The sequence below is a fragment of the Lampris incognitus genome, chromosome 7, assembly GCF_029633865.1.
Source record: "Lampris incognitus isolate fLamInc1 chromosome 7, fLamInc1.hap2, whole genome shotgun sequence".
Lineage (NCBI taxonomy): Eukaryota > Metazoa > Chordata > Actinopteri > Lampriformes > Lampridae > Lampris > Lampris incognitus.
In genome coordinates this window covers 14,497,650-14,569,280 of record NC_079217.1, presented here as the reverse complement: position 1 = coordinate 14,569,280, position 71,631 = coordinate 14,497,650, and the positions used below count along the sequence as shown (strand labels likewise).

At 43.6% G+C, this 71,631-nt stretch overlaps 5 protein-coding genes across 5 annotated transcripts; 4 read left to right on the top strand and 1 right to left on the bottom strand.

The window, feature by feature from the left end:
- Nucleotides 1-9,533: 9,533 nt before the first annotated feature.
- On the top strand, nt 9,534-10,511 carry LOC130115165 (olfactory receptor 10A6-like). Its single transcript, XM_056282783.1, has one exon. The coding sequence runs from the start codon at nt 9,534-9,536 to the stop codon at nt 10,509-10,511; it is 978 nt and encodes a 325-aa protein (XP_056138758.1).
- A 2,949-nt stretch (nt 10,512-13,460) lies between these two features.
- LOC130115942 (olfactory receptor 51E2-like) lies at nt 13,461-14,429 on the top strand. The gene has a single exon (XM_056283828.1). It carries the CDS (start codon nt 13,461-13,463, stop codon nt 14,427-14,429), a length of 969 nt encoding a protein of 322 aa, XP_056139803.1.
- Nucleotides 14,430-36,997: 22,568 nt separating this feature from the next.
- LOC130115931 (high mobility group protein B1-like) lies at nt 36,998-40,953 on the bottom strand. Its single transcript, XM_056283818.1, has 5 exons — nt 40,829-40,953; nt 39,478-39,633; nt 39,070-39,215; nt 38,806-38,980; nt 36,998-37,543 (listed from the first exon to the last, which is right to left on the bottom strand). The coding sequence occupies exons 2-5, from the start codon at nt 39,622-39,624 to the stop codon at nt 37,415-37,417; spliced, it is 597 nt and encodes a 198-aa protein (XP_056139793.1). The 5' UTR covers nt 39,625-39,633; nt 40,829-40,953; the 3' UTR covers nt 36,998-37,414.
- Nucleotides 40,954-43,715: 2,762 nt separating this feature from the next.
- LOC130115914 (testis-expressed protein 26-like) lies at nt 43,716-49,697 on the top strand. The gene is given in 7 exon segments (XM_056283773.1): nt 43,716-43,757; nt 46,415-46,530; nt 47,911-48,061; nt 48,154-48,310; nt 48,504-48,665; nt 48,792-48,944; nt 49,657-49,697. Coding segments are annotated over 7 exon segments (822 nt in total).
- A 128-nt stretch (nt 49,698-49,825) lies between these two features.
- On the top strand, nt 49,826-71,409 carry wdr95 (WD40 repeat domain 95). The gene is made up of 28 exons (XM_056283772.1): nt 49,826-49,893; nt 50,422-50,656; nt 53,168-53,221; nt 53,310-53,393; nt 53,565-53,630; nt 54,838-55,068; nt 58,480-58,565; nt 58,672-58,764; nt 58,867-58,912; nt 59,010-59,056; nt 59,636-59,753; nt 59,989-60,058; nt 60,559-60,799; nt 60,890-60,995; nt 61,101-61,252; nt 61,560-61,662; nt 62,214-62,320; nt 62,437-62,516; nt 62,618-62,672; nt 63,110-63,155; nt 64,063-64,122; nt 67,008-67,170; nt 67,307-67,405; nt 67,490-67,548; nt 68,356-68,497; nt 68,680-68,716; nt 69,179-69,267; nt 71,207-71,409. The coding sequence occupies exons 1-28, from the start codon at nt 49,826-49,828 to the stop codon at nt 71,407-71,409; spliced, it is 2,940 nt and encodes a 979-aa protein (XP_056139747.1).
- The last annotated feature ends 222 nt before the right edge of the window (nt 71,410-71,631 follow it).

Here is a 71,631-nt window from a genome sequence, read left to right as displayed (position 1 = left end):
ACATGGCAAACGTGAGGGGCTTGTGGTCCACGTACGCAGTAAACTCGCGGCCCTCTAGCAGGAAACGGAAATGCCGGACGGCGAGCCAGAGACCGAGGAGTTCCCTGTCAAAAGTACTATACTATACTACTTCTCGGGGTGTAAGCTGGCGACTGAAAAAGGCCAAAGGCTGCCAAGCCCCCCCCACCCACTGTTCATGAACCGCACCAACAGCATAGTCCGATGCATCCGTGGTTATGGAAATAGGCGCTGTAGGTGAAGGATGCGCTAGCAGGGTAGCCTGGGAGAGCGCAGCTTTAGTCTCGGTGAACGCACGGTCCCGCTCTGCTGTCCAGTCGACCGCCTGGTTGGGGGACATGCCTTTCAGCGCCTCGTACAGTGGCCGGATGATAAAGGCGGCTCGAGGAATGAAGCGGTGGTAGAATGTCACCATCCCGATGAACTCCCTGAGCGCACGAGCTGTTTGGGGGCGCGGAAAGGCCGCCACCGCTTCCACCTTTGAGGGCAGGGGGACTGCCCCGTCCCCAGTGATGCGGTGCCCGAGGAAATCAATGGCTGTCAGCCCGAACCGGCACTTCGTCGGGTTGACGATCAGCCCATGCTGGCTGAGGCGTGTGAAGAGGGCATGAAGATGGGACAGGTGTTCTTCCTCGGAGGCGCTGGCGATGAGTATGTCGTCAAAATAGACGAAGATGAAAGGAAGGCCACGGAGCACTGAATCCATCAGCCGCTGAAAGGACTGGGCCGCGTTTTTGAGTCCAAATGGCATTCGTAGGAATTCAAATAGGCCGAATGGGGTTGTCACCGCTGTCTTGGGGATGTCTGAGGGGTGCACGGGAACTTGATGATAACCACGGACCAGGTCGACTTTTGAGAAGACGCATTTGCCAGACAGGTTTGCAGAAAAGTCCTGGATATGCGGGACAGGATAGCGGTCAGGCGTGGTGGCGTCATTTAGTCGGCGGTAGTCCCCGCATGGGCGCCAACCTCCATCAGGCTTAGCGACGATGTGGAGTGGGGACGCCCACGGGCTGTCAGAGCGGCGGATGATCCCCATGCGTTCCAGGTGCTCGAACTCAGACTTGGCAATGGCGAGTTTGGCGGGGTTGAGACGCCTGGCTCTGGCGTAGACCGGGGGCCCCTTCGTAGCAATGTGATGCTCCACCCCATGCTTAGCGGTGGGTGCAGAGAAGGTAGGCTGGGTGAGGTCAGGGAACTCAGCGAGGAGGCGGTTGAACTTGTCTGCCTCTGAGAGAGAGTTGGCTAGACCTGCATAGGCCGCTTCCCTCCGTGTACATGCGAAGGAGGAGAAGGTTAAGGCATCGACCAGACGGCTGTTCTGAATGTCCACTAGCAAACCGTAAGCGCACAAAAAATCAGCTCCGAGGAGGGGAAGCGTTACATTGGCCATGACGAACTCCCACGTGAAACGTTGTCCACCAAAACACAGTTCTACAGACCGCACGCCATAGGTGTGGATAGGGCTGCCGTCAGCCGTCGCCAACTGGGGGCCCCGCTCCCCGCCCATGATGTCGACGTCAGTAGCAGGGAGCACGCTTCTCTGTGCGCCCGTGTCACAAAGAAATCGCCGACCGGAGATGGTGTCGAGGATGAAGAGTAGCCTGCTCGTATCGCCAACACTCATGGCCACTACTGAGTGTTGGCCCTCTCGTTTCCCGTCGGCCTGTAGTTGCAGGGGGAACGGCACCGTTTAGCTTTCGCACCAAATCGAGCGTGGTACATACAGAGTCCAGAGGGCTTGTAGCGGTCTGATGCTGTGGCGCCACCGTCGGGCCACGCCCGCGATGTTGGCGGGGGGGGGGGGGGGGGCAGTGAAGGTAGGAGCCAGCACCCCGGCATGGGAGGAACGTTGTGTAGCGACGAAGAATCGGTCAACCTCCTTTGCCAGCTCACGGGGATCAGTGATGGTGGAGTTAGCGAGCGCAGTCTGGACGTGGGGCGGCATGTTGCGCAGAAACAGCTCCATAAACAGGAAACATGGTTTTTCTTGACCCAGTAGGTTTAACATCCTGCTCATTAGCTCCGATGGTTTGCCATCTCCCAAGCCCTGAATTGCGAAGAGGCGACGTGCTCTCTCCGTTGTTGACAGTTCAAAAGTTTCAAGGAGGAGATGTTTAAGTGCGGCGTATTTACCATCGGCCGGTGGGTTGGTTATGAAACCGCTTATCCTGGAAGCCGTAGCGCCCCCCAGCGCTGCCACTACGTAGTAGCACCTGGTCTCGTCTGCTGTTATGTCTCTGAGCGCGAACTGTGCGTCAGCCTGTGTGAACCATGTAGCCGCGGAAGACTCCCAAAACTCCGGCAGTTTAATTGCAACGGCGTTCGTAGCCATAATGTGTGTGGTTTCAGAAAACTTATCCGAAAACCGACGTCGGGGTCACCAGTGTAGAGCCGAAGGAACGGAGAAGACCGTAGGTTCACACTTTAGCCGTGTAGGCAACTTTCTTTAATCCACGGTAAATCAGAGAGACAACAAAACCCACAGCTCGACTGAGCGGAGGCAGCAAGAATAACCAGAAAACTGGCTGGACAACCATAACTTAACCCTGCGTTAACCTGCCAGGGCAACCATGACTTAACCCTTAGTTCCTGGGTTGAATTCTGTCCCCAATACGTGTCCACCACATAAGGGCACTTTGTTTGTGAGGGAATTTACAAACCTGTGAGTGATGATGAATACAGGAGGATTCTTCGTCGCTGCATTGAAAAGTTGTGAGCGCCACTGCGACGTCACCGCAGTCACGTGTCAGGGGCCAGTACCAAAGGCATGGGGAGGAGGGGGGAGATTTTTTGTGTTACGTTAGTAACTAATACTTTTACATATTGTGGGATGGGGATGACATGAATGCTGGCACATACAGAAAGTACATATCCAATATTATATATATGTACGCATATATCTAGTAGCGGATGTTCTTGTTTATAAAAAATGCAACTTGATTGATTTTGGGGGGGGGCATTTTCGCCCCCGACGCTACTGATGGAGGGGGCTGCCATGCAAGGCACCAACCTGTTCATGAGGAACAGTCAGGTGCTCAAGGACACATCGACACGCTTTCTGCAGGAGCCGAAGATCGAACCAGCGACCTTCCGATTACTAGACGAACCGCTCTATCTCCTGAGCCATGCCGCCCCAAACATGAATGCGTAATGGTACAGCCTCAAATATCGCAGACCACAGACCTGTCTTTTAATATCTTTCCAGACTGATAATTACTAATTTCCTTACCTAGTAATATTTTTTAATTTTTTTTACAGGGATCACTGTTGTTGTTATCCCAAGTGGAGGCCCTCATCAATAATGGAAATGCCCCCCCCACACACACACACTACTTACAAAATATCAATATTATTTACTCAGGTCCCATATATACCTTGTAGTGCCACTATACCGTGTCTGATCTGCTGTCATGAAGACCAAGGAATTTTCTGTTTAACTTTGTAGTCACATGTTAGGGCTCGAAAATTTTATAAAAAGATTGGCAAAGCTTTCAACTTCTCAAGGAGCGCCATGAAGTCCATTGAAACAAAACTGGGCAAAAAAAATGGCACAATTCAAGACTGTAATGCTTTTGTACCTTATGAATGTAAATCTTTCATTCATTCTTTATCTGAACCACTTGTCCTATTCTCAGAGTCACGGGGATGCTGGAGGCTTAAGAATAAAATCACGTAGTGGTCTATTCCGTTGCCTACCAACGCGGGGGCTTCGGTTCGAATCCCCGTGTAGCCTCCGCTTGATCGGGCGTCCCTGCAGACACAACTGGCCGTGTCTGCGGATGGGAAGCCGGAAGTGGGTATGTGTCCTGGTCGCGTTATTATGGATCCCACTGCTTTTCTGGGCAAGACTAGGAAGACCCTCCCCTACTCTATCTCTGATTGGCTAACCTTAACCAGCCTAACCAACGGAGGCGACGTGTGTTACTACGATACTGATATAATATTAGGCAGCAACAGTTCCTGAAAGGGAGTAATTTTTTCTGTATTAAGTAGTTGGCTGATGGCGATAACCACTACTTGTTAATATAGCCAATCCTAGTGCATGAATGCTACACAGGGCGTGTCTTGTCCAGAAAAGCAGTGGGTTTCTGCGCCTGTCTGTAGGAACACCTGACCAAGACGGAGGTAACACCGGGATTCAAACTGGCGATCCCCGTGTTGGTAGGCAACGGAATAGACCGCCACCCTGACGCCCATATATTGGCATTATTACATATTAGCACAACGTCATATTATCACAATGACATTTTGTCATAACGGCACTCTGACATTGTGACACGTTTGTATAAATCATATTGGCATGGTTTCTTATTGCATGCAAACAGAGAGGGAAAAAACTGAAAAATGGTATATCCATTTATCAGCCCCAACCTCAAGGGCCCGGCCAAAAATGGGGCAAAAAGGACTGCTGAGGGGGGGAGGGGGGGAAGGAGGCAAAACATACAATATATCCATTTCTTCTCTAATCATTTATCTTTTTAACATTGTTTTCACACACTTCCGCACTTATTGCAAGGGATATCATCATTTTTATTTTCACATCTCTTGCGAGATTCGAAGCTATTCTGTGGCAAGATCCTTATGTACCGCCTTGCACACTCCTATAGCCTACTGTAGGTGGAAGCATGCACCGAAGCAATGCATTAACTGTGTAATTAAATCATGAACGATGAAATGAAACGCGTTTGATTAGTTTATTAAATATGAAGGTAAAGAAGTTCTAAAGAGCAACTTAACTTGTGAAAATTTTAAAAGTTTCAATATTAGACTTCTGTAAACATTTTTAGAGATTTGGTCGCAAAAAATGATACCTCTACATACATGAAAATAATAATATGTACATTATCTAGCTGCTAGCAAGCTAATGTCTGACTATAGCTAACGCGACGGGTGGAGACTAGGTAACTGTTATGTTTACAGACACCAAAGTATTAAAAAACAACGTTGATTTAAATCGCTTGTCAATAATATAAATAACAGTAGAACTGATGAGGATTATGTCCACAAAAGCAATGCAGTGTCTTTGAAGACAGCAAATATAGTCAGAGGTGGGAGATATGCGTCTGTCCATCTCGCGCTCTTGTGGTCTGAGGTGAAATGACACCTCGTGACAAGCGAAAAACCTGACGTTAATGCACGAGCGCTCACCAGCCACCTTTCATAGTGTAACCGGTTATTTTCTTGCCCGGTGCGGGATTCGATACGACGTGTACTGCACCACAAGGCGACATCACTTACCGCTCGGCTAAAGGGTCAGACTCGTTAACTAGGGACTAACGTGTCTTATTAGTAGTTTACAATAGTAAACGCTGCCACTGAAAATCCTAACCCATACCGAACGCTACCGAACAGCTGATTAGAACGCCATTGTGGCGTCATCCGGAACTTTTTCCCCGGTCAGAACAAATTTACTGTGACAGCAACAAATTTGTTCCGGCAGGGAAAAGTTCCGGTTGCGTCATCCGGAACTTTTTCGCGGGCATGACGTTGTTTATATCACGTGACTTGTTCGCAGCGCTGTTCGGACCTTGTTAGGATCTGGATGTTAGGACGTTAGGACCTCGGAGGCAGTCAAGACACCGCTGGGTACTGATAGCTGCTGTCATAAGATATGTCCGCCTCGTCTTTGATCCGGCACTTTTCGTTTCACAACAAAGTCAATACAAGTTCAATTATTTGCCAACCAAAAGTTTTCTCCACAACTTCATCTCGGTACGTTGGTCGTAGACACCTCAGAGCAACAACACGCTAAATGAGCCCCAACATGAAGCTAATTAGAGTCCAACATCAACAATGTTCCCCACGGCGTGATTAAAGTGTTTGTCTGAGTGTTTGTTTGTCTGAGTGTTTGTCTGAGTCCACGCATGTCACTGTGGTGAATAGTCATTTCCAACAGTCTTATGCAATCTGCTTCCCTGAGTTACATAATGTCAACAACTGTGTTCCGTTCATTCACTCAGTCACTCATTCATTCATTTATCTTCAGCCACTTCTCCGAGGTAGGGTCACAGTGGCAGCAAGCTATGTAGGACACTCCAGACGTCCCTCTCCCCAGCAACGCCCTCCAGCTCCTCCTGAGGGATCCCAAGGTGTTCCCAGGCCAGACTGGACATGTAGTCCCTCCAGTGACTTCTGGGTCCACCCCGGGGTCTCCTCCCAGTTGGCCGTGCCCAGAAAACCTCCAAAGGAAGGCACCAAGGAGGCAACCTAATCAGATGCCTGAACCACCTCAACTGGCTCCTTTCGACGCAAAGGAGCAGTGGGTCTACTCCGAGCTCCTGCCGGATGTCCGAGCTCCTCACCCTATCTCTAAGGCTAAGCTCAGACACCCTATGGAGGAAACTCATTTCAGCCACTTGTATCCGCGATCTCACCCTTTCGATCACTACCCAAAGCTTGTGGCCATAGGTGAGGGTTGGAAAGAAGATTGACTGGTAAATTGGGAGCTTTGCCTTCCGGATCAGCTCCCTCTTCACCACAAAGGTCCGGTACAATGTCCGCATTACTGCTGATGCTGCACCAATCTGCCTATCAATCTCCTGCTCCATCCTACCCTCACTCGTGAACAAGTCCCCAAGATACTTGAACTCTTTCATTTGAGGCAATAACTCCTCCCCAACTCGGAGGGAGCAATCCACCATTTTACAGTAGAGAACCATGGCTTCAAACTTGGAGGTGCTGATTCTCATCCCGGCCTGTGTTCTGTGTTCCATGCACAGCTTATTTATGACTACTTTCTCAAACTTGTGTAAGGGTTTGAGGGATAATAAACTGTGCAACTCAGAGAAATCTATTATATAAAAATTAATTGACAGTTTGGTTCAAATTTGAAGACGTGGGCTACTGGTTTGAAGGCCAAGGCCTTGCATTTCCCTGTGTGACTATGCCTGTATCCTTGAGCAAGGTATTTAAGCATTGTCATTTATCATGCACCCCACCCAGGAGCTAAAAAAGTGAATTATTAAATATTTCAATGTTTCCAATTGATGGTATTAGTGTGGGGCTTCACTTTAGCTGGTGATGGTGTGCCTGAACAGATTCATACAGCGAGTTGCTTTCTGTTAAAGAAAGTACTAAAACATGTTTTAATAATCAATTAATGCCTAGTTATTTGAGTATTAAAACACATTTAGTAATTTCTTTAATGGCAAGCAGCTTGCTGTATGTATGTATGGTGGCACGATGGCGCAGTGGTTAGCATGGTCGGTATGAGTGTGTATGTGTGAGTGCCCTGTGTGATGGCCTGGCGGCCTGTTCAGGGTGTCTCCCCAGGTGTCTCCCCACCTGCCACCCAATGACTGCTGGGATAGGCTCCAGCATCCTGCGACCCTGAGAGCAGGATAAGCAGTTCGGATTTCAGTCTAAACAACATAACGCTTCTCATTAATACATGAAGCACAGTGACAAGGAGACCTACAATATAGGTTTTGGTTGAAATTTTGAAATAAAATATGGACATGCAATATCGTAGTTCCATAAATGCGTGATCACACATTGGTTTTAATATAATTCGGTGTTTTAAAATTACTTCATACAGTCTCAATAAAGCCTTTACTGTTTCTGCAATAGTTTCCAAGAGAGCTATTTTTATCTACAACTGCATAAAAAAGTCTCATTATTCCCTAAATTATTTTATTCTCCTTCTTGTCTTTTACTATATTCTACTTTCATAATCTTGTAATAGGTTTAATGTTTAATGTCATTCGGAGATTATACTTTAATATCACCACCACAATAAAAGTGCAAGCTTTAGATCCTCACGATTAATTGAACTCAAATAATGATTACTTCTAACTGATTAATTAATTCTATCTTCACAGTATCAATGGACAAAAATCAAACCAGAGCCCAAAACTTTTTTTGAGTTATATTTGTGTATTTGTAGTAAACGCGTTGTTAGTAATAATACAAAATTAGAATATCTGCCTTAAAGTTTTAACTAACATTTTTTTGTCTGAACTTGACTGACTAGTTCTTTCTAACACCCAAGTATTAACATTTCCTCTCGTTTCAAAATTGGGGAAACTCGCTACTAAATCCAACAACTGGATTAGCATTACATCATAAACTCTGTCTGACATACATTTTAGTTCTTTGATGTCTCAGTGTACCTTTGCAAGTACTACTCAAAATACTACAACTGCTACAACTACTACTATTGGTACTACTACTACTGCTGCTGCTACTACTACTACTATTAGTCTGCTACTACTGCTGCTATTACTACAGCTACTACTACTACTACTACTATTACTATTAGTACGACTACTACAGCTACTACTTCTACTACTGCGACTACTATTGGTACTACTATTGTTGCTACTACTACTACAACTACTACTATTAGTACTACTACTACTACAACTACTACTATTAGTACTACTACTGCTGCTGCTACTTCTACGACTACTACTACTATTAGTACTACTACTACTGCTTCTACACTACTGCTACTACTACTACTACTACTGCTAAAACTACTAATAATTGTCAGTATGAATTGTATACCTCTTTGACTACATGTGGACATATGGAAAAAACATGCAAGGCTGGACATTTTTTCTTTTTCTGTCACTTTTGATCGAAAACTTAAGTTTTAGTATGCAACAATCACAAATACTTGTCCCAAGTGCCTTTGCTTAGAGAGTAGTGAGTAACACTTGGGATATTAAGCCCCCTTTTTACTATATCTATTCACACTCCCTTTGGGATTTTTAAAACTGCAGTTTCTCCCTCCTAAGGGATTTATGGGCCATTAGCGATTATTAAATTAACTGCTCGCTTGAACTCGCAGTCATCTTGGGGTTACACACAGGTCCTTATTTATTTACCATTATTATTCCCCCATTGACTGATTAAACCCCTGCTCACTATTCTGAAAAATCACATCCACCTACTTAAGTATCTAAGGTATGTTAAGAATCAGGTATTCTTACACAGGGTCTCTATGAAAGTCTACAACTTGGCATACATACTGAGAAAAAGTCTTAATCTTTATTTCACTGTTTTATTTTAACATGTAAAAGTAATGGGGGCTTTCCTGCCACCCCGAATCTCCCCATGTGCAAAGATCGATAGAGTGTCATCATCAGAGACCAATGGAGGAAGTGTTCTTGTTCCATGGGGACTCATACCTTCCTAACAAGGTGCAGACCAGGAGCTCAAATAAAAAGGTGAAATGAAAAACAGGCACATCATTGTGACACCTGCATGGCAACAGCAAGCTCAGACTGCCATTTCTGTAAGAGAGAGATTTTTCATTTGCTCACATTTACACGCCTTTAAGCTAAGTGAAAATACTTTGGCTATATTTTACTGTTAACTGTGCAAGGAAAGTCAACGTTAGATATGAAGATACATTTAAGCAGTGCAGAAATGCAGCATAAGAATAACATTGTTCTCATAATTAGCTAAGGCAGGGATCTTTGAAATGTTATGTGATCATCCTCATCTGTAATGTCTGTCTGCTCTTATTTCTTTTTCATTGTGTTTTAGGAACTTCTTCCTCCATCATGCTAGAAGGAAATCAGAGCTTTGTGACTGAATTTGTCCTTTCTGGATTCTCTGGACTTCACCCAGAGTACCAAGGCCTCGCCTCTGCTGTGCTATTCTTGGTCTATCTCTTCACAATGATTGGGAATGCTCTGATAATTTTTTTATTTGCAAATGACTGCGGCCTGCACAAACCCATGTATTATATAATCCTTAATCTAGTTGCAAGTGATATTCTCTTCAGCACGGCCACGCTACCAAAGATCATTACTAAGTATTGGTTTCATTCAGGAACCATTTCATTCAGTGCTTGTTTTATTCAAATGTACTTTGTGCACTATCTTGGCACAGTGAACTCCTTTGTTTTCTTCTTAATGGCTTTAGATAGGTATTTGGCTATCTGCTATCCACTCAAATACCCAGTTTTAATGAGAAACTTCACAATCTCCACTCTCAGTATTACTGCCTGGATCGCTGCAAACGGAGGTCCTGTGATGATGGTTAGCAGGGCTTACCCACTTCCTTACTGTGCCTCAAACATTATTGCTCACTGCTACTGTGATCATATTAGTATAACAAGGCTTGCATGCACTGACAGGGCCCCTTATGGTTTACCTGCATTTATCTTTGCAATGATTGTACTTCTTGTGCCTCTGGCTTTTATCATTTTCTCCTATACCTCAATAGTCATCACTGTGGTGAGGATACCAAATTCACAAAACCGCCTCAAAACCATGTCTACCTGCTGCACTCAGCTGATAATAATCACGCTCTATTATCTACCCAGGTGTTTTGTGTATATGGCCAGCAACGTTGGCATCAAATTCAGCAGTGATATGCGCATAGTCATTATCATGATGTACAGCCTTCTCCCCCCCATGGTTAATCCACTTATATATTGCTTAAGAGCTAAAGACATGAGAGAAAGTTTGATTAAGCGAATCAGGAGAAAAACTGTTTCACAAAATGTAAAGGTCACTGTCATTTTCAAGAACTGATAAAGCATGCAGTTATTCAGAGCTTTGCTGTTTTTTCTTATTATTTTCATCTCTTCTGATTGAATCAAATGAGAAATGGAAGGACAAAGTGTCTTTTAGGGAAAAGACACTCACCTAAACTGTTCACAAATGTGAGTCAAGTTTCAATGAAGTTGTATTGTATTTTTAAAGGCCTGTCTTTTTTTGTGTGTGTTAAGGAGCTTTCAGGACTATTTCAAATATGCTGCTCAAGCTAGATCTTCAGTTGTTCAACCAAGCGGCCAAAACTTAGGGTTCACTACATGATTTTTAACAGTGTAAAAATCATATAGTGGACGGCATGGTGGCCCATTGGTTAGCGCTGCTGCCTCACATCCTCGGTTCGAACCCCAGGGTTGTCCAACCTTGGGGTTTATCCTAGGTCATCCATTGTGTGGAGTTTACATGTTCAAATTGAGTTGCTTGTGCTTGAAAAGTGTTACATAAATAAAGTTTGTCTCGACCTGACTTGAAGATCATGATATTTTCTCCAAAGGAATCTGAAAAGCTAAGGAAAGCCTTGATATTTCTGTGCAAAAAAATATATGCTGTATGACATATGAAAGTTCACAAATTTTACCAGAGAATAAGGGGAGTAGTTAACGTCTTGTTGCTTGAGAGGCCTGTATCACAGAGTAAAGAACATTCTGTGAAGTTCAAACGAGTGAGGACTGTAAGATTTTGTATGTGCTTATAAGGAAAATAAAAGGCGATATGGAAACAGGTGATAGTGCAAGGTGATACTGGTCTCTTAGACTCGCTTATTTTTTTTCTGCTGTTGTTTTCCATCAGCTTCTATGTAATCACAAGTACCATACGATGCCTGAAAACTCTTTCTAGGTAATGCCCATCAATCATCTATTTTGTTGGAGCATGGTATTTCATGCACAGCACCACGGGCAGTAAGCTGTCCTCTAAGTTCCCAAAATGTTGTACGAGCTTCTGTCTCTATGCAATAATTTGACAAGAAAAACTCACCCATCTACATGAGGGATTACAGGGAAATCATGTTGAAATTTAGCAAATCAGAATGAAGTCGCTAAATTGTACAATAAAGGCATCAGATTTTCCCTGCGTAGAATTATTAGCTATTTCAACACCAAAACAGAGAAAGCTTTTTTAAAAACTCATCTACAGTAATTGAATTCCAAAGGCGTTGTAACCTTTGTGATGGAGTGTGAAAAATATGACATTACAGATAGGAAAGCATCAAGCAGTGCAGAGAGGTCACATCTCGGGGCTCGGATGAGGATCCTTGTCTCTTGCAAAGCAGGACTAAGGCTTTATGAAGGCAAATAAAGTTTATCACTGACATCTTAAGGTAATGATTGTCAAAAATGAAAGAGTAAAAGCACTAAATTACATTATGCAGGTGAACTAAAGTTGATATATAAATAGAGATAAAAGGAAATACTGACTACAATATTACAAGTTTCTTTCTACGATTACATTTGGTTCTTATACTGCCCCATTTGGACCATTATACTTAAAAGATAATGAAGACTTCAACTAACCTGACAACAGTCAAATACTTATCATACTTGGTCTCCCTTGACTCGAGCAAAAATATTCTGGACCAGTTTCAAGCCTTAATTTCTTCACCTACTTAGTAATTCTTGCTGGAAATCTTTTCATTTTAGTTTTTGTTGCTAGTGAGAGGAGTCTTCATGAGTCAACACATCCGATCTTTTGTCACCTGGCATTGATTGATTTGTTGTTTGGGCACCGTGAGTGACAAGTCAGTCTGGTCATCAGCAGCTCTTCGCCGGCCTCTCTTTTCACTGTACTGGCCTCACAGAAGGCCTTATTCCATTATAAACACCTCCACATAACGTATCTCGTACACCGGGGGGGAAATTGAGAGCTTTATTATGCAAATGGTGTGAAACTGAAATACAAATACATGTACCAATAAGTACAAGGGAATATGAATTTCACAAATACGTTACAGAACAAATGTAGCATGTAGCTAGGCAACGGGAGTTATTAGCTAGGCATGTAGCTAGGCTAGCGTTAGCATACATGGTAAGTATGAACTACGAGGTAAACCGTTATGTACGGAATCAACAGAAACGCACTGTCTAAATAAATAACTTCATTCATTTCACAGGTAAATGTACTTTAACTTAGGTCGATATTCATTCATGTTTTTATTTTACTTTTACTTACTGAGGATGCCTTCAAACGCTACTGAGAAGGAGGATCATATCAAAATAAAAGTCTCTGGATAGACAATAAACTCAGACCTGGCAGGGCCAGAACAGTGAAACATATGACATTTACAGACTAATATTTATGCACACTGCTTGCTAGAGTGTTTGTGTTGATAATTGACTCTTAATGTTGCAGAGCGTTGTTTTGTTTAACTCCCCTTGTAGTTGTCATGCTTGCATTGCGAGCCACAGTTTGGCAAAAATAATGTCCATAACAAAAAAAAACTCATGGGAAATCTCTTTGGAACTTGCTCCTTTGAGTTTGAATACAAAAATACAAACGAGGGAGGCTTATAAAGCGGCAGGCTGCTCACTCTGAGGTGGAGCTCATTCTCACCTCAGCAAGGTAAGAAGACCTACCTGTTGCTTCATACCACAGTTGTTGAATACAAAAGCAGGTCAAAAGCTCTTGAGATTTATTCCTGTCAACACAATTTTATGAACCTGATTGATTGATTTTTTATTTATTTTATTTTTTGTGACTACATTTTTGACATTGAAGATTAGCTATGTCCACTTATAAACTGGGTAAGCTTGTAAATAGACACAATTATTGTCTCTTCTCAAAAACATCAAATTTGTTTTTGTGGTAAGTACTGTGATAGTTGCGATTGAGCAAAATGCTCTTTTGGATGTAGTTGTAAGTACATCTCTCCTGTTCTGCATCATATATTTTGTGGTGTTAGGTTTGGGAAAAGTTGGTGAATAACGTAAGATTATGACCTATACCAATTTTACAACTGTAAAGGATTTCCGCATCATTGGATTCCCTGGACTTCAGCCGGAGCACTATGGACCAGTATCAGCCCTTCTTCTCCTCACGTTCTTATCCATTGTTTTTGGCAATGTCTTCATTTTAGCTTTTGTTGCCTATGAAAGATGTCTTCATAAACCAACATACCTCATTTTTTGTCATCTAGCTTTGACAGACATAGCCTTTGGGTTTGTAACTCTGCCGAAGATAATTGCCCGATATTGGTGGGATGACAAGGTTGTTTCATTTGGCGCCTGCTTCACTCAGATGTATTTTGTACATTGCCTAGGAGCTATTCATGCTCTCATTCTGCTGATCATGGCTGTGGACCGTTTTATTGCGATATGTATTCCTTTGCGTTATCCAGTTTTGATTAGAAATAACAATATTTCGTTTATTTGTGGGGTGTGCTGGATTTTCACATTCATCAGAATGCTTGTGGTTCTATTTCAAGCTCTCAGCCTGCCGTACTGTAATTCAAACATCATTGCACAGTGCTATTGTGATCGCATCTCCATAGTCCGACTGGCGTGCAAAAAGGACCAATATATTGAAGATTTGGCATTTGGTTTTGCAATGTTCAGTCTGTCGGTTCCTCTTGGATTCATAATTTTTTCATATTTTGCAATTATCATATCCGTTCTGAAGACTTCTAGAACAAATGGGCGCAGTAAAACTATGTCCACGTGTACCCCGCAGATCTTCATAACGAGCCTCTATTTCCTCCCAAGATGTTTTGTTTACCTGGCATACTTTCTGGGTTTTAAATTTCCAAATGCAGATATTCGTATTGCCGTCATAATGTTATACAGTCTTCTTCCCGCTGTGGTTAATCCTCTCATATATTGTTTTAAGACCAAGGATATCAAAGAAATATTGCTGAAAAAACTGAAAAGTGTTAAAATTGGAATTGAGATTAAACTCAACTACTGAATGTTATATTATACCCGAGTGCGATCTGAAGGATAATGAACTAATTTGAGGTTTTTGATTGGAATTTAAAGTAAAAGAACCGAGAAGAATGACAATTATGTGACACACAGAAGGTTGCACAAGTGAAAGAGAGCCATGTATTGCCATACGTGTGGGGAAGGGGATTCAAACCCATGTTGGGCTACGAGCAGAGGGTGCATGTGTGAATCCATACTAAACATGTTGGCTTGCTCTCAGTCAAGGATCTAATACAAGTTCTTATACTTTCCCAGTGCAAACTCATCACAGCTCGCTCGCTCTCTCTCTCTCTCTCTCTCTCTCTCTCTCTTTCTCTCTCTCTCTCTCTCTCTCTCTCTCTCTCTTTCTTCCTCACCCTTTGCAGCAATAGCTGTGGCCTTCACAGTTTAATGTAAAAAATGCAAAAAAGAATAACACAGGTAGTTTCTTTGTTGCTATCTGGGTTGTGTGAAAGCTCCAAAAACTGGAGCATGTGCCTCTCTACGTGTCCTTCAGGGCCCAAGGATCGACTGATGGTATGATCCTGGATAAAGTGAAGTTTCCACAGTTTTGGAGGGAGAGTTTTAAATAATCAAGTGTCTACACTGGATACAGAAACAACATTTAATTTATAATCTGTTTGAATCACTTTAAACCATGTGTTAAAATCAGTAATATAATATTATAATGCAAAATAGCGTGCTATAGATCTCAATAGATTTCTGTTAAAATATTTTGGTCACTGAAATCCAACAGTTTCCTGTTAGAGCAATTATCATTATTATTTTAAAGCAAGTAATTTGAACAATTTATAGAGAATAACCGTATATTCTGCTTTAGCTACTTAAGCTCCACAAAAGCCAGTCATCTTTTGAAACATGGATCAAAGTTTTTGTCTGATGATGAATATTTTCTTTGTAACAATTTTAATCATCACTAAATGTAAATCAATTGATCTGCATGATTACCAATGGAAAAATCAGTATTATATCCAATAAAGTCTCCCTAATACATAATCTGCATGGATGATACACTTGAATTGTTGCACTTTTTTGAATAACAGGAAAATATTTTTTAAGCCTTTTCCAATAATTTTCATCAGGTAAGACACACGCATAACACAATGTCCATTGTAAGGTGAATAGAAAGGCCACTATAATAAGATTATTTTCATGCTGTTCTATTACAGGATTTAATGTTGTTGTTTTGTTTTTCTTCCTTGATGGAAAATCCATGTTGAGCTCAGTGACTGTATTAGAATTGTGGAAAATTTTGTTTAGCTCATCTGAATCTGTGCTAACTTCCTTATGAAGTGTGCAGCATCTCTTGTTGTAATATTTAATTAGTCCACTAGATAGAGCCAACACCGCTGTATTAAGGTACAGAAAGGGCGTAACCTGAAACAACTGGGCTACACTACATGGCTAAAAGTATGTGGAGACCCTTTCTAATTAGTCAGGTCGGCTATTTCGGCCACCCATTGCTAAAGGTGCATAAAATCAAGCACAGTCATGCAACTTCCATGTATTAACATTGGCTGTAGAATGGGTCTTACTGAAGACCTCAGTGACTTTCAACGTGGCACTGTCATAGGATGCCGCCTTTCCAACAAGTCAGTTTGTCAAATTTCTGCCCCAGCTAGATCTGCCCTGTTCAACTGTAAGTCTGTTATTGTGTGAAGTGGAACCATCTAAGTCCTCAGTTGCAACACTCACTACCAAGTTCCAAACTGCCTCTGGAAGCAAAGTCAGCACAACAACTGTTCGTCAGGAGCTTCTTGAAATGGGTTTCTATGGCCGAGCAGCTGCACATAAGCCATGCACAATGCACAAGTGTCAGCTGGAGTGGTGTAAAGCACACCGCCATTGGATTCTGGGGCAGTGGAAGCATGTCCTCTGGAGAAATGAATCACACGTCACTATCTGGAAGTCTGAGGGACAAGTCTGGGTTTGGCAGATGCCAGGAGAACTCTTGTGCTAGTACAGTTGCACTCACTAGTTGCATAGTGCAACTGTAGTTTGGTGGTGGAGGAATAGTGTTCCGGGGCTGCTAATATTTTTATGTTGGGCTAGGCTCCTTAGTTCAAGTGAAGGGAAATCTTAATGATTCAGTATACAAAGACATTCTATAGAACTGTTTGCTTCCAACTTTGTGGCAACAGTTTGGGGAAGGCCCTTTCCTGTTTTAGCATGACAACACCCCCATGCACAATGCGAGGTCCTTAAGACATGGTTTACTGAGTTTGGTGTGGAAAAACTTGACTGGCCTGCACAGCACCCTGACCTCCACCTCATCCAACACCTTTGAGATGAACTGAATGCCATCTGTGAGCCAGGCCTTCTCCCCAACATCAGTGATTGTCTGCACTAATGCTCTTTTGTCTGAATGGGAGCGAATACCTGCAGCCATGTTCCAAAATCAAGCAGAAAGCCTACCCAGAAGAGTGGAGGCTGTTATAGCAGTAAAGGGGGGACCTACTCCATATTAATGCCCATGGTTTTTGAATGAGATCTTCAACAAGCACACATGGGTGTGATGTTCGGGTGTCCTCATACCTTTGGCCATGTAGTGTATTTGTAATCAACTCCATGTTTCTTGCCATTTGACATTTTGTTGGCCATGGGCTGCTGGTGTTTCAATATTCGTACAATTTTACAAGGTATCTGATGATGTACAAGAAGTAACTCAAAGAATTTCTTGCAAAGCTCACCAAATCTAGTTCAACAGAGGAAACTTTCAGCTTGACAAATGAGGTCTTTTTTTATTAATCACAAACATTAAAATGTTAAGCATTGTCACCAAATATGTTAACCTTCATTAGATTTTTGCATTTTAGGGACATCAGATGACACTGAAGTGTAGGAAGCCCTCTGTTTGAACCACATATTAGTAATGTGAGTAAACTGGAAAGATGATAAATCCCATCTAGAGATATTTAATCTAATGTGAGGAGGGATGAGAATGACTTAGTACATTCAGTGCCCATACAAAATAAATAAATGGAAATCAATTGATGTATTTGAACCTATCAGTGCCAGTATGGGACGAAGGAAGGGGGGGTGATTAAACCATGTAATCAATCCAATCAAAAAAAGACAGACAGTCTGGCTAGTTTTGGAAAACGTACATTGACAATTTTATATATATATATATATATATATATATATATATATATATATATATATATATATATATAAATTTATTTCTAGTTTTTCCCCTTATCCCACCCGATTAACCCAATGGCATATGGCCGGAACTCTTGTTGAATAACTCCCCTGGCTCACGTTTCCACAGGAAGGAGATAGTCGTAACACCAGCTTCCTTCAAACTCGTGTCGGCTGCTCTCGCTATTTTACACGCTGAAGCCTCGCATGGATTGCGTTACCTTCAGGCCGCGAAGGAGGCGTAGGGAGAATGCTTTCAGTTGCTTGGTTGCAGGCGCCCGGGTGGGCCAGAGGGGTCGATGGAGAACGACGAGTCCCCGAACACTACACCGATTTACATCCACTATACTTCGGGTAAGGGCGGCCTAATTAATGCCTTACCCCGTGGACGCTCTGGCTGTGACCGGTTACGGCGAGTCTGGGATACGAGCCTCCCAGCCACATGACGAGCGGGTTGCAAGAATGGCGGTTTATTCCGCTCGGCCACCAGAGCGGCCGACAATTTTTTTTGATAAGGTATAACAATCACAACAAAGTCACAACCATATCATTATAAACTTAAGAAGTCACATTCCCATAGCCATGGCATTGCAACAAAATGCATATAAAATGCATATATAAAATGCAGGGGCAGCACAGTGGTGCAGTGGTTAGTGCTGTCGCCTCACAGCAAGAAGGTCCTGGGTTCGAGCCCTGGGGTTATCCAACCTTGGGGGTCATCCCAGGTCGTTCTCTGTGTGGAGTTTGCTTGTTATCCCCGTGTCTGCAGTGGGTTTACTCCAGGTGCTCCAGTTTCCCCCACCATCAAAAAGACATGCATGTTAGGGTTAATACTCCTGTCTGTGCCCCAGACCAAGGCAATGGAAAGAAGAACTGGAGTTGGTCCCCAGTTGCTGCAAGGCGGCTGTCTACTGCTCCTAGCTACACAACTAGGATGGGTTAAATGCAGAGCATAATTTCCCCACAGGGATCAATAAAGTATATCAAAATTAAAATTTATATATATATATAAACACCATGATATATTTTATTATATTAAGATTATCAAACAACTTCCTCTAAGTCACTTTGCATATCGCAGTTACAACTGACATCAGTTGGTAGATGTGCGATATCCTCAAATACCTCCGCAAAAGAACTAAAATGCAGACGCATATTCAGTATATTGTCCAGCTGGTCAACAGTTCCTGACAGAGCACTCTCAGCTTCAGCAAAATGGCAGTGGTGTTGGAAAACTGGGGGGACGGGTAGGACCTCTTGTTGTCTGAAGGTGCAGGCTGTGAGAGAAGATTGCTCACGAATCAAATCCTTGCTCCTGATGAAAGAAAACTGTTCAAACTCAAATTCTGAGCGGGTAAATGTACTATCTGTTTCACTACCAGATGAAACATCAATCATCGGGGTGGCCTTGGCCAGACCGAGCCTCAAGGCCTCCTGGTATGACTGACAAGTGTAATACTCTATCTGGTCTCGAGGAGTGTTTAACCGCCTGATCTCCTCAACAGAAAGACACTGCACGCGCTCCAACACCACTGGTTTACAGAAACCCATGAAATAAGATGGCTGGAGTTGTGTGGACTCTTTATCCTGTCTCAGCTTGGGATCCAAGTTGGCTGGCATTTGTTGGGTTTGGGCAAAAAAGGTTTTAAGGCTTACTGGAGACTTGTTCCTCCTACCTTGGCTCGAGTTGCCTTTCGTTTGATCTGCAAATAGCATTTTTATGCCTCCCCATCCTTTAGGATCAGCTTCCACAGAGTTTTTGCTGTACAGTTGCCTGTGTGAAGTGAATTTCAGGGAAGCCTTGTCTGAATGAAGTGCACTACAGATACTGTCTATTTCATAGTACTCCGGTTCACTGTTTGAGATAGCTGCCTGGACACCAGGAGGATCGGCATCACAGTAAAACTCTACACCTGACCTCCGTCTCTCAGTCCAGATAATGTCAGGCGGTTGGTCTACCTCTGAAGACACAGCATCTGTCAATGTTTTGTTGTCGTCAAAGCAAAAGGCGACGTTGTCTGTCCCTTGCTCCGTTTTCTGTGGAGCGCTATCAGTGAGAGACTTAGGCCCACGAGCCCCTGCAGTGTGTTTCCTAAGGGCAACAAGCAAGCCAATTATAACCCCAACAGAGGAAACAGAGAGAATCACAGCGATGAGCCACGGAGGAGTGGGCTCAGAGCACCTATCAAGGCTTCCTGTGATGGAGCTGCAAATACCACAGGCCTTGTCACCGACATGATGTAAACAGATACAGGACTCATTCTTCATGCTGGGTCGACACTTCCGCAGATTTCGACAATGAGGAGAGAAGCAAGTCGTCTCGAATATGTTGCCCTGAGAGCAGGGTGAAGCAAGGCAAACACCCGGAGAATCACAGCTGGATTGGACCAGAGTCGAGCTCGGCCACACCTCAACCATCTCATTGTGTCCGGTGACTGGCAAAATGTCACCTGCCACTTTGAAATACTCCACACATCCAGAGAGCCCTGTCATTTACATAGTAAATGAAGACATTTGCTGTGTTAGTCAAAAGCACCTTGCTGACCGCGTCGCTCAAAATTTAGCGCAGAAAAGTCATTCATGAAACTGTTGGCACCTCAGTTGTATGTTCTCTATTGAAAAAAAAAAGATATATTTGTTTATGCTGTTGAAAAAAACAGTATATATGTGATATATACATACACTACCGTTCAAAAGTTTGGGATCACCCAAACAATTTCGTGTTTTCCATGAAAAGTCACACTTATTCACCACCATATGTTGTGAAATGAATAGAAAATAGAGTCAAGACATTGACAAGGTTAGAAATAATGATTTGTATTTGAAATAAGATTTTTTTTACATCAAACTTTGCTTTCGTCAAAGAATCCTCCATTTGCAGCAATTACAGCATTGCAGACCTTTGGCATTCTAGCTGTTAATTTGTTGAGGTAATCTGGAGAAATTGCACCCCATGCTTCCAGAAGCAGCTCCCACAAGTTGGATTGGTTGGATGGGCACTTCTTTGAGCAGATTGAGTTTCTGGAGCATCACATTTGTGGGGTCAATTAAACGCTCAAAATGGCCAGAAAAAGAGAACTTTCATCTGAAACTCGACAGTCTATTCTTGTTCTTAGAAATGAAGGCTATTCCATGCGAGAAATTGCTAAGAAATTGAAGATTTCCTACACCGGTGTGTACTACTCCCTTCAGAGGACAGCACAAACAGGCTCTAACAGGTACTATTTAATGAAGATGCCAGTTGGGGACCTGTGAGGCGTCTGTTTCTCAAACTAGAGACTCTAATGTACTTATCTTCTTGCTCAGTTGTGCAACGCGGCCTCCCACTTCTTTTTCTACTCTGGTTAGAGCCTGTTTGTGCTGTCCTCTGAAGGGAGTAGTACACACCGGTGTAGGAAATCTTCAATTTCTTAGCAATTTCTCGCATGGAATAGCCTTCATTTCTAAGAACAAGAATAGACTGTCGAGTTTCAGATGAAAGTTCTCTTTTTCTGGCCATTTTGAGCGTTTAATTGACCCCACAAATGTGATGCTCCAGAAACTCAATCTGCTCAAAGAAGTGCCCATCCAACCAATCCAACTTGTGGGAGCTGCTTCTGGAAGCGTGGGGTGCAATTTCTCCAGATTACCTCAACAAATTAACAGCTAGAATGCCAAAGGTCTGCAATGCTGTAATTGCTGCAAATGGAGGATTCTTTGACGAAAGCAAAGTTTGATGTAAAAAAAATCTTATTTCAAATACAAATCATTATTTCTAACCTTGTCAATGTCTTGACTCTATTTTCTATTCATTTCACAACATATGGTGGTGAATAAGTGTGACTTTTCATGGAAAACACAAAATTGTTTGGGTGATCCCAAACTTTTGAACGGTAGTGTATATACCTACTGTGAAGTATATACGTATATATCACATATATACTTCACAGTAAGAGTGATTTAGTTGAACAAGGATGGAAACTACTGCACTCCTACTGCACGGCATGTCCATCTTGTTGTTTATCCCCGAATTACCGCCAGGAGAAAGAATGGTTATGATTTTGCTATTGAGTCAATTCAAATGCTCTAATCTATCAAGCTATGGTCTAAAGCAGTTAAAATGGTGTAACCCTCTCTGTTCATTAGTTACCCATCATGCAGCACGTAGGACAGGACCTGAGCATTGCTTGGCAGGCAGAGAGAGCAAGCACAGGTCCATTTTAATTCAACAGATATCCAAACCAAAACTCATCAATCCCCTGTGTGAATTACAGTAAGAAAGCTAAAATGGTTAGTTATTGGTATTTTTTTCATCCTTGACTACGTCAGGGCCGCGTCAGGTATAGAGGCGAGGGGCTCATCAACTTGACTATGTCTGAAACTCGGGCCTCTGCTGTATATCTAGTCCACACATCAAACACTGAAATATCAGACACACTATGAAATATCCTACGTAACCCACCTGTCAGTTCGAGTTTTGAGTGCCCTGGTGGAATTGCTCCAAGAACAATCTTGTCCATGCTAAGAGGAGTAAATCCAGGAGATCCATAGGTTTTGTTCATGACAAGTTGTCCGTCCAAAAGCACAAGAGTGTTTTGTCCACTGTATATCAGGGAAACGACATGCCAGAGTCCATCTGATATCTCGGTGCCCACATAAAACTCCGTCAAGTGTCCTGATCCAGCGTCTTCAAACATGTACAGTGGTTTCCCATCTTTTATCTGAAGTGGACAGACAAAGCAAAATTCACTCGTTCACACTATAAACAGATTTATGTCCACAAATATGTACACAGATCGATGTGAGTACAGCACATCTCAATACATTTGCTTACCAACAGCACCGAGTACCCTTTCTTTCCAGTAATAAACATCAACACGCCATTGTTTTGAGTTTTGAACTTAATATCAATCTCTGTCAAACGGTGGGTGCTTTCTTCTTTATTAATTCCGTAAATCAGCATGTCTCTCAGCAGGTAGTCTCGCCTGAATCGCTCCTTAATCATGTACTCAATATATGAATTCTCACCAAGTCGTAACATAAGCTCCTCGGACATTTCTGTTGAAAAAGACATGTTTGGTGAATACTGAGCCCTATTTCTGGAAACACAAGAACATTATGAACAATACTGAAAGCTAGATCACAGTACCTGTGGCACAGTTAACACCACCCACCATGTTTTTGCACTTGCAAACATAGTAAGACCAATGGTCATGGCACACACCCCCATTTTTACATGGGCTGCTGTGACATGGTGAAACTCCTGTCCTGGGGCACCTAAAACCAAATATTTTTTTTTTTCTGAGAAACAGCAGAAATGGAGGAAGCGACATACAATAAAGGGGATATATGATAAACAAATGTCTCCTGTAACAAAACGTTGGCATGTCCGGGTAGCGTAGCGGTCTATTCCATTGCCTATCAAAACGGGGCTCGCCAGTTCGAATCCCTGTTACCTCCGGCTTGGTTGGGCGTCCCTACAGACACAATTGCCCGTGTCTACGGGTGGGAAGCCGGATGTGGGTAAGTGTCCTGGTCGCTGCACTAGCACCTTCTCTGGTCGGTTGGGGCACCTGTTTGGGGGGGGGCTGAGGGGAATAGCGTGATCCTCCCATGCACAACGTCCTCCTGGCGAAACTCCTCACTGTCAGGTGAAAAGAAGCAGCTGGCGACGCCACATGTATCAGAGGAGGTATGTGCTAGTCGGCAGCCCTCTCTGGATCAATAGAGGGGCTGGAGCAGCGACCGGGACAGCTCAGAAGAGTGGGGTGATTGGCCAAGAACGATTAGGGAGGAAAGGAGGGGAAAATTCCAAAAAAAATAAAACATTGGCACTAAAATTGGACCCCCAACTGTTTTAACCTTCCCCACAGTGACGCAAGGGTTTGAACGAAGCATGCCTACCTCTCAAGGATGTCATGTGATGCAAGGGCCATTGAGGGTCTCAGGAGGACACTGTTCACTTTAATGTGTCGAAAGCACCCGACAAAGTTGTGTGTTTGTATTTGGGCAGGATGCAGTAATATTGACTCAGTCGACCTTATTCCTCCAAGTGTCATGTTACCCTTGCCGACATCTAGTGTCCTGAGTGGAAGCAAGAAACTACAGTGAATCATGCTGATGCAAACCTTAAAACACAAATTAAAATGCTGAATTGTGCGGAAATGGTATCTCATTGCTACCTGTCTGAGTTAATGCCATCATGCTGTGCAAAACAAAATCCATTATTGCCAACATCTGTGCAATTATCCACAAGAAGAGAGCCAATCTGTTAAATGCAGAGCATTAGTAACGTGAATCTCTTCAGCAAGCAAACCTACTTCTCCCTCTTCCTATGGAGATGTCTGCATTAACTCAGCATATGATGCTTTCTATTTTGTGTGTGTGTGTGTGTGTGTGTGTGTGTGTGTGTGTGTGTGTGTGTGTGTGTGTGTGTGTGTATAGGTGTGCTCAGAACTTACATTGCCAATCCTCCTGGCAGTGATACAGTGAAAATGTCCATCTGCCACTTGTTTTTCTGTCCCCAGTCTCACAGGTCCTGACCCCAGGTCATAAGAGAGATGTGCTCTCCCGTCTAGTATTTCTAGTGCAAAAAATTCCTGGCTAGATGAACCTCCTGGGTTGAATAGGAGCAAGGAGTTCTGTTGGACAGTTGCAAGTTCTATGTATATTAAGTTGCTCCTTGGATCTAATGGGGGAAACTCCATGAAGGCCAGCTCCTCAAAGCCATAGCTGTTCTCCTCACAGTGGACTCCAAAGACTCCTTTCAGAGATGAACATAGTGACATTGTGTTAGCACAGAACACCGGATAAACTAGGATTTAGTTTGATAAGGCAATGCAAGATTACTGAGGCAATCTGAGGATAATTCCTGTTTCGTTTTGTTTGGGTTGGGTGAATTTTTTTCACAAAGCCGTTGGGCCAAAGAATAGTGCAAGAGAGAAATAAAAGCAGGGACCACAATTTAGTTCTGAAGCAATCACCACACAAGCAAAAACTATACTTGCATGTAAACACTGCGTCTGCTAATTGAACAGTTGTCACGGGGCCAAAAAGCTCCTTTCTGTCTGCCTTATAATCCATTATTGTCATCCATTATTGTTATTTTAAATCCACTAAGTGAGACTAGTTCATTAAGTTTTAAAACCCAATTATCTCAATGGTTTTTCCAAATTCAGTTTAGACCTTGAGAACAAATACCAAATGCTTTGACGGTGAACAGTGATTTCCATTAATTCATTAGATTTTTTTTTTTTAAAGATCATTTTGTGGCATTTTCCGCCTTTATTCGATGGCGACAGTCAAGAGAGGCAGGGGAGAGAGGGGCGATGGCATGCAGTAAAGGGCTCGGGCCAGATTCGAACCCAGGCCACTGCGGTAAAGACTCAGCCTTATGTGGTATGCACTCTACCAGGTGAGCCACCGGGGCCCCGGGCCTAACACTAACCCTCCCCCACAGTTCATCAGCTGTTTCAAGACACCATCAAGGAATCATGGTCAGAATGGCTGCATAGGCAAAAAAACACACCCATGAATTCGTTCAACATTTGAAAGGGAGGGCCGATCAGTCTGAGCAGATGAAGTTTTACCGCCTGTGATAAACTTCAGTGCTTCACAGTATACACTGTCTGATGTGTAAAGATATCGGAAGCGGACATACAAATATGAATTATTGACATGAGAAGTAAGTATTGATATTAAACTGGCTCTTTCTGGAGTTCTTTAGATGCATAGTAAAAAATAAAAATAAAAAAAAGACCTTAGTGTGAGCCCAATGCTATCTTCCATCCCTTTACAAGGTGAAGTAACTGATAGCATGTGGTCTGAGGTAGCTAGCTATAAGTTAGGTTCTTAAAGCGCTCTATTACATGACACAACCAGGAATTATCCTTTAGGCTCAGTTATGACCAGAAATGAGAGTGTGTTATTCTTACCAAATGGGCACTGGCAAGAGAATCCTGTCAGAGAATTCATGCAGGTGCCCAGGACACAGGGGGATGACTTACAATGGTCAACAGACTGCTCACAGATTTCCCCTGGAAGTGATAAGTAAAGCCTGGACCTCAAGGTTAGCTCTCTCCTGACTTTTATTTTCATGCAAAACACACACACATACACACACACACACACACACACACACACACACACACACACACACACACACACACATCTATATATATATAGTATATCAAATGATGGCCATGTCTACCTTGATACCCAGGAGCACAGTGACACTGAGAACCATCATGCATGTGCACACAGAGTCCTCCATTTTGGCACTCTAAGTCCAGGCATTCATCTGCATTAGAAGAACATAGAGGACCAGAGAAGCCACTCTGACAATGACAATAGAAGCCTCCAGGATTATTCACACAGGTGGCCTTATTTTCACATGGATTTCCCTCGCATTCATCAACGTCTTCCTCACACAGTGTTCCAGTGAAGCCTGTTGCGCAGGAGCAATTAAAGATTTCCTTCTGCGGCGACACAAAGATTACAGCAGAGCTTTCCAGGACGGCAACTTCCAGACCAATGTGAATATTTTTGTTGCACGTTGCCCCATTAAGACAAGGATTGATGAGACAGGGATCGCTGGTGATATGAGCTATTGTCATGTTGCTTTGAACCTCCAATAATGTCTTATGGCCTGCAGAGATGCCACTAGCAACCTCCCGACTAAGATATTGACCACTGTAGTTTTTAACAGCAGCCAACAAAAGGATTTCATTGCCAATGGCTTTGATTCCAAATACGTGGGTCTTAGAAGCTTGTAGGTTAAAAAGACTATCCAGCGCTTTTGCAAACCTCAAATAATTGTGAGATAAAAACTCTTCCAATGAAGCTGATGACACATAGAAAAGTATACAGCTATCCATAGAGGCATTTGTGAAGCCTTTGTAGTTCACATAGACACTGTTGTTTACAGGGAAATGAAGTTGGTCTGTTGCTTCGATAGTGATGTTGTACGTGGCCTCACCCTGAAAAGGTGTTGACCATAACTCACATGTGCCATTCGGGATAGTGAACATGTTGAGAGGCCCGTTTTTGATGCTGCAGTTAAATGTGTCAGATTCATCCTGATCCTCAGGATGGACATTGCCAATTGTGCCTCCACGGAAAGAACTGCCATAATATTTCACCTCAATATAGATGTTCCTCTGCATTGGAGGGTTATCATTTTCATCCAAAACATGGACGTGAAAAGTTGTTGTTGAAGACAAGGGGGGGACACCAGCATCCTTAACACCCACTAAGACATGATATAGAGGGTTTTGCTCCCGATCAATAGGCCTTGTGGTATATAAAACTCCATCAGGTGTCAATGAAAAACTACCCCCAATTTCGGGGTTCACCAACCAGTAAGTAAAAGGTCCCTGGTTTGGTGGCAAATCAGAATCAGAAGCATTTAACTTTGCCACTATGGTCCCTTGAGGCTGATTCTCCTTTACCTCACCTTGGGTGAACATCAGCCAGGGGGGGTTGTCATTCACATCACCAACAACCACAAGCAGATTAGTAATCCCAGTGGCTGGTGGGGAGCCATTATCACTTGCTGTAATTGTGAGATTGTAAAGAGGCCACTGTTCTCTGTCCAGGGGTGAGTTTACTGATATAATGCCGCTGAATGGATCGATTTCAAAGGAAGTGTTTATGTTTCCATCCTCTATGGTATAAGACAAATGATTCCAGTCCATAGAGTCCTGATCCACAGCATTCACTGCTATCACAGATGTCCCGACCATGCTGTCTTCCCTAACACTGGTCAAATATAAAGCAGAGGTGAACTCAGGTGCATCATTCATGCCTATAACACTAATCTGGACCAATGCCTCATCTACATCCATACCAGTGATAACACCCTGGTTCTTTGCCAGAACCCTTAGAGCAACATGACTGTCCCCTCGATTTCTCAGAACTCCAGTTGTGTATATTTCTCCAGTATTTTGGTGAATTTCAAATCCCGCATTTTTGTTTTGACCATACAGTAAGTAAAATACCTGTCCCTCATAGCCTTGGTCTAAATCGTAAGCTGTTACCTTTCCAATTCTAGTTCCGATTTGCACATTTGTGAACACTGAAAAATTAAATTCTTTTGCCCTGAATGTAGGAATATACTCATTTGCATCTAAAATGTGGATGACAATATGTGCTACACCTATTAAAGAGGGACCCTCTATGTTTGATGCTTTGACCGTAATGTCAAAGAGCTGTTCTCGTTCATAATCAAAGACATCCAGAGTTGTGACTGTGCCGTTTCTTGAGTTAATTGCAAACTTATCAACGTCACCGGCAACGAGCGAGTAGGTGATTTGTGCGTTTGTTCCTGAATCCGCATCAGTGGCCTTAACATGAAGGACAGTTGCTCCAATTTCAGCATTTTCGAGCACTGATGAGATATACTCCTGCACTGGAAAGACTGGAGGATTGTCATTTATGTCCATAATAAATACGATAATATTTAGCGTCCCTGTTTTAGATAGCCAACCTCCATCCACGACCTCAATTCGAAGGTGGTAGGAGCTTTCTATTTCAAAATCAAGCTTTTCTGTCAATGTCAACAACCCCGAACTCTTCCCCAAGGAGAATGGTGGATATTGGTAGCCAGGTGTTATGTAGTATTTGAGGATACCATTAGCACCAAAATCCTTATCCTGTGCTTGAATTTTCCCAATAACTGAACCCACTGGCAAGTCCTCGGGGACAGAGAAAGTCACACGTGGCTCAGAAAAGTAAGGGCTAAATCGATTGGTTTCAGTAATTTCAAAAGTTATTTGAGTTTGTGACGACAAGGGTGGGACGCCCTGATCATTTGCCATGATTAATAATGTATAAAATACCGAAAGGCTTTCACTCAAACTCTGCTTCAGTATTACCTTTCCACTGTCAGCTTGAATCCAAAAGAAATCAGATGCATTCCCTCCATTCAAAACAAACTCAACACCAGCACTGCTGTTGTTAAAATCCTGATCAGCTGCTGACAGCTGGACGACCTCACTGCCTACAGCCATATCATAGGGGATGGCCATGAGATGCTCGAAAGGCAAAAAGATTGGCTGGTACTTATTATATGGTACTAATGTCACTTTTACAGTTGTGTTGCTATACAGGGAGACACTACCACAGTCAAAAGCAAAAACGATAAAGCTTAAGACTTCAGAGGCAGAGTTTTGAGTGGTCAATGGTTGCTTGGTATAGATATCACCAGAGGAAGCATTCACCCAAAACACCTCATTTGGGGGTTCAACAGAATACAAAATTTGACTGTTCTGCCCTATGTCTGCATCTGTGGCAAGAACCTGTATAACAAACACCTCTTGAGCATCACTTTCAGGGAGAACTATGGTATAAAGGTGTTGTGAAAATACTGGGCTGTTGTCATTTATGTCTGTAATGACGACAGTGACGTCTGTGCTTACAACCCATGCTGAATCATTTGCATTCACTGTCACTACATAATGGTCCCGCAGCTCTCTGTCCAAAAGTCTAACAACAGTTAAGTAGCCATTGGTAGAATCAATACTAAATGGGATATTACCATTTCGGTCAATTACCGAATAGGAAACCATAGCATTAGCACCAATGTCATCATCATTTGAGATGATTTGTATAACAGTATGCCCAATAGGGGTATCCTCTGGTATCTCGGTGAGAAAAATCTGAGAAAAACGAGGTGCATGGTCATTTCGGTCTAAAACAACTATGATGACAGTTGCTCTGTCCTTATGGAGAGTGTTATCTTGCTCTGTAGATTCAACTGTCAAATTGTATTCAGGGATGTGTTCTCTGTCCAAACTAAGACTGACACTCAACACACCACTGTCCGAGTCAATAGTAAAAGCACCACCAATGTTTCCCGCTACAATACTGTACGACACCACGCCATAACTTCCAGAATCAGCATCAATGGCGAGGACATCACAAACCCACGCCGGCAGGGAATTCTCAAAAACCTCACACCTGTATTCACTCTGAGTGAAACGTGGAGCGTTATCGTTTACATCGCCAATGTTTAGGCGGATTTCCTCAAACGATGAGAAAGGTGGAGAGCCAGAGTCTCTGGCTTCTACCAACAATGTAAATCCCTTTTGGGTTTCATAATCCAAAGCAGTATCCACCGTTAACTCGCCGCTCAGCTGGTTTAAGTAAAATGAATCCTCGAGGTTTCCGGAGGCCAGATAGAAGGAAACTGGTTCAGTTCTGGAACTTGTTGCAGAGAACACGGCCACCAGGGCTCCAACCGGCTCATCCTCAGAGAGTGAACGTCTCAGAACATCCACGTGTGTCACTGGGAACTCTGAGGCATTCTGGAACCGAACACTAACAGTACTGATGTCAAACTTGGGCTTTTCTCCACCATCTTCCACATGCACGTTGATAGTAACGTCCTTCGACCTCCGTATAGCACTGGAAGTGAACACAATGCCACTATACGGATTGATGGAGAACAAATCTGAGTTTTGTCCAAACAATGAAAACTGGAGTTCTGCGTTCATCTCAATGTCGCCGTCTGTTGCTCTCACCGCACAAATAACTGAGCCTGAAAAATAAAACAAAAACAAAACAAAATTCAGTAAAGTAAACCTCAAATCTGATCATAATGTTATGTTTTCAAACAATATTAACTCAAAAGGTTATTCTAAATCAAATTTTAAATTATGAAGCTGAGGTGAGCGCTCTCACCTGGGGTCATCTCAGTGGACACATAGGCCACATATGGACTGTTTAGAAACTGGGGCCAGTTATCGTTCACGTCTCCAATGAGAACAGTAACACGCACTGAGCTTGAGAGAGGATGGGTAGGATGACTATCCCTGCCTACCACTTTTAACATGTACATGGCTACCGTTTCCCTGTCCAGAGCACCAGTTGTAAACAACTCTCCAGATGTTTCTTCAATGGAAAAGGGCACGTCACCATTTTCCATGGAGTACCTGAAGTAGAGTTAAACAGCACAGTTTCAGCAAAATAAAATAAATTATATTAGCAGATTTGGCAGCCTGGACCATTTCCCAACTGTTAATGCATTGGTTTTCAGTCTTTTTCACCTGAGACCCCTAATTTCATCTTTTTCCCAAGCTAACCTCCACTGCACAGACACCGAATGACTGTTACCAAATACCATAACTGATATATTTTGACATCAGTTATAGAAGAACAAATTTTAGACTGATTTTAACCTCCCTGTGGCCTGCTTGTCAAATGTTATTATCTAAACTCTTTCTAAACGCTATTTCCTTTAACATTTTCTGGTCAAAATACTTTGGAACCGGACATCTTTACCTTATTCCTCCGCTGACTCCCTCGTCAATGTCATAAGCCGTTATCATGGCAAACACGGTGCCAACTGGACTGTCTTCGTACACTATGGTGTTGTAGACATCCTGGGTAAATTTCGGCTCGTTATCATTTATGTCATCCACCACAACATGCACAGTTAGAGTTCCCGTTAAGGGTGGCAGTCCTTGAGTTAACACAAGAGAGGACACTATCGTGAACCAAAGGATTTATGCATATATCTCTCAGACCAAATACACAGACTCCAACGATAAAAGTTTCCCGCTTTGCAACATACATCTGAATTACCTGAATCCACGGCAATGATGTTTACGATGTACAAGGATTCCCTCTCCCTGTCCAGGTTTTGTAAAATTTGAAATGTGCCATTGGGAGAGAGGGAGAAAAACCCCTCTTTCTTCTCTGTCTGTATTAAATAGGATAGCTGCCCGTTGACACCAAAGTCTTCATCCACAGCTGAAACCTAGTTTAAACAAGATAAGCAGAAATCTTTGACTGAAACACAACGCTTGGTTTAAAAAAACAGTCAGCTGATTCTGAAGTTAGCTACTTACCTGATGCTGAAGGGGGCTCCTCTCATTCTCCAGTACATGTACTGTCACTGTTGCTGGGGAAAAGACAGGTGTGAAGTCATTGACGTCCGAAACAGTTACGCTGATTACAGCTGTCGCAAATCTAGGCACGCTGCCCCGATCGACAGCTGTTACGATCAATGTGTAATTTGAATCCCTCTCCCTGTCCAGTTCAGCCATGACCGTGACAACACCTCGCACTGCATCCATTGCAAACGGGCCGCCCCGGGCCAATGCATACCGCACTTGTCCATTAGCTCCGATGTCAAGATCATGAGCCTGAACCTGAAGCAGGCTGGTTCCTCTTGAGAGATCCTCTCTTACTGTCAGGCTGTAGACACTTTGCGAGAACTCAGGGTCATGGTCATTTGCATCCTCAACATGAACTGTGAGGTTCATAGAGGTTTCCATGCGGGGGGATCCTTTGTCGATGGCTGTTATAGTGATAGTGAACTTATCAACCTGTTCTCTGTCTAATGGCTCACGCAGGTACAGGTTTCCACTTGTATTGTGAATGCTGAACAAACCACCAGAGTCGTTATCTAAATAATATAAAATCTCCCCATTGGATCCGAAGTCTGCGTCGTCAGCATGTACAGTCATCACAACAGAATGAAGGGCAGCATCCTCTGGCGTACTGACACTCTCAGCTGACAGAAAGAATGGAGCGTTGTCATTGACATCATCAACTAAAATGATCACCTGTGCCGAGCTGGTGAAACGTAAAGACAAGGGCCGGGCACAGTCATTTGCTGTCACTGTCAGAGTGTAGGATGAGCTCCTCTCCCGGTCTAACTCAGTGTTCAGGCATAAAATGCCCATAGGATTCACCCAGAATATATCGTCCTCATCGCCAGCGATCACTCTCACGTCCAAGTCACCATTTTCACCTGTCAGAAGGGAAAAGACAATGCTTGTTTTGGACTATGACAAATGAGAGAATGTTCTTGTCATTATGGAAAGGTCTGTGATTCAATTAAGTTTTATGAGAGCAGCAATTTATACAAGACAAGGACAGGTCAATGGTTGTAATTCCATTGGCTGCCACAGTGGAAGCCTCTTGAGTTATCACATACTATATGTAAGAATCAAACTTAAAAATTGGAAGTATGGGGGCGTCCGGGTAGCATGGCGGTCTATTCCATCGTCTACCAACCAACACGGGGATCACCAGTTCGAATCCCCGTGTTACCTCTGGCTTGGTCGTGCGTCCCTACAGACACAATTGGCTATGTCTGCGGATGGGAAGCTGGATATGGGTATGTGTCCTAGTTGCTGCACTAGCGCCTCCTCTGGTTGTTCGGGGGGGACTGGGGGGAATAGCATGATCCTCCCACACGCTACGCCCCCCTGGTGGAACTCTTCACTGTCAGGTGAAAAGAAGCGGCTGGCGACTCCACATGTATCAGAGGACACATATGGTACTCTGCAGCCCTCCCCGGATTGGCGGGGGGGAGCAGTGACTGGGACGGTAATTTGGTAATTTGATGGGTACAATTGGGGAGAAAAGGGGGGGGGGTAAGTCTTACTATGACAGGGAATTTCACTCAGGGATGGAAAGAGGATGTCTACCCATGTTCATCTCTTTTCTCGCAGATCAGTTCCAGAGACGTATTTTTTCACTGCCGTGATCAGTACTTGTCAGCATCCGCATTTTGATGGTTAAACCTTTTGGGATTTTTTTTTTTTTACATATACATGATTCGCTTACCGTTGTCTTTATCTGATACATTTAAGGGAAGGAAACAAGTGCCAACGTGTGTGTCCTCCAGCACTGAGGCAGAATAGGTATCCTGTCTGAATACGGGGGGGTTGTCATTCACATCCAACACATTGAAGTACACCCTGACACTGGACACCTGCAAACCTCCCTGCTGCACCTCCACTGTGAGAACATAATATCTTTGTCTCTCAAAATCCAGGCTGCGGGATAAAAGGAACTCCCCAGAGTGTGGGCTGAGGAGGAAAAGGTTTTCCCCGTCATCCTCCTGCACCGAGTACACAATAGGCGCGAGACTCTTGAAATACGTTGCCTCCACTTTTCCCACCACTGTTCCTGTCAAGACATGGGAGAGGGCACATCAAAACGGCCGGTCAATTGACCATCATGTCAAAAACCAACTGCAAGTTTCCTACGAATACTTGCCAGCGTGTTTATATTGAGCTGCAAAGCGTAAAAGTGGTGCATACTAAATAAGGGGATTTGGGGGGGGGGGAGTACTAATCACAAAATACCAGTTGACTGATATGATTTTAGGAATTTGAAAACAATCATCTGATTTACCCATTGTCATCTCTCACTGACTTCTAGTCATTATTAGGTATTTATCATACACCTTTATTTACATGAGGAAGGCCTTGGAGCACAGTAGACTGACCTGGCATTATGTCTTCTTTCACTTCAAATGAATAAACAGACTTCGCGAAAGACAACGGTGCCCGCAGTCTGTTATGAGAGTGCAAGGTGACTGTGCCGTACGTGGACACAGTGTCCACGGCATCCCCTGCCATGTAGTAACCAGAGGGACGTGCATAGCGCCTCTTACTGCCTGTTTCTGCCGTACTCGTAGATGCAGACTGATCAGAGAGCGTGGCGTGTAGCACCTGCAGAACCACACAAAAGCCAAGTGGATGGATTATTATGAGATGAAACATTACTTTCCCATCTACTTAAAAAGACAGGATTTAAAACTTGACATATTTAGGGAAAAGATCACTCGTCTATTTTTAGGAGAGCAGAGCGAAATTACACCTTGTCAGTAGTGTAGTTGCTTCAGCGTTACTGTCAAAACATAATTTGTCAGTACGTTTTCGCCAGTCGGATATGTGGAAAACTTAACTACCAACTTTCGCTTGATGTAGGATGCAGAATTTAACTTGATCCAAAGCCATAAAGGTACATTTAGTCCAATTCAGTTGACTCATATATATCTCTCTCCACTACATATACTTCTAAAAATCCGCTAAAATGGATCAGGCCAACTTACCAGAAAATGAAACATTAAACTTGTATATTTTCTCCATTGTCCGGTAGTGTCCATATTCAAATTTACCCACTGAACGCACTTTCTACTTGGCCATAATGACACTGATAAAAGATGAGAATGCGATCCTGGTGCGTAATAGACTAATCAGGGAATAAAGTGGAGTCCTGGAGACTGCATAGCATTGCATCCACCCAGCAAAGCACAACTATAAAGGCTGTATCCATAGTGATTACTCAATCTTCCCAGCCTGTAAGCCAGAGTGGCACGCCCCTTTGACATCATCCTGTGCAGATCTTGTGTCAGAATGCGTCTTTCATTGGACAAAACAGGACAAACGAAATGGGAAAGATGGCCAAACTTTGTCGACATTCTCAATCTTTCTACCTAATTTAATTTTACTCACAAGAAAACAGGGCGCATAAGTGATTGAATTATTCTAATATTCTCACTTTTCCATATATATATAAACATAGCATCCCTCTGGTATCTCTGCTCTCTTAACACAGATGGAGTGTGTGTGTGTGTATATATATATATATATATATATATACTCCAACTTTGTTATAAGAGCAGAGATAGCAGAGGGATGCTTTGTTATATCATTGCATTCAGCATTCCCTCCCTGCATTTTGCTATTGTAATTCAGAGGTTCCTTAATTTAGAAAGAAAACCATTTGAATGTTTGCCTCCAGTAAGGTACCCCCGGGTGACCTTTTCTTGCCTCATGTCAGATGGGGGAATTCATTCACAGACTGCAAGGCATTCACTCAGAGGGTGAAAGGAGAGAAAAGGAGAGAGAAAAAAACGGAGACTAAGGCACAGATTTCAAAAGCGAGCAGGCTAAAGAAACATAATAGCACAGAATGATGAATGGCTCTGAGCTGAGACGAACAGATCCAGGGTCCCAATATAACTGAAATCAATTTAAACAAGCACATTTTCTAGTATCTTGGAGCAACTCGTAAAAGTTAATAAGGCTATGTGACTTGCATTGGAATGATGTTCTAATGAATCTCCCCTCTCTAGGTGTTTTAAAGTGTTAGTTTAAACCAACAGCGACAATTCCAATTTAGTCATGGATTACTGAGAAAATGATGCCGGGGCGCTGAAATTCAATTCATCGGTTTATTATCACATACAATAAAACTGGCTGAGACCAGGGTAAGGAGATTGTCATTACAATGATCCCCCCCCCCCCAGATGTGATACATGAAATCGAGGCATTGAGTATGTCCATATCCACGTAACGAAAAGCCTGCCTCATTGGGAGACCGCGGCTGATTCAGTCATATTTTCAAACACCTTTAAGGAGAAACGTGTTTGCATCACAACGGGGAGCGCTGCAAAGCGGAGAGCAGACTGATAAATGGAAAAGTGAACCTCCTTTAAGTGACTCTGAGGCCACAGTGACTGTGAGACTATCTCCAGTTACAAAGAGCGGGAACCCTAGCCCTGCGGAGACCCACAATAGACCCCTCCTGAGGCCTCACTAGGGGCGCGCACACACATAGCCCACAAAAAGTACTTTGTTCCAGAAACATGGGCGCCACCTCATACTTTTTACGGTTGTGCAGTAAATGGGATCTGAACAATTCAGCCTGGAATTAAACCGAATTGTTGTCGTCTCCCGGTACGTACATGTTGTCTTTCGCAACGGTCCAGGGATGATGGGCAACATGATCCAGAAAGGGTCACTGTGGATTCAGGTCTTTGTTCCAACCAAGCAGTTACACACCTGAGTCTACAAATCAAGGTCCTAAGGAAAGACTATTGGTTGACTGATAGAATCAGGTGTGTAACTGCTTGGCTGGAGCTAAAGACCTACACCCACACCGGCCCCTTTCTGGATCATGTTGCCTATCCCTGTGTGGACCGTTACCAGACAAATGACAACTGGCGCCAAACTATTCTCCAGGAGTATTTTGCAAGATAGTCAGACATTCAAAATTGGGAAAGATGAGACTGTTATGAAAGCACAGGGTTGGATGAAGTGTGAACACACATCTACACAGCTTTCCAGATATGTGTATTAATCAGATCTTAGCTCCTGCACTTATCTCCCATACGGTTTTATTCCAAGTTTTGTAATGTTGTGTTCAAAGCTAAAATAAGGTGTGAAAAGATGCACTTCCTCTAATATATCTAAACAAGGTTCAGGTTTTGTGGTCATTGTATTCATTAGTGTAGCTACCCTCCTAGCCACTAACCCATCTAAATATTTATATCTAAACAGATGCTTTAAAACACAAGGCAATTAAATGGCATTTGTTCTGCATTGCTTCCAAAAGCCCAAGATATGTAGCCTTCTTCTTCCATTTTTTGTCTATTTTCCAATATAACAGCACAAAAACAAGTCATCTGATATGCCTCCTTTCTGTTGATGCAGCCATCAGTTATGAACGATATTTAAAAGCCCCAAACCCCATCAGAACGGTTTGCACCACTGAGAGTCTAACTGGATTTATTCCCTCCAGGTTGGGCTAGATATTAATTTGGCAGTCTCGTCTTTTTAGTATATCGGCAATCTAGTCTTACTCAGAGATTTACTACTAATTAACTTGAGAAAAACTCAATTTCGTAAAAAAAAAAAAAGACCTTTATTGAAGAAATTATTTAATGTAAACAGCTGCTTTTGATATTAGAGTGGTATTCAAAGAACAATTAAAAAAAGACATAACACAGGAAAAATCTTCAAAAAAATACACTACCAACTCAAAAATCTTATTTTGAGTTGTACACCTAGAGGCTAAATACTTCAATACTGTTTTATAGTCCTTCTAAATTGTTACGGAATATGGCGGGGATAAAGAACAACCACTAGAAATTTTCAAACTTAAGATATGTAGTGTTAACTTTACAAAAAAGGGAGGATAACACTGTACATCTTAAAAACATTAAATATACATGTTCTTGTTCAGTTTGACTGGGTAAATTGAGTATATTAGGGTTATATGGCATAAACAAAACTTCAGGCCCCATCCCTAGGCAATCTAATCATCATCCTCGTCATCATCCTCATCATCATCTCCCTCGTCCTCTTCATCTTCATCATCGTCATCCTCTGCTGCGGCAGCCGACCCTGAATCCAATTTCCCTTTAGTACGGTAGGCAATAATATCCTATGGAACGTAAGAGAAATTGGGATTCAGTTATGACAAAGCTCAATCATTTCATATGGTTGGAGAAAAACTAAATCCAAGGCCCCAGACTAAAATTTCCTACCGGTGGCACTGGTGCCACAAAGTCTCTCAGATGGTAGTACCAGTGCCCGATTTGGTGGCACCGTGTCCGTTGTGGCATAATGTAAAAGAATGTGTATTGTCTTAGAAATGTTTTCAAATTCCTTTACCATCAGGTGTGTATATATTTATGGTGAAATTAGGAGAGGGAGACCTTATATGAAATAACGACTTTTGCAACTTTAATGTCACATGTTTGAAGTTAGTTGTGGCTGTAGCAAACTTTGTGTTGCCAGCACTGGAAATAACACTCAGCAGTGCATTTTGTTCTTTTCTTCGTTTAACCTCAACCAAGGAAATTCAACTAGCCATTCCTGTCGGATAACTATCTCTTTTCTTTTAGCAGCATTTTCCAGCTCATCGGTCTCCTCTTCTCGTTGGCTTTCAATTAGAGTTGAGCTTGACACCTTGACTTCACCCTCTATTGTGTGGGAAATTCTTTTATTATAAAAGATTATTATAAAATGTTTTATCACTATAAAATGTTTTATCGTTTTCTTTTATTCTTATTTGTTATTTTCGATTATTTGGTATTTTAAGCCTGTTTAGCACTTTAGTCAATGGCGATTGGTTTAAATGTGCTACACAATTTTTTTTTAGTTGACTTAACTATCTCTCCCCTTGTGCCTCATCTGCTGTAATGTTACTGGGTACACAGCACTTCATGTGTTTGGTAGAAAATATGACTTGATAGTATGTTTCATCGCCACTCACTGCTATTGTCCACATTAGTTTCAATGTTTGCTATTACATACCTACAATAATTAATGCGCAAATTGCACATGAGTAAACACTGCTATAACAACTCGGATGGAGAGGGGTATAGCCTGCAGGAGTTGTCTGTAGTTGCCTCAGTACCATTTCTACAGTGACAAGATTTACTGTAGCTATTTGTAAGGCACAACCAGACCAGAACAGTTTCAAACAGGCAGCGCACAAAGAATTTTTTTTCTAAACATACATTGTGCTGTCGCGCCAGTGCTACCTTTGTGAGGGAAAAAAAAAAAAAGAAAATAAAAAAAGGTTGTGGTCGCAGTCTGGAGCCCTGAAATCTAACACGCAAACCAAATGATGACAACATTAATTGACATGCAATCAAATCAACAAAGGAGTCTAGCTTCAGTTCCCTGAACACCATTTACCTTGTCATACTTCTCCTTCAGTTTGGCAGCCTTCTTCTCATATGGCTTTTTTTGTTCAGCAGCAGAGCTATTCCACATCTCTCCCAGCTTCTTTGCCGTGTCTCCAATAGTCAGCCCTGGGTTCTCACCCTTTACCTTGGGCCTGAAGTCTGCGCAGAATAAGAAGAATGCTGACCTATGGAACAAATGACAATGTCAAGGCGACTATAACCAAGTCAATCAAATGAATTATGTTTTTCTACAAGAGTTCATAAGGGTACATACGGTGGTCTCTTGGGGGCATTGGGGTCCTTGAATCGCTTCTTCTTCTGGCCCTTGGGTGGAATGTAATTCTTCATTTCCTTCTCATAGCGAACCTTGTCTTGTTTCGCCATATCCTCAAACTTGCCTTTCTCTTTAGATGACATTGTCTTTGGGAAAAATAACACTATAAGCATCAATATGCTCTACATTTCAAACAAATGGGGAATTTCCCAAATAATAATAAGAATAATAAATTAACTTATATAGCACTTTTATAACACTCAAAGTCGATTTACAATAAACAGGGTGAAACAAGACAACAGATAAACATAACACAGACATACAGGGGTGGATGGGAAGGGGGGCAGTAGTACTGAATTATAGCAGAAATCAAAATGCACCATGTATTGAAAGCAGTACTGAATCTACCTTCCATCGCTCAGAGCATTTCTTGGAGAACTCTGCAAAGTTGACACTCGCGTCAGGATGTTTCTTTTTATGCTCCTCCCGACATGTTTGCACAAAGTAGGCATATGAAGACATTTTGCCCCTTGGCTTCCTTGGATCTTTCACCATCTTGAGCAACTTAATGGGAGGAAAAAGATTTTGTGTGAAATGCATCCAAGTGTACAACACAGCGGTAATGACCATGTCTAAATATCATTCTGTTCAAATGTCCATTTCTGCTTTGTCAGTTCCATCTATTGTTTAGATTGGGTAGAGGGAGGGGGTGTTTGGCATGACTGATGAGCCATTGTATGAAGGAGACCAAGATGCTTCTTAAATACTGCACCTAACTTCAATAGCTGTAGGGCACTAGTTTGCAATGTGTGTTTACAAGGATATAGCCTCTAACTAGTAATCAAAAACTGCTAAGTTATGAACCATTGTCTAGGAGCATTCCAAAGACAACGCGTTACCGGCTCAAGACAATGATAAGGGTGCATAACATTAACGTTAGCATCCGCTACCATCTGCCGTTTGTGATTTTCCCCTAGCTTTAGCCAGCATGGCCCCTTTCCTTCCACGCGATTTTAGCTTCACCATTGGCTTAGCCATCTACGCAGCTGGCTAATGTTAGCTACACCACTCATCGCTATGAATGGATAATGCAACGGATAACTATAAAAACACCTACTAGAAGCTGGATAGAACAGCTAGCGTGATGTGCGTCCCTGTTTTTTTTGTTTTTGTTTTTTTACACCAGTTAGCCTGTCTGGATAACATGTCAGGTTAATTGGGGGTTATCAAAGTGTTTCAGTTAAAACATACTGTGGAACGATGCCCTTGTGTTACACTGGCTGCCTTAGCTTTGTTATCCTACGTCCAATAACTGGCTAGCTTTTGGGGTATCAACGCGGCCAGTGATCATTGTCATCTAAGCTAGCAGGCTAACTGAATGGCTAAATGCTAACAGCTACATGCTGGCGGACGTTACGCTACCCAAAACGTAGTAACTTCGTCTTTGGGGGGGAGTTATCCTTCATCATGTGTTTCTCTTCTTGGTCTTTGCGGCACTATATTTATTTCACTCAGCAGACAACAACGTTCCCCAAGCGGCCAGCCGTCAGTAAATAAGTAGTTAGTGTTGGTTGATATTAGCAAATACACGAAACCCACTTTAGCAACCTTACTACCATTAGGGTCCTTTATTCAGCTAAAAAACAAAACCAAAACAACGCACTCTAACCACAGTTGTACAGCATGACTTAGCGGTTCGTTGGTAAATATCTGTCATCCGTTAATTTTCTCGGTTAACTATGTCAAATATGATTCTTACCCCAAATAGATCAGTATCAGGCCAGCTGTGCGTCGTTATATCTCAAACAATGGGAGGAGAGGCACCGTCAACGCGCGGTCTTTTGGTAGCGCGGTAGTCACTCTACATTCATTCTGCTTGTCGGCGCTCCGGCTGCAAGTCATTGGCTGCAGCCAACTCCCCGAAGAATCCCATTGGACGCTTGCGTTCCAACCGCTGAGTTGCTGCAGCCTGTGATTGGTTGTCTGAAAATCACGACTCGGAACATGGCGCTAAAACTGAAAACAAGGCAGGAAAAAAAACACGATGCCCAAACAAATATAACAGGAGGTGAAAAAAGCAGTGGGAATGGTTTGGCAAGTTAGACAGCAACTATCCAGCTAATGTTCCTTCCACTTGGTATTTAGCGCTGGTATTAACCAACCTCCATGTAATGTTGCATGGGTTTCAATAGGCTGGGGTGGGATTTCAGCACCAAGGAGCTGTCTGGTGTGTTATTAAGAGGTTATGTGTTTATACCACGACCTTTCATGCCAAACGCCGACAGCACCGTGGGCTTTTAAACCATTAAAAGGACCGTACGACAAAATTGTGAATAGTTTACATCACTTTCAACCATTTTCTGAAGTGTACCACCATGTTTCTTCGCTTGTTTTTAAATGTGTTTTCCTTCCTACCTTCCGGACAATCATTGGTTTCCTTTCTTTTCAGTACGATAGAAAATTAACTTGCAGAGACCGGAAATTTGCATAACAGAGGCAATCCATCACAGCAAACATTTAGGTACCTCAATTTTTTCTTTTTTGTTGTTGTCAAACATTGCAGGATAATACGGGTGAACACGTGGATTGATTAGGGGGGGAAAAGTCCCTGGAAAAAAAAGACCAAATATGAAATCCCACCTCATTCGTGGTTGTGTAAGTGTTAGCTGGAGAGCCAGAGCATATTAAAGTGGGTTTATCACCAGAGCGTTTGAATTAAGATTAGGGGTTGGGTAATTTCGAAAAAAATAAAAATACAAAAATAAATAAAAAAACCAGCGTGATTTGGAAAATTTACTATTGGGTGGGTGTTATATTCAGTGAGCCGACAACAAAACTGGAGGCCCTACGTGCATTGTCGAAGCATTGCTCCATCTTCCTCTGAAGCCTAACTATGGCCTGTTTTGCTTTGGCCCGCCGAGGTGTGTGTGCTGCCATACCCCGGGCCCTGAGCCTATCCAGTGGGAGCTCCATCTCACGTCCCAACATTAGGGATGGCGGAGAGGTGTTAGTGGTAGAATGCTGACTCGCCCTATAGTGCATCAGCGTTTGATTCAGGGCAATCTGGAACAGGTGTGCTCTAATACCATTCTTAAGAGTCTGATTAAAATGCTCTGCCACTCCATTGGCCCGAGGGTAAAAGTAGGCAGTGCGGAGGTGCTTAATGCCTCTGCTGCGGAGGTAGGAAGAGAATTCTGCGGAGGTTAGCAGGAGCTCATTGTCGGTGGTAATGGACAGGGGCAGACCCCATCTTCCAAACAAGCTGTCAAGGACATGAATAATAGCCCTAGTGGTGACTCTTCCCACCGGAACAACCTCCGGCCAGTTTGAATGGAGGTCGTACACCACCACCAAGAACTGCTGATGATGAGGGACCCCTCGCCCATGTACTTCGTCGCAGATGTCCAACCGGACATGGTGTCCCAGGGACAGGCTGGCCATGCTAAAGGTTGTAAGGGCGGTGTGGCTGGTGGTCCAGTTTCGCCGCTGAGGAGGCGTGCAGTGCAATCCCTGACCTGCGTTTCAATATCATGGTCGATGCCTGGCCACCACACCAAGTCTCTGCATCACTGTTTAAGCTTCACTATGCCCAAGTGACCCTCGTGCGCCATGGCTAAAACACGTGCACGCAGGGCACTCGGGACCACAGTGCAAAGCCCCCGAGAGACACAGACATCTTCCCAGCAGGAGAGCTCATGTTTGATTCTACCATAAGGTGCCAGTTCGGCATGCACTTGTGATGGCCATCTGGCACGCATGTACATGCAATTTTGCTAGTATAGGGTCCTGTTCCAATGCCTGTTTGAGCTCATCCAGCGCGATGACTGGCTGGAGGGACATGCACAACATTTGTATGAACTCTGCTTCACCATCCTCTGGTGAAAGAGTCGGAGTAGGGGCATCAATAGAGCAGGAGAGGAGGTCTGCTACCACATTATCCCTCCCCGGCGTGAACTTCAGCACATAGTTATACTGTCTGAGGCGGCTGGCCCACCTGTGTAGCCGCAAGGGCTTGTGGCCTGAGCTTGAGGCCGACAGCAGCGTGGTGAGTGCCTGGTGGTCAGTCCGGAGCGTGAACTGACGTCTGTACAGGTAAAGATGCCATCGTTCAAACATCCAGATGCAAGCCAATGCCTCCCATTCACCCACTGAGTAGCGTTGCTCTGTGGGTGTCAGGGCCCTGGAGGTGAAGGCCATGGGTCTCTCGACGGTGTGCTGCTCCTGAGAAAGTACGGCCCCCATTGCTCTGGCAGAGGCATCGCAGGTGACCATAGTAGGGCATGACGGGACAAAATGAGCCAGCACAGGTGCAGTTGGTGAGCAGACTGCTTCCGAATATGCTGCTGTCCAGGTCCATGGCACGTCCTTCCCGAGGAGCAGGCAGAGGGGCGTTGTAGTCTGGGAATACCCAGGCAGAAAACAGAGGTAATAGGCCATCATACCCAAGAATGAGGCCACCTGGGAGGCTGACGCTGGCTCAGGGATGCGGTGGATGGCCTCGATGTTCGACATGAGGGGAGAATACCCCTAGCTGAGACATGAAACCCCACGAACTCGACATGCAGTGCTGAAAAGGTGCACTTTCTACTGTTCAGCGTCAGGTTGTGGCGCAGCAGGGTGCTGAACACTCTGTGGAGACGCTCGTCATGAGTGTGTTGGTCCATGCCATGGATGACTATGTCATCCAGGTACATTGCCACCCCAGGTATTCTGGCGAGGACAGTGGACATGACTTTTTGGAAGCAGCTGAGGGCAGAGCTTAGACCAAAAGGCATGTGTGTACCTGAACACGCCAGCATGCATTACAAACGCTGTAAGATCCCTGCTGTCAGGGTGCAGAGGCACCTGCAAATATCCTTGCCGTAGGTTGAGCATTGTGAAAAATGTGGAACCGTAGAATAGGGCGGTAAGCCCCTCAGCTGTGGGCAAGGGATATTTATTTGGGATGATAGCCTTGTTGACGGCGCAGAGAGCCACACATATCCTGAGGCCCCCAGTTTTTTTTTTGGCAATGACTAGGTTAGAAATCCAGGGAGCGGTATCAACCGACTTAATGATGATGTCGTCCAACAGTGACGGAAGCTCTTTCTTGACACCCTCATGCAACGCCAGAGGGCTCCGACATAAGGGCTGGATGACGAGGCTCACATCATCCCTCACCAAGGGCTTGTGTGTAAAAGGTTCTTAGCCAGCCCAGTCCATCAAAGAGTGCAGGCCATTTCTGCTGCCATGTGGTGGTGACCTGAAGTATAGCTGCCCCATTGTGGTCATGCAGGGAGACGCCCAACCCAATGAATAGATCAAGGCCTAGGATGTTAGCGCCCCTCTTGGGAGATGTGGAATGTGAAGGATGGCAGGTGTGTCGTGCCATAACACATAGGGAGCTGGTGCCCACTACTGTTATCTTAGAGCCACCATAACCACACAGGTCAGTGGAGGGTAGTTTAAGCGACATATGAGCAAAAAACTTATTATAAGTGTAAAGGCTGAGCACCAAAACTGCAGCACCAGTGTCTAGTAGTAGAGGTGAGCTTACTTCCCCTAGCTGCACAGTGCAGGATTTGACATGGTAACCGATAACTCAGTGTGGTCAGGTGGGTTCACTGAGACTTGGCCTGAACAGTGTTACTAGCAGGGGCTGAGCGGCACATTTTGGCAAAATGGTTAAATTTGTTACAGTTCTTGCATCTCTATCCCCGAGCTGGGCAGTTCGGCGCCCTATTATTGTGAGCGCTAGCCCCACAATTGCTACAATACCGCCTGTTAAGTTGCCTGTGTGTCTGCTGCACAAGAATGTCACCGTCCGAATCCACGCTATGTGGATGTGACCAGCGCACTGCGCTGGCTGGAGCTGCTGCGTGCGCGGCAGGTTACTAGTTAACATAGAGGCACATTCTAGCACTGACTCGACCTGGAGCTCTATTTTGACAGCGTCCTCAAGTGACAAATTGTCTGATTCCAAAAGCAGTTTCTCCCTCGTCTTGTCACACATGGTCCCACAAATTAGCTGGTCTCTGACCATTTCATCCCGCAGCTCACCATAACTGCAATGGCCCGCTTACTCCCTCAGGTTAGCCACGTAGCTAGTGACTGACTCACCAGGTAGCTGGGGCTCTTTTCCTCAGGCGGCATTGGCGTTGCAGGATCCGGTGCTTACCAGCAAAATGGTTGTGGAGCAACCAGATCAGGTCTACGTAGGACGCAACTGGGGAAACGGTTCCTGAAATTGCTCTACATATCCTCTGTCCCTCCTGGCTGAGGCAGTGGCGGAGTATTGCTGTCTTCTGCTTGTCGGTAATGTCCAAAGTGTTTAGATAAGTCTCAAAACTATCCAACCAGATTGTGTCTAGATTTTTCTTTTAAGTTTTTTTTCTTTTCAATTTTCCCCCTTTTTCTCCCCAATTATCCCGCTCTTTTTGAGCCATCCCGGTCGCTGCTCCACCCCATCTCTGCCGATGCGGGGGGGCGCCCCGACCGACCAAAGGAGGCGCTGGTGCAGCGACCAGGACAAATATCCACATCCAATTTCCCACCCGCAGACACGCCCAATTGTGTCTGTAGGGACGCCTGACCAAGCCAGAGGTAACACGGGGATTCGACCTAGCGATCCCGTGTTGGCAGGCAACGGAATAGCCCGCTACACTACCCGGACGCCCAGGTTGTGGCTAGATGGAATACAGCCACGGACGTAAGTGACGCAAAAACTCGCCGGGCGTATTTCGTTGCTATAGCAATAGCTAGCTTAGCTAATCTTCTGAGCTGCCGCGAGTTTGAACTTTGGTTTTTAAAGCCAGATGAATGATGAGTCAGATGAATTAGTTTTACTTAAAATAACTACAATTTCACTTATTGAAAATTGGTAATTGTGTATTTTAAATGAAGATACTGCTTCCCAATGCTAGCATGCCAGCTAAGTCTATATAAATCGGTAGCTAACGTTAACTAGTGTCTGCGACACTAGCTATTTATCCATAGATATCGTATATCTTACAAATCCACTTCAAATGGTTAGCTAACGTAACGTCACATTTGTAACGTTAGCTAAGCTATCGATAGCTGTGCTAACTAGCGCGATAATTAACGTTAGCTAGCGATGAAAACTTACCCTCCTGACAAAAAGCCTTGTCTTTTGTCGAAACAACGATTTTCGTTAGTGTGTCCTCGTATTTTTCTTAAAATCGCCTCAAAAGATCTACACGAAGGGGAACTGTGAAAATAGACTTCGTGGGTTTCTTCTGAATTTGCCGCCATGTCTCTCAGGAGGCTAGGCTAGCTAGCGCCACAGCAACGAAATACGCCCGGTGAGATTTTACGTCACTCCCGTCCGTGGCTGTACCCCATCTAGCCACAACCATCCAACCAGGCGGTCTACGAGACTGAAGGTTCGCCGGGCACAGCCAAGAATGGTGCCGGTGGCGTTAGACTAAACTCAGCCATCTCTCGTCGCCAATGTTACGTTCAGTGAGCCCACAACAAAACTGGAAGTCCACACAGTAGTTCGATGCCACATAAAAATTCTTTACAAAGCCACGTACACTCCCGTAAAGCAGTCAACTGTCGCAAAACACCAACACACGGTACTCACATAAACAACAGTGGGCCAGTGCATTCCCAAATTGTAGCAAACGGGATAAAACTCGCAAAAAACATCAGCACGGTCCTTTAACTAGCAGGTGGCGGTATAAAAAAAATTCCCGCGTCTGTTTCGTTCACACATTGGAAACGTCATGTTAGAAATGCAACAAAGTCAATAAAAGGGGGCTAAACGAGGATGGAGCTGGATCAGTCAAGTCAAGACGGTTGACGCTAAATCTTTAATGCATTATCCCCCCCTGCTGAGAGTCCACTGTGGCTGTGCAAGTGTCACCGTGACGACAGCGGACCTCCCTGGCGGTTAACCCCGAGGCAGCCTCTCTTCCTGGGGCACTCAAGGGGTGGCTAAACTACCTCTCCAAACATCCCCAAAGCCTATTAAATGTGGTTTAGGCCAAAAATTCACACAATCAAGCATTGCATTTTCCGACTGCAGTTCTGGTGTTTCAGCAAATTCCCTGGCCGCTTTGAATGGATACATTCTTCTTAATCCAGTTTTACTTTGTAGTTTATTTTCATTTCTCTCTTTTAGAATTGGACAACGGTCATGGCAGCTAAGGGTTAATTTATAGATTTTTCTGGATTATTGAACTAATTTGTCTAAAGCTGTTGTCCCTGACTTTTATTTCATGATGGACTACAATGGCAGCAATGTAGCAATGTTAACATTGAATTTTAAAACAAAACCAATTTGTAGATAAGCAACAAAGGTGGGATCCATGTGAAGCATCGGACAAAAAAAGAATTCATCGACTGGCCAACTTCTTCTGCAGATATTCTACTGTAATTACTACAGTAAAGGGGCTGATATGTTTCAGGGATGAGCAACATAATCCAGAAAGGGCCGGTATGGGTGCAGGTCTTTGTTCCAACCAAGCAGTTACACACCTGATTCTATTAGTCAACCCACAGTCTTTGCTAAGGATCTTGATTTGTTGACTCAGGTGTACAACTGCTTGGTTGGAACAAAGACCTGCACCCACACCGGCCCTTTCTGGATCATGTTGCCCATTGCTGGAACTATATACTGTTTCTGTCTCTCTGTTGTGTCTGTCTGTTTGTGTCTCTCTGTTTGAGTCTCTGTTTCTGTGTGTGTGTGTGTGTGTGTGTGTGTGTGTGTGTGTGTGTGTGTGTGTGTGTGTGTGTCAGCGAGAGAGAGAGAGAGAGAGAGAGAGAGAGAGAGAGAGAGAGAGAGAGAGAGAGAGAGGTATGTTTCTTTCTATCTCCTCTGTGCTTGTCTGTGCATAGGCCCAAAACGTCAGAATCATTTACTCCGTCTGGGCCTGTGGGTTCGTATTTGTACAATGAAGAATTTTGCTGGAAGCCGATCTCTAAGCCGGAATGCATTCGCACAGGATGAGCTTCAGGACAGAGGAGAAACAACCAGGTTGGTACTGTGGCAATATTAATCCTCGCCCAAAGGAATTACACTTAAGTTAAATCACTTGTCACAGCATGTAATACATTTTATTGAGCTCTATTTTCCCCAAGTCCTTCATGATATGGAGACTGCCTAAGGGTAGTATGCAGAGCTCTGCGGATTGCAGATCCCCTCTGGGTGATTTGTTATCTGAGGAGGCGATCCAGAGGGCATTGACATCACAATACTGCTCAACCTACAGCACCGAATTCATGAGCATACCTCAAGGTAGAGAAACCTGCTGGCTTTCTCTGGGTTGCAGTCAATCCAACTGTCCCGACAACTGAATTTATAACATTCATGCTTTGAACCATGTCCAAATTGCTCAATTACACTTTCAGTCTAATATTTACACCTACTGCTTATTTTCCTTGATGTCGTGAAACTTGCCTGACAGGAGCCATTCACACTTAAAAGTCAGCAGAGCGACTTGCACCTCTTAACGGCAGAGATGATGTGCTCCACTTCACTAGCACAGAGACGAGGAACAGTTACCAACAACCAAAGCAGAGATCTGGGCTGCAAGTCAACCGATCCCGCTATGAATGTAACGCACATTACCATGTGGTCAGCCAGGGCATCGGTACCGTAAACTAAAAAAATGAAACAGTCAAAACTCTCCCCATTGAAATAAATATTTTAGTACGGTATGGCAAAGATTACAGTTCATCAAAGTTCCTTACGAGCTGGTTTCTCTTTATATTTGCAGTTCCAACTGTTGCTCAAAGGCACCTCCACAAACTTCAAGGATCAGACATGACCAGCTACAATATGCTCTTTGGAAGACCAACTACCAACATTACACCTGTCCTTAAGTCTCTGCAGCCCCAGGAGCTGCAACCTGGAATTTCACCTGAGAAGGGTCAGAACTGTAAAACATTCCCAAATCCTCTGTGAATAACTAGGCATTAATTGGAGTTTTTTTATTTTGAGAGAGCATATTTTCTCACCATTCTTTTCAAAAATAATAATCGCTTGTTTTGTTTTTTGTTTTTTTTTGTTCATTCAATCATGGTTTAAAATAGCAACATTGAACGGTGTCGAGGTAAATCACAATGACTTGCGAGTTGATAAAAATGAAGTTAATTAAAATTTAAACACCAGCTGTTTCCCCCATTATGCACAAAAAATCTGCCTTTACTTTATTTATTGATAAGCTTTTCTTGCTATTTTACCGAGACAAGTTATTTTTCTGAGGGCAGCACAGTGGCCCAGTGGTTAGCCCTGTTACCTCACAGCAAGAAGGTCCTGGGGTTCGAACCCAGGTGGTCCCAGGTCCTTTCTCTGTGTGGAGTTTGCATGTTCTCCCCGTGTCTGCGTGGGTTTCCTCCGAGTACTCCGCTTTCCCCCACCATCAAAAAGACATGCATGTTAGGGTTAATACTCCTGTCTGTGCCCCTGAGCAAGGCAATGGAAAGAAGAACTGGAGTTGGTCCCCGGGTGCTGCAGCTGCTCACTGCTCCTATACAATAGGATGGGTTAAATGCAGAGAACACATTCATTGTAAGAATACAATTTGTTGTAAGAATACAATGACAAAATAAGGTGGCTTTCTTCTTCTTTTCATTCCATAGGCTCAGCCATCTTGGTTACCACCCATCTTTCCCAGGTGTAATGCTAGAGCGAGTGTCAGGTGTCACATGAGACAACACTGATCACTGTCTGTCTGGAGGGATACGACTGAGAAACTATGTTGTATTAGTGTTGCCTTTTTGCTCCGTACAACACAAACCCTTGACAAGGATGCCGTTTGGGGAAAAAGCCCGTCCTTCCACAGCTTCAGGAAGATTAGAAGCTGCACATGTTGCCAGGTACTTACCTGCTGTCTTGCTTTCCTCTGGCTGTTGTGTAGCGATTTTATTTTAGTTGCACTGCTTTCTGAATATATCTGTCCCATCTCATCCTCCTCTGCACTGTGTTTCATACCATGAGCTTTACTCTAATAACAGAGGGAGGACGTGCTAAGACGATAAGGGCTGAGGCCTTGTCTTGTTTCTCTGGTGTGTGTGGGAAGATCCATGTTGTTCATCCATGTTTGCTGTTGTCAGGGTGTTGAAGTGTTGCCAACACCGGCCCACCCTACTGATAGTTTGCCGTGAAACACTGGAAGTCTGGTCGCCTGAAAATGTGACTGTCATTCATGAGCTTAACTTTTAGTAAGTTTGAAATCGACTCAGCCGGTTGCTTTGGTTCTGACAGATCACGCAGTGGAAATAACAAATATGAATATTTATTTTCAGGTCAATTTAGAGAATCATGTAACTTCGCGATATCAATTTCAGCAAAAAATGAAAACGATCAAGCATTTGAAAAAAACAACCCTCTATCCATTCCTTTAGCATCATCTCTGAACTGGGAAGCATAGGAGAGAGGAGAGAGGATACTTCCACGCCTCGGTGTCGAGGTGAGAAAGCAAGACTGGTGGGAAATTCGGCAGACAGAAAACCTCCACCTGCATGGTTGGAGCGAGAACAACTGAAACAGAGCAGACGGAGGCACTCCTTCACCCTGGGAGATGAGGCTCAGCTTACAGCGCGACGCTATCCCAATGCTGATTCAGTTCAAAGCCTTCAGGTACTGTTTTAACAACGCCTATCCAGATGTGAGTCATGGGTCCGTTTAGTCAAATCACAATGTTTAAATATCAGCTGATATAACACTTGGAGGGTTTTCAAAAGATTCATTCGAGCGTCGTTTTGCACCATGCATGCAATGCAAATCCACGAGCCTTCTCTTAACGTTTCCCACTTGGCTGTTCTGACTGCTGCTTTTGACCTCAGGGTGTCACTAGAGTGTCAGCTGTGTTCCTGACATCACTTTTCTTCTCACTTGTCTAAAACTGAAGTACAATTGATGTTGACTTCACCACCGGAGTGAACATAAAGTAATGCCAAAAATGCCATTTCAGATTAGGCCGGTGATCAATTTGCTCATTACCTGACGGGGCATCGGGCAGGATAATATATCAAGACGAACGAGATGGCCGTGTTTCGGGCCAAACTAAAACAAACACAATTGCCGCGCCATCCACTTAAAAGGGTCCTGGTAGATTCAAATTAGAGCTCTCAAGTTGTCAGGGATGATGGAGTGACACAGGAGGGAAGTACCAATTCAGTGACTTCGGTTCGGGGTGGGGTGGGGGCCGGGGGCATTGCAAATGTGACTGTCAATCACCTTCCCCTGCTTTAATGTAATGAGAAATTCTCCCCAACAGATTAGGGGGGAGCAGCCCCGAGAGTTCAAAGCAGTACAGTTAAAATAAAAGGTTTGAGAGTGTGGTTAGGGGGGTTATATGAACACGTTTGGTAACATCCATCACGCCACACCACGCACTGACTGATTAGGCAATTATCTCAGCAATTCAGGAGATACCGTGGGGAAAACCATAAGTCTCGTAGCATCCCTGAAGAATTAGGCTGTTTATCCTCGTTATTTATTAATGTTAGATCAAAGAGTGTCATGGATGAAGAACCCGTTGCTAGGAAACCATAGCAAATGGGAGAGAGAGGACATTAACACAGAGAGCGGGGCCCTGTGCGTCTGCCATTCTGCAGGTTTCTGTGAGACTTTTCCATGGGAGTCCCTCCATCCTGGGTGGCCACAACAGGGTTGTTATTAATGGTCCAAAGTGGCCACCTAGTGATGTGTGTGTGTGTGTGTGTGTGTGTGTGTGTTAATGATATGTCAGCCAGTACTGTAATCAACTTCTAACCTTCTCTCTTAACACTCAGAATACATCACTTGGCTTGGGTAGGTGGTATTGCACGGGCTGGAGCATTTGACCTTTATGGCCGAATTGATTGTTCCGCTCAAGTTTATCACTCACTGTTGGCGGCCAAAGCATTTGGTTCTATCATTAGTCATCAACATGCACTGCTGTAATCTAGACTCTGACTCAGACCTCATTATAATCCACAACCCAACAGTCGCACCAGAAGCACTGACTGAAAATTATGACAATCAAATTCAGGAGGTTCTGAGAAAAGCAGAAGATTATGTGTGTGTGTGTGTGTGTGTGTGTGTGTGTGTGTGTGTGTGTGTGTGTGTGTGTGTGTGTGTGTGTGTGTGTGTGTGTGTGTGTGTGTGTGTGTGTGTGTGAATTAATTAATTGTAAAGCGCTTTGAGTGGCTGTTGCAGCTAGAAAAACGCTATGTAAAATGCGACTTGATTGATTGATTGATTGATTGAAGGGCAATGATGTGCAGCTTTAACAATCAAGATTCAATATGTATAACATTATAAAAAACAAATCACAGACATGTGCCCATCTGTCTGTGTATGATATGGAGAAGAGCTCCAAAACGCAGCGTATCTGAGTTACAGTGTGGTTAAGTGCTTACATATGACATCCTTTTTGGAGTCTGTTTTGTAAATTGACGGCTGAAGGAACAAAAGAATTGTCTAAAGCGGGTCACTACGGGGGGGGGGGGGGGGGTTCAGAGTTGAAAGGATGGTCACAGTCCAACAGGATAGTCTGAGCCCAGTGCAAAGCCTATCTTATCAAAAAACTCAGACAAACACATCTGTCATCTTATTTCACTTGTCAACAGTGCAGTTAAAGTGTCTGGCTGTAGGGGCGTCCGGGTAGCACAGCGGTCTGTTTCGTTGCCTACCAACACAGGGCTCGCCGGTTCAAATCCCCATGTTACTTGCGGCTTGGTCGAGCATCCCTACAGACACGATTGGCCGTGTCTGTGGGTGGGAAGCCAGATGTTGGTATGTGTCCTGGTCGCTGCACTAGCGCCTCCTCTGGTCTGTCGAGGCGCCTGTTTGGGGGGGGGGGCTTGCGTGATCCTCCCACGCACTACGTCCCCCTGGCGAAACTCCTCACTGTCAGTTGAAAAGAAACGGTTGGCAACTCCACATTTAGAGGAGGAGGCATGTGGTAGTCTGCAGCCCTCCACGGATTGGCAGTGGGGGTGGAGTGGGGTAATTGACCAAGTACAATTGGGGGTGGGGGATTAAAATAAATAAATAAAAAGTTTCTGTTTATAAAATGTAAAATCTCACATGTTGTCGACGTGATTTTTGCTTTGTCGCATACTACGTGATAACATCACTTTTTATTTGTCTCTTGCCAATAAGCTTGATGAGAAGGTGTCCCTTGACAGCCTGCAGAAACTGAAACGGGCATTTGAGGTATGAACTGCAGTACTGACAGACAGAAAAACCGTGCACTTGTTACAGAAATCCACAGCAGCTATTCATTGCATCTTCCTTTGTGTAGGAATTGGAAATGGGTGGCTCGAGGTCCCTCGATGTGAAGAATTTTGCATGCACAGTGAAGAGGTGTTTGGGTTTGCGTCACGCAGTAAGAAAGAATGACAAAAATGTCTCTCACTCGTCCACATTCACACTGAATCCTTGCTATCGAATGAAAACTGTAACCTTTACCTGATGCAATAATAATGCGTTATCTTGATACCTTTCTTTCTTTTTTTTTTTTGTTCATCTTTATTCTTTTGTTCTTTCGATTTTACAGACCACCGCACAAATTCAAGAGCTTTTCATGAAGATCGATTATTCCGGCCAGGGAGGGATTGCATGGGTGAGATAAAGTTCATTATTGTTCTCAAAGAGCATAAATCCATATTGTTCAGTGAAAGGGAGTCGACCCTTGCTTAAGCAATTCACCATCCCGCTGAGGAATGTGGAGCGGTTAAGGCAGGCGTTTCATGAAACGTGGAAGAGCTATTTCAAGGTAACTTACAAAGTTTGTGTAGTCTATAGAAATACAGCTGCACAAACCAACAGCTAAACAAACTAATAGCTCTCAGAAGAATAGCTCGAGGGTAGCTGAGAGATGAATCTTTTTAAATTCACCAAAGCTGATTCCAAGACACAAATACCTGACAGCATGGAAACGCATCATAGGAAGGTCATAGTGTACACTTCATACTTAAATACATTAAACAAATTTCTTGAGCATGCGTGTTCAAACATGGCGTCGCCTTTCTCTCGACCTCCCCCTTGACCAAAAACACCTCCTTGTGCATTTTGTAATTATCCGAACCTTACGGGCCGAGTTATTTCTTCCCGTTTAATCTAAACCCTTCATCTAAAACGTCCTTTGTTGCAGAACCTGCTGTTGGTCTACAATAGCGTCCCTTCATACTTGCAAGGCTTTTCATCTTCAGTAGGATTTTCCTTTTGAGAATCCTCTACCTTCCCGGCAATAGTTCAGACACACACACCTGCCTGTCTTGAATGTGGAACATGAACACGAGCCTTCAGCGGTCTCCCAGCGTTTGTTCTTTGCTGTCTTCAGTCGGGTTTCGGTTGTGCTGCACAGCTTTTCTGGCTCATCATCTCCGCTGAGAATAACAATAATATGGAGTACACTTTATGTGAGCCAACAAAGACATTGTCTTACACTGTGCATGAATATAAAAATTATTTCTTAAGTAATTATCAGATGGACTAGCACCAGGGCTGGATGTGGAAGTCTGAATTGCTCCCACTCTGTGTAATCTGAGACGAGTGCCGCATAAAGCGTGCAGCTGCAACTTACGCTTTGCAAAACTAATTCCTCCCTCTTCCAAAACTTAGGATGCACGTAACCTTCTGGCAAGCTTTTGACCCCGTTCCCTGCTGCTCGTAGCTAAATTTTAATTATTAATCATATGCCCATGGAGTAGATTTTGACCAAAGTTGCCGATAATCATGGAGGACACTAAATTACCATAAAAAAAAGATTTCATAATCATTTTAATGCAAGATAAAGCCGCAGTCGTCTTCCCCATAATCTGATTCAGGATCAGTTCTGCACCTACATGCAGCTGGAGTACACAGAGAAGGAGGAGTCGGTACTACGCCGTAAGCAGGTGGCCTTCTCTCTGCCAGCTACTGTCAAGGCCCTCTGTCATGGGGATCCAGTCCTGGGAATCCACCCTTTTGCCAATGGTACCATCGTTACGGTGCGAGAAGATGGAACCGTTTGCTACTGGAGCCCTGAACTCCAAGTACAGAAGACCAAACGTGTATTTGTAAGGTTTTTTTTTCATCATTTGCTTTTATCTCCTCAATATCACCTGTATTATGTACTGTACATGTACTGTGTGTGTGTGTGTGTGTGTGTGTGTGTGTGTGTGTGTGTGTGTGTGTGTGTGTGTGTGTGTGTGTATGTGTGTGTGTATGTGTATCTATCTATCTATCTATCTATCTATCTATCTATCTATCTATCTATCTATCTATCTATCTATCTATCTATCTATCTATCTATCTATCTATCTATCTATCTATCTATCTATCTATCTATCTATCTATCTATCTATCTATGCACTCCAGTCTACACCCATCTATAAGGCCGGTAGCCACTCTTCCAGGGATGAGGATGTGCACATCCTTGATAGGGAGAAACGATAGTTTGAACGGGGAGTCAAAGAGGCCATCTATGCAAAGACGGAACAACCATCCCTGAACCGGGGGGTGGGGGGCGGGGGGGTAAGAGTACATCTGTCACCATCTTACAATGCTGTGATTGCAAACATTCCCAAATCCTCTGTTAAGAGTACACATGGCGTTTCAAGCGCTAATTAATGGTCAAACCCATATTGGCACATGAAACTGATAGTTGGTTTCGGTCATTTTGCAATTGTATTGTACTGTATTGTTTATAAGGGTGGGGATACCTGCAGTCAGCCTGGACTGAAGATGTCACTTAGACGAGTGATGAAATGTATCTATCAATAAATGTTGTATCCAGATGAACTGATCCAACTTTCTGTGATTTGCAGTTAAGTTCATGGAAACTTGTTGGGTGAAAATTTTGTGTGTAAAGTTGATGAGTAAAAAAAAAGGATTTGATGAAGGACTCAAATTACAGATCAAGTTATTAGGGACTTAACAGATTATGTTTAACATCCCCTTTCCCCCTGCTGTGATCTGCCCACGGCAGCCATCTCTGTATATTATTTTGATGCTTTTTAATAAAGATCCGGAAATGAGATATAAAACCCCTGCTGGAAGATCATAGCGATAAAGAGAAAGCACCCATAGATAATTACTAAAATATCAAGAATCTTTTTTTTTAAGTATTTGTTTTTGCTTGCATTAAGGGATGTCATTCTGGCACACACGGGAAATGCCCAAACAACAGTTACTCAGATACTAACAAAAAAATATGTGCCATTATTCAAATTCAGCGTGAAAACAGCTTCAAATATCAAAATGATGAGAAATAGTACTTCCATAGTCAGTTGCGTAGCGTCCAGTAACAGTTTTCTCATGTGTTCAGGTGAGATTGGCTGTTAGGATTGCCACAGTTGATCAGATTATCTCAAAAATGATCTCACAGTGCATCAAATTATCTCAAAAACAGTACCAACATGGTTTCTGTCTTATTCTCAATCTAATGATGGGTGTTGAATCTGCTCAAGTGAGACTTGTATACTTTCCCCACTGCATTTTAATGAATACTGTAGAACAAACATACTGTAAATACTCATAATTTCATTAAATTTGAAAGTGTCAGTTGAACTACAAACATCGCAATGACATGCTGGTCCTTCAAACTTTCACGTGGCAAAAATACAAAGATTCAGAGGTTTATTTGTCACATGCTTCATGCACATGTACAATAAGCAGTGAAATGTTTTTTGGGCAAACTCCGAAGCTGTGCAACAAGAGAAATAGAACAAAAATAATAAAATGAAAATAAAATAAAAATCCAATACGATGCAATAAAATTTTGAAAAAAGTTAAAGAAAACTATCCGGGGAGTATACAGAAGGTATATCTTCATCAATGTGCAGCTATTACAGAGTACAAGTACAAGTGTGCAAATAGACTGAATGAGTGAAGTGGAAAGTGTCTGAGGCAAAGTGGTAACCTGGTGGCAGTAGTATTACAAACGTAATTGTTATGTTGTGTTCAGTGTCTGTATGTCCTGGGGGAATGAACTTATCGGGAGAAACATTTCATCACTCATTTAAGTGACCTCTTCAGTCTAAACTGACTGCAGGTATCCCCACCCTTATAAACAATACAGTGGCATAACCACCGAAACCAACGATTAGCCATGACCACTAACTAGAGTTACAATGGCCATGTGTACAATTCACAGAGGATTGAGGAATAGTTTCAATAACAGCATTTTAAGATGGTGACGGATGTAACCCCCCCCCCCAGTTTAGGGATGGTCGTTCTCTCTTCACATAGATGGCCTCTTTGAGTCCCCGTTCAAACCAGCGTTCCTCCCTATCAGAGATGTGCACATTCTCATCCATCATCCATTTTACAATGCTGTGATTGCAACTATTCCCCAGTCCTCTGTGAATAGTACACGTTCACATTACCATTGTAGCTCTATCAGAGAAAGTTGAACCAGTTCATCTGGACACAACGTTTATTGAATGGTGTGTCCAGATGAACTGATTCAGGTGTCTGTGATTTCCTTATCTGGGTTGTTTAGTATGCATACAAACACATTGTAACTCTAGTTAATGCTCACAGCAATTTGCATATGAAATCGATCTGTTTTCGGCCGTTATGCCACTGTATTGTTTATAAGGGTGGGGATACCTGCAGTCAGTGTATACCGAAGAGGTCACTTAGATGAGTGGTGAAGCATTTCTGCCGATAAATGTTGCATCAATGTGAACTGATTCACCTTTCTGTGAAACTCCTTCTGAGTCACTCAGTGTTGGCCTTGTGGCTGCGGAGGCATCTGCCTGACCACAGCAGCTGAAACAGTCTGTTGTTGGGTGATGGGGATCCATAATAATCCTTTTAGCCCTGATCCTACACCACCTGGTGTATAAGTCCTGTAGGGGGGTCAGTGGGAACCATGATGGCCATGATGGATCTTGGACAGAGATCACAGCGGACGTGCCGCCATTTGATTTTTAACAAAAGTTTCACTCAAGTTTACTTTATAGCGGGATGCCCGTGTAGTGTAGCAGTCTATTCCGTTGCCTGCCAACACGGGGATCGCCAGTTCGAATCCCCGTGTTACCTCCGGCTTGGTCGGGCGTCCCAACAGACACGATTGGCTGTGTCTGTGGGTGGGAAGCTGGATGTAGGTATGTGTCCTGGTCACTGCACTAGCGCCTCCTCTGGTCAGTAAAGGGGAGGGGGGGACTGTTCAGGGGGGAGGGGGAACTGTGAGGGAATAGCATGAGCCTCCCATGCACTATGTCCCCCTGGCGAAGGGGGGTGAAAAGAAGCGGCTGGCGACTCCACATGTATCGGAGGAGGCATGTGGTAGTCTGCAGCCCTCCCCAGACCGGCTGAGGGGGTGGAGCAGCGACCGGGACGGCTCAGAAGAGTGGGGTAATTGGCAGAATACAATTGGAGGGAAAAGGGGGGGGGGTCCGAAAAAAAAGTTTATTTTCTAGCTACAAGAGAAGAGATTTACCTGACCCATTGATTCATGCAGCTTTGTTCATTTGTCACAGCATGAAAGGCCTGTAAACAGGAAGCCCAAGACCGCGACCGATTTCATCCCCATGACTCAGTATAACAAGCTGATCATAGGAACATGGTAATATTTACTCATTGCACACTCCCCCCCCCCCCCCTCTGTGTATACACAACACTTATCAAACGTTGATCCCACACACTGTGCCATGTTCTTTGCCGAATGCTAGGGACAGAGAAATCCAGCTTTATGAGCTCTCCTCTCTGGAGCCTTGCTGCCAGATTAGTGCCCTGGAGACGGTCCCCCTGACACTAGACTACTGGTGAGCAGCGTTTTACGAACATGCGACTTCTAGATGATTCAGGGCATCCCACCATGTAATCTCTGGGGATATTTTTTTTTCTTTTTTTTTCGTCCCTCACAGCTACACGGGCCCCGATGAGTGTTCAATTCTGTATGGCGACACGCAGGTAGATAGTTTCTCTTGCCGACGACAAATCTCATTAGTGAACAAACAGCTTATCTGATTAATGCTGTGAAAGGTTTACATTTCTGTTTGTGATCCAGGGCTGCGTGAATATCATAATCCTTTCCTCCGTCGGAGAAATGCTAAGGTAATTTTGTAATTTTAGAGCATTTGACTGATTTGACACTGACACAGCTCCTCCACTCGCTCATTCATCAACCCCCTGCATGCTTGTTTTTTGTTAAGTTAAAACCCTGATCTAAATCTAGTCAGAAATGTACATTTTTTTTGTTTGAAGCGTGGCAGAGTGTTACAGGCATTCATGGAAGTTTTTGTTTTTGCTATTTTTAATCACTGCGTCAGATCTAATGACGCCCACTGCGGATCATTATGAATCACAGTCAGAACACTGAATCATAATGACGTTTTTCAGTGTGCGCACATACTGCCATCGACCCGAGTCACTGAATTAACTGCTGCCACAAAGCCCACCTATGAGACTAAAATATTTAGCCTCCTAGACGAGGTTTCATTACAATGCTAATGCACTGCAGGTTTGGTCAAGTTGAACCAAAGCGCTTGTGTAATGTGCAGTTCTGAAATGAGTTATTTCAGCATAGCCATGGAGACGGGGAAGAAGAATAAAAACCATTTTAGGCTGTTTCATATTAAAGTGAGAAATTCCATGCTTGTTAATACATTTCTGCCTCTTTTTTTATATACACAGGTTATGGAAGAAATTAACTAAGATTGAAAATATGCCTAACCTAGGGCTAGAAAATGCAATACTATCCCCAAATGTGACTTTTGTGCGATGGAAGATCCATCAAGAGCGGGTGACACAGGTGAAATTTTTTTGCCGGGATGCGTGCGCATCTCAATTCTGTTTTGCTCAATGAAGGAAACCTTTAAAGGTTATACCTACAATCCGCATGAAAATGAAGTAGTGTGAGCGGAGAATCGATGCCGGTTGTCGACTGTGATTGCAATTGCGTCCTTTTTTTTCCCTTGTCTGTTGCGTTTGTAATGACAACTCTGAAATTACATTACACTGTTGATACCCTGTTGTTTGCAATTTAGGTGAAGTATTTTCAAACTCTCCCTGCCGTTGCATCCAGCTCAAACGAAGAGGCATCTGCTCTCGCTATGGGTAATTTCTGTGCTCCCTCGTTTCACTTCTATTGATTTTTTTTTCTTCCTGCAGCAGCAGTAAATTATGTCCCCGTTTTCTTTATTACACTGTAACTTGGGTGTGAATTGCATACCTTTAACCTTTAAACGCCTCGACACAAAATTTTAGTCTATTAGCTCTAATGGTAATCTGCTATAAAGGACATAAGAGGAGTTATCAGGAATGACTCATGAGGAATCATCAGGTTAGGTGTACTACCAATGAGTGTGTGTGTGTGTGTGTGTGTGTGTGTGTGTGTGTGTGTGTGTGTGTGTGTGTGTGTGTGTGTGTGTGTGTGTGTGTGTGTGTGTGTGTGTGTGTGTGTGTGTGCGTACCCACTTACCTGCTGGACATACTGTCCCTGAACCATGCAATTTGTGCTGTTAGTTTCACATATCCTTGTACCAGGAATGTTTTCTGGATTTGAGACTGGGTTTGGCTGCTAAATACTGTTTATTCGTTTGTTTATTTATTTGAAGGCTGTTTGTTCCCTTCAATGAACATTGAGCAGCAGATGAAGGAGCTCCAAGAAGTCCCCCATGAGGGCAAGGCCAAGAAGGTCCAACTTAACATGACTCCGCAACCACGAGCCCCCTGCGACCAGACAGTCTTTGTCATTTACAAAGGTGTGAAGACCTTTGACCTTTGTAAAAAGCACAACTTGCTGGTGACAGGAGGCATGGACAGACTTGTCCGCCTGTGGAATCCATATGTTCCCGGGTGAGAAGCCAGATTTGATGTGTTGTAGCAGGACGGTTAATATTGGGATATTTCGTATACCTACCCTTGGTCCTGTTGGTCTTTGGACAGGAAACCGACTGGGATTTTGAAGGGCCATCCGGCCCCCATCTTCTACCTCTGCATCTCTCCAGAGGACAGTCAGATCTTCTCTGTCTCCACGGACAATACTATCAAAGTGATGTCTCATTCTGTCACTGTTTCGCAAGCAATCACAAATGATCCCAAACATTGAAGGACGAATGAAGGATTTTGTCTGATGTTTATTAATCTTAAATTTCAGATCTGGGATATTGATGATCAGTGCTGCCTGTTTACCGCACACCCCAAAGACAGCCTCATCCATGGTGATGTGTCCGCATGCTTGTATTCTCCATCTATGAAAGCCCTGTATGTCGCGGCAGACGCTATGGCTTTGCTCTCTCTGAAGATAAGGTTGGTCGCACGTCTTTCTGTCTTGTACATAATGGAAACCGCCATGCTCTGAAGATGTGTGAATCACTTTTTTGAAGTCAGTGAAACTTCTTTCAAAGCGCTAATTTTAGGGTACATTGGTCTAAGTCATTCCATGGGGAACAGCATGGTTTTGAAATAATTTCCAATAAGGGACAAAAAAGTGCCGAGCTTAATGAAAAGACACGAAATCCAAGCATTTTTAAACAGTCTGTGAGGTAACCCCATTCTTTTTTATCATCAGCAGCCAGCCGCTAACACTCTCTTCATCCCTTTCCCCCAACTAAAGGCGGCAGCAGCACGGCCGTCGAACTGTTTCCCACAGCGAGCCTGTAATGTGCTGCGGCTATAGTGAGGCGTTCCGTCGGGTGGTCAGCTGTACCGAGGGATCGGTCAGTAGTTTGCATTTTTGCTGACTAATATTACCACACTTCACATCCTTTGGTTTATATACAGAAAGCCAAATGTCAGCTGTACCTGCATTAACATCACTTTGTTAAATGGTTAACCTATTCTGTTGCCTACCAACATGAGGATCGCCGGTTCGAATCCCCTTGTTACCTCCGGCTTGGTCGGGCATCCCTACAGACACAATTGGCCGTGTCTGCGGGTGGGAAGCCGGATGTGGATATGTGTCCTGGTCGCTGCACTAGCGCCTCCTCTGGTTGGTTGAGGTGCCTGTTTGGGGGGAAGGAGGAACTGGCGGGGGAATAGCGTGATCCTCCCACATGCTACATCCCCCTGGCGAAACTCCTCACTGTCAGGTGAAAAGAAGCGGACTCCACATGTGTCGGAGGAGGCATGTGGTATTCTGCAGTCCTCCCCGGATCGGCAGAGGGGGTTGAGCAGCAACCGGGATGGCTCGAAAGAGTGGGGTAATTGGAGGGGTACAACTCCCCCCCTCCAAAAAAAAAGATTAACCTGTTGTAGTATTTGGCCTCAGGTGGTGAAAGTCTGGGAGTTTGATACCGGATGCCAAGTTTTTGAGTTTGGTGAAGCACACGGCCTTTCAGCCATTACATGCATGACCTTTGACCTCAAAGGGAGGAGGTACGTTGCACAGAGCAGCTAAACTGCTAAATTTTCCTTTAGTTTTTCTTTTAGATAGGTGCATTTTCTTACGACATTATAGTGCATCCAGGTACTGCATTACACACTGTTTGCAGACTTATCACAGGGGGAAGAGACGGATGTCTTAAGATCTGGAACTTCAACAATGGCCAGTGCTTAAAGGTACTTAAAAGAGGTATGTATGGATTACCTTCGGCCATTTCTTTTTGTACAAGAAAATTATGGAAGCTTTATTTTCCATTCACCACATATGATTCAGTGTAATATTCTTTTCAGATGGTGAACGTCATGAAGTGTGTGACTGCAGCTACCTGAAAGTCCACAGGAACGTGTAAGTAGCCACGGCCTAAAGGTTCGAGAAGCGGGCTTGTGACCAGAATGTCGCCAGTTCGATCCCTGGACTGGCAGGAAAATGTGGGGGGGGGGGGTGACTGAGTGGCACTTTGCCCTTCCCTAAATACCCACGGTTGGTGTGCCCTTGAGCAAAACACTGAACCCCCCAACACGCCAACTGCTCCAGTGGAGTTGCTCAGTGGGCACCAGTGAGGACTGTGGTTGTGCTGGGCAGCTCCCAGGTGGGAATGTGTGGAGCAGTGTGTATGTGCAGGGTGTTGCTGAAAAAGGGCACACGTGCTCCGCGTACTACCCCGGGTAAATAAAGGTTAGAAAGATAGAAAAGAAATGGCTTTGAGTTTTGAGTTTGACTGATATTGGCTCCCTCTAAATTGGAAATCATGGTGATTATGTCATTTGTTTTTTTTTTTTAAGCTATGTGTTATCTGTTGGCTGGGACCGGAAGATTGACATATACTCTGTAAGTACAAAAGAAAACTGGAGTGTCCTCAGCAGTGTGAAGGCATTCTTTCCTGACTTGTAATTCAAAAATTCAGCATCTTCCATCCGATTTCTTGCTCCAGTTCTTCCATTCGTCCTATTTATTACATCTTATTCACCCAACTCACTTCTCCACAGCACAGGAGTGAAACCTCATGCCACATGCAGACATTGCCAAATTTGTTTAAATTTCGAAAGGTGGGGTGTCTGGGTAGCATAGCGGTCTATTCTGTGCCCTACCAACACAGGGATCGCTGGTTCGAATCCCCCGTGTTTCCTCCGGCTTGATCGGGCGTCCCTACAGACACAATTGGCCATGTCTGTGGGTGGGAAGCCGGCTGTGGGTATGTGTACTGGTCGCTGCACTAGCGCCTCCTCTGGCCGGTTGAGGCACCTGTTCGGGGGGGAGGGGGGAACTGGGGGGAATAGCATGATCCTCCCACGTGCTACGTCCACCTGGTGAAACTCCTCACTGTCAGGTGAAAAGATGCGGCTGGCGACTCCACATGTATCAAAGGAGGCATGTGGTAGTCTGCAGCCCGAACCCGGATCGGCAGAGGGGGCGGAGCAGTGACCGGAGCCAAGTGCAATTGGTGAGAAAAAGGGCGGAAAAAAATCCCAAAAAAACTCAAAAGGTGAGACACATTCTTTGAGCAAGAACTCTCCCCTTCTATACAGTTTTGTTGAGGAATGATGGTCCTCAGTTGTCCCCAGTTTGATGGGAATGTCTGTGTCTCTGTGTGGTCCTCACTATCAGGTGGCACATGGGATGGACTATCAAATTGCTACTTTGGAGGTCATGATCTACGACCAAAACGATTGTATTTCTAATGTTCATTGCCTTCAGTGGTTTGCCGTTTGTGACGATGTTGCTCGCTTTGTGGTAGGACACGCCTGAGGATACGCGTCATGTCCAGAGGCCGCAGCCTTCGTGGCAGGATGATCAGGTGAGAAACGAACGCCAAACTGTTTTCTGCCCCAAAATGTTGGATGAAATGTTTAGACAGGATAAATTCCTGACGCAATAAGGACACAAAGAGCAAGGGATATGAAGTGTTTGTTGTGGACTTAAAATGACTGAATGAACATTCATGCAACGCCGCAGCACAATGTCTGTCAGCTGCTTTATGTATGTATTTAGTTTTTACCCATTCCTTTATCTCAGCTACAGGACAAAATATTGTTTTTTTCTACATTTTTTAATTGATTATATTATCAGTTAATCTAACGTCTTTTAAGCAAATGATTGATCTTGTAAAAAACCTGGGATTGACGTTTGCTTTATGTTTCTGAATGAGTGTTTTTCAAATAACTTGAGAAAAAGATAGGTTTCTTTTACATGTTTTTTTCACCTATCCTTTTTTTTTTGTGGATTTTTTCCCTGCTTTTTCTCCCCAATTGTACCTGGCCAATCACCCTGACTACCACATGCCTCCTCCGATACATGTGGAGTCACCAGCCACTTCTTTTCACCTGACAGTGAGGAGTTTCGCCAGGGGGACATAGTGCATGGGAGGGGCACGTTAGCCCCCCCCCCAGTTCCCCCTCCTCCCCGAACGGGCGCCCCAACGGGCCAGAGGAGGCACTAGTGCAGTGAACAGGACACATACTCTCATCCGGCTTCCCACCTGCAGACACGGCCAGTTGTGTCTGTAGGGACGCCCGACCAAGCCGAAGGAAACACAGGGATTCAAACCGGAGATCCCCGTGTTGGTAGGCAGCGGAATAGATCCCTACGCTGCCCAGACGCCCCCCACTGTCCGTTTTTACTGACTAATGACATGGATGTCTATCGTGATATTCGAAAAAACACTCCAAAGATGCTTGAGGTTTGTTAAAGCAACCTGTGATACTTCGGTGTGTTTCCTGTTGGCATCAGTTCGTCTCAATAGGAGACTCGCATCTAACTCACCGCACCACCACCCTTTTATGAGTCCTTTAAGCCTAAGCAAGCTCTCGTCATAGAGTGAAAAATTAAAAAAAGGACTCTCATCCAGGTGGCACGGTGGCGCAGTGGTTAGTGCAGTCATCTCACAGCAAGAAGGTCCTGGGTTCGAGCCCCGGGGTAGTCCAAGGGTCATCCCGGGTCGTCCTCTGTGTGGAGTTTGCATGTTCTCCCCGTGTCTGCGTGGGTTTCCTCCGGGGGCTCTGGTTTCCTCCCACAGTCCAAAGACATGTAGGTCAGGTGAATCAGCCGTACTAAAATTGTCCCTAGGAATGAATGTGTGTGTGTGTGTGTGTGTGTGTGTGTGTGTGTGTGTGTGTGTGTGTGTGTGTGTGTGTCGGCCCTGTGATGGCCTGGCGGCCTGCCCAGGGTGTCTCCCCGCCTGCTGCCCGGTGACTGCTGGAATAGGCTCCAGCATCCCCGCGACCCTGAGAGCAGGATAAGTGGTTCAGATAATGGATGGATCGATGGACTTTCATCCGCACTTTTATCTATCGTAGTGGGTGCCACTAAATCCCTTGCTTTGGTCCAGCTTATTATGGCTAAAAGACACTCACACACACGATCATTATCAGGACAGATGGATTGTATTGCAGTGGGAAATGCGGCGTCTTTTAATTAGCAGCAGAACCTTCTCTTGATCTTTCATAAACTAATTGCCTGTTGAAGGACAATTAATGGGTTGTTCGAATGCATATTCACTTCCCCTTGCCCACCAAGGCCCCGAGTTCATTTGAAATCCTGCATATGATCCAAATGGTGTGCCTGTTATTCTGCATCATTTCAAGTCCCTCATTGACTGGCTTTTGATATGTTCGTCTGTTCAACTCAGGAAAAGCCTTGCGTAGCATAACTGAACGACGTAGGCATTCAGATCTTTGTTTTTCAAGTCAAAATTACCACACCTGTTTTGTCGGTCTGCTCGCTGTTGTAATTTGTTCAAACAAATATTCCACTGCAAAAAAATGAAATCTTATCAAGTGCAAATATCTTGTATTTGGTACAATAAGTTCAATATTGAAGACAATTATCTTGAATTATCTTGTTCCACTGGCAGATAATTTTGCTTACTTCAAGTTTTTTTTTCTTGATTTTGGTCAATTTGATCTTGTTTTAAATAAATGTTCATCTTTTCATCTTTTCTTAAAACAAGATTAAATTGACCAAAATCAGGAAAGAAAACTTGAAATAAGTAAAATTATCTGCCAGTGGAATAAGATAATTCAAGATAATTCTACTCAATATTGGACTTGTTGTACCAAATACAAGATATTTTCACTTGTTAAGATTTTATTTTTTGCAGTGTAGTGAGAAATAAGAGCATGGTTGATGAGTTTCTCATTATCGGTGTTCAGTTCTGAGTCGAATACTTTTTGACCTGACGAAGTTGCAGGGTTCATCATCAAGTCAATCATTAATACAGACAATATGGTAAACTTGTCTCGAAGCACTGGAAGCAAATTAAGGTCACTGATGAGAACTCATTGACATCATCAGAAAAAAAACATTTTTTCCTTTACATTACTTGAAACAAACAATGATAGAATAATAGTACTCACAGCTGTTGTAAAAGTATAATTAACTCAGCAAGTGCAAAAAAAAGTTATTTAAAATAAGAAAAAAAGGGGGTGGAAGAACCATCTTTGGTGGTGCATTCGGTAAATTTGCAAGTTAAAATATCGCCTGATTTTGATTGAAAGCACTGTCAACTAATCAGGCATTACGTCATAGATGCAAACCAAAATATAAGGATTCAACCTATGGACTGCATTAAAGAAAGAAAAAAAATGCAGTTTTGTGACTGAGTCACTATGGACGGTATGACTTTGCTGCACTTCTTGGTATGATTAAACTGTCACGAAGGATCTTTACTGCTTGTGTTCCCAGAAAAATGGCCACAATGACGACATCCTTTGCATTGCGCAGTGTCCTCCGTCTCTCTTGGCCACCAGCAGCTACGATGGAGAGATCATCGTGTGGAATGTGGTGTCTGGGCACATACAGTGTCGGCTCCTAACACCCGTTCCACCTGAATACCAAAATACTCAAGGTGATTTCGTAGCCCAATAACATAAATGTTGGCATTTACAGTTTATACGTAACATATGCGGTACTTTAAATTGTAAGGTTAAAGTTAAGAGTGTGTAATATAAGGTACGCAGTGATGCTAACTGTGTGTTACTCAGGGGTGGATACAAGTGTTCCATGTGTCATCTTCCTGAAGAACTGCAGTTCCACCAAGGAGGTCGCCACTGCTTCAGGCCTCCTGTCATCAGGTGTCAAGGGTCCGTGTTACGAACAGAGTTAAAGTATCTGACCACAATGTTCATATAACATAGCACTAATGTAATATTTTCTTTATCTTAAAGGTTACGTTAATTTCTGGCATGTGCTCAATGGAGGAAAATTTGTGAGCAGCTTCGAAGCTGTAAGTAAGATGACGACGATTTCAAGAGACAGGTCACCGGCCCCATTTATTTCCCATGATTCACCTCCAAAACCCCCGGTCGGGACGATTTTAACAGAATCCACCGCGCGCCATTACTTTGTTTACCGAATGAAGTTAGCTTCTCTGCAGTCCCTGACACATCCTATCTGATAATACTCTGTGACTGGGAGATAGCCTGGGGAGGAGGAACACGGCAGGGGTGGGGTGGGGGGCTGGGGCATGGGGAACAGCTGGGGGAATAAAAATAAAAAAGGTATCTCAATTTTGAGAGATCGGTGAACATTCGGGCAGCTACGGCAGCAGGATACAGACAAGAAGGAAATAAAAAAAGAAAAATAACCCATGCCCATAAAATGTGGTCCAATAAAAAATATGAAAACAGAGGAAGAGGAGCAAACTTCAGAAGGAAATAACCTTCATCAGCTTGTAGCAACACTCCAGCACCCATAAAGTATATAGCTCGAAATAACTTTCTCTCACTTTCATCATTTTGATGTGACTATATTTCTCCATCATTAGTTCCTCCAGCGCTAAAGTAAACAGGGGTTTGTTTTAACCTCCTAAGACCTGGGATGAAGGGGATGCGTCAGCTGCAGGGAAGCTAACTGTTGGCCATTTGGTACAATCATAACCGATCAAGGGCAGATTTTACACCTCTGTTCAAAGAGTTACCCAAATAATAGAGAACCACGGTAGGATAAAGTTTTGGTGACATGTCCATTTCATATTATGATGCACAAATAATGGGAAACTGCCTCAAGTTGCATTTAAATGTATTATCTTCAGTCTACATTCCAACAACGGATAACAAAAGTGGCTATAACAGCAGGGGAGGACACGTTAATGTATGCGGCTGACCAAATTGGCTACATCTATGTTTACAACATGAAGACATTTGCCAACAACCCGCAGAAAAAGCCTCCGAGAGGTTAGTCTCATGTTGTTGTTGTTTTTTATATCCCATTTTCCAATGGCCCAATAAATTTTGAGAACGTAAGAGTATTTCTCTGTGACAGTATCCATCCATTATCTGAACCACTTATCGAAAGCAAAATAGCCAGACACATCATTTCTATTCTATTTATATATTTATTTTCATTATTTCTGCAGAGCACTACTGGCGTGCCCACACCAGCAGGATTACTGGGTATGTGCAATAAAGAAAAAAAATCATTCAAAGCAAACGGTTTTATGCCTTTTCCATAAGGTAATGTGTTGCACAAGAAATCGAAGCAAACCAACATTGGACTTTGCAGTAACTTGTGCTGCATACAAAAATGAAATCTTATAAGCAGTCATAATAGTTCTGTGGGAGGCAACAGGCCCCAAAACCACCTACGGGTAAATTTTGAGCAGAACTAAATCCCTCTGAGGCCGCGGTGGTGGACAGTGGCAGGAAGAGGCAGACAAACAACTGCAGCAGACAAACAAAGTGGAGAAGAAAGAGTGGGTGGGATGGACTTGAGTAGACAATCAAATTAGTGCAGCCGAGATGCAGGGTACGGCGCACTTGCTGTCAGTTGACCCAAGGCAGTGGATGATTTAGAGTCTTCTGACAGTAATGCTGCTTTCCATTTCTTATCACGTTTTTTTTTTCATTTTGGTCCAGTCTGCAGATTGTTGACAGTGATCAAGTGTTGCTTACATCATCCACTGACTGCACTGTGCGCCTTTGGAGCACCTATGGAGAATTCATAGGTGAGTGCATGTTGACTGGTAATTTTTTCTGTCGACGTTATTAACCTTCATGCACATGACGTTAATGACATTAATCTCGGCGATGGCGCGATGCATTAGGCGAAGATGCATTGTGTGGGAACGTTCACTGCATTGTGGTGGTACATCCATCGCGGCTCTCACTCTTCGTAGTGTTTTTTTCCTTTTCTTTCTTTAAAGCGCCATTTGGCCGTCTGCTTCTATTCTTCTTTTCTTTGCTCTTTATTTGACAGGGACAGGGCACATTAGTGAGCATTGCTGTAAATATGCCAGAGTTAGCCAAAAGTACTCATTTTCATCTGTAGTCCCTGGGCAGATGTTACAATAGGCTTCCTAAAAGTAAAAACAAAAAAGAACAAGAAAAAGGTAAAAAATAAAAACGCAATTATTGAAACAGCGTGCAAGGCCAGACAAATTTATTTGTGTCGCACATTTCGGCAACAAGGCAATCCAAAGTGCTTTACATAAAGCATAAAAGACACTAAGACAAAATGTAAAAGCAACATGAGGCAATAAAAAGACATTTAAATACAAATAGAAAGACGGAAAAAAATAAGCTACGACAGGTAAAAGTGGGGATTAAAAGTTACAGTGCAGTGTACGATGATAATCAAAAGCTTCATTTTTGATTTAATACAAGGCGAGGCAAATTTATTTATATAGCACATTTCAGCAGCAAGGCAATTCAAAGTGCTTTGCATAAAACATAAAAGGCATTAAGAGAAGCAACATAAGGCAATAAAAATTAAAATTAAAAAAAGAAGTCTTCGGCCTTGATCTAAAAGAATTGAGCGTTGCAGCAGACCTGCAGGTTTCTGGGAGTTTGTTCCAGATGTGTGGTGGTGCATAGAGACTGAAAGCTGCCTCTCCGTGTTTAGTTTTGACTCCAGGGATGGAGAGCAGACCTGTCCCAGACGATCTGAGAGGCATGCGACAACTCGAGATGAAACATCAGTAAAACTGATGCGGTACACTAGAGAATGTTAACGTTAATGTTAATACGGCTAAAATGGCGTGACGGCACTGACAGGTCAACATTAAGCCGTGTTAGGCAAATATAGATGAAGTATGCAGTATAGAAGCATATACCACATGAAGCAGGTAACAGGACTGCATTAAGCCATGATAAGCAAATATTAGTTGAAGTATGCAGGCAGTAGAGAGGCATATAGACCATGCAGCCGTGCATACAGTACACATGCATCACACTGAGAGAGCTACACACCAAACACAAGCCACAAGTTAGTGTGTTCCGCTATCACTGCATTTCGTGTCTTATCTGTGTAATACTCAATGTGCGAATGCTCAAAAGAGACCCATTATCAACAGGCTTATCTTCCTGTATGAGAAATTGTTAGTTTTTGCTATTGCACTGTGTACCCTTTGGCTGCTGGGATATACCCATATAACCGAGACTCTTCGATAATCTTTTCTAATCGGATGTTCTTTTTTTTTCTAGACTTGACCAATATTTGGAGAGTTTAACTCTGAAATGCCCTTATCAGCCAGCTGCACCGCTGGGTGTCTGGTCTGCAGTATTCTCTAATAACCCACTGTTGCCTCAAAAGTGAAACTAACGTTGCAATAACATTTGTCAGCCATCTTAATACCCCTTTCCCCCCAAAATGTTGTCTTTTTAGAGAATCAGTATCTATTTAAAAACACGAGTAAGGGATTTTGCCCCCCCCCCACACACACACAAAATTATTTATAGTTGGAATTGAAACCCTATATTTTACTCCAGCTGTAAGAAGGAACCACTGAGGAGAAAAGACCCCAGGTGGAAGTGAGAGGTTTTGGCAGTTGGAGAAGTTATTAGAGTTAGACTGTGCTGCCATCCTTCAGCACCATGGCATGTAATTTGAGAAAACACTGATGTAGGGAATTTAGTAGGCCATCCATTCTTGGTTTCTCTCCGCAGGGACATTTGGGCAGTCTGACAGCTGGAGCATCCATATCACCTCTTCCTGGAAGCATCCCACTGTTCCCTATGAGATACTGATCGATCCTTTGAGTATGTCTGCTCATGAAATTCTGAATGAGAAAACACGGTCGACTGATGCCACCACTCCTGACAAGATTGAGGTCGATAAGGAGAGAAGGGCGGTGGGTATGACATGTTAATGATGGAGGCTTTTTCATTACTTCACAAATGATTGTCTAAGTTGCGCGGGGCGCATTTGTCTCCCAACTGAACTGGTCTCTTCCTCTCGAGGCATGATTGCAGTCAGACTCACAAAGCGAATTTAGACCTCCTCCACCATCCATCAGTGAAACCGATCTTGAGAAAGAACTTAAAGGCATTTTCCGCCCAGAACAACGGGGGAAATGGTGAGTTAAGTGCAT

Coding starts and splice junctions, on each gene's coding strand:
- LOC130115165 (XM_056282783.1), top strand. CDS start 9,534: ATGCTAGAAGGAAATCAGAGCTTTGTGACTGAATTTGTCCTTTCTGGA.
- LOC130115942 (XM_056283828.1), top strand. CDS start 13,461: ATGACCTATACCAATTTTACAACTGTAAAGGATTTCCGCATCATTGGA.
- LOC130115931 (XM_056283818.1), bottom strand. CDS start 39,624: ATGGTGAAAGATCCAAGGAAGCCAAGGGGCAAAATGTCTTCATATGCC. Junction 38,981..39,069: donor AATGCCCCCAAGAGACCACC/GTATGTACCCTT, acceptor TTTGTTCCATAG/GTCAGCATTCTTCTTATTCT. Junction 37,544..38,805: donor TGAAGGAGAAGTATGACAAG/GTAAATGGTGTT, acceptor TACGTTCCATAG/GATATTATTGCCTACCGTAC.
- wdr95 (XM_056283772.1), top strand. CDS start 49,826: ATGCCGTTTGGGGAAAAAGCCCGTCCTTCCACAGCTTCAGGAAGATTA. Junction 61,663..62,213: donor TCAGCTGTACCGAGGGATCG/GTCAGTAGTTTG, acceptor ATTTGGCCTCAG/GTGGTGAAAGTCTGGGAGTT. Junction 67,406..67,489: donor CCTGTCATCAGGTGTCAAGG/GTCCGTGTTACG, acceptor TTTATCTTAAAG/GTTACGTTAATTTCTGGCAT.